The sequence below is a fragment of the Chenopodium album genome, chromosome 5 (genome assembly GCF_948465745.1).
Source record: "Chenopodium album chromosome 5, dcCheAlbu1.1, whole genome shotgun sequence".
Lineage (NCBI taxonomy): Eukaryota > Viridiplantae > Streptophyta > Magnoliopsida > Caryophyllales > Amaranthaceae > Chenopodium > Chenopodium album.
This window is the reverse complement of record NC_137838.1, coordinates 31,727,881-31,799,969: the sequence shown is the minus strand read 5'-3', so window position 1 is coordinate 31,799,969 and position 72,089 is coordinate 31,727,881. Positions and strand designations below refer to the sequence as shown.

Genomic DNA, 72,089 nt, shown 5'->3' with positions numbered 1-72,089 from the left:
TAGTTTGACCTTGTAAGCATTAGGTCCATCCCTCTCCACAATTTCAAAGGGGCCTTCAGATCTTGGCATGAGTTTGTTCTTTCTCTTAGCCGGAAATCTCTCCTTCCGAAGATGAATCCACAGAAGATCACATGCATTGAATTCCCTTGGCTTCTTGAATTTGTTTGCCCTTGCCTTATAACTCTCATTTGCTTTCTCAATTCTCTTCTTGACATTTTCATGAAGCTTTTTCATTGTTTCAACTCTATCTTTTGCCTCAAAGCTCAATTCCTCTTGAGGAATACTAGGCAAAAAGTCAAGTGGTAGGCGGGGATTGAAACCATACACTACTTCAAATGGTGTTTTCCTGGTAGCTATACAATGAGAGCGGTTGTAAGCAAATTCAACTTAAGGAAGTTTAATATCCTAATCTTTCATGTGTTTGCTAACGATAGCTCGAAGAACGGTGGACATGGTACGATTAGTTACCTCGGTTTGGCCGTCGGTTTGAGGGTAACTAGAGGTACTAAACAAGAGTTTGATTCCCACTAACTTCCACAAGGTCTTCCAAACGTAGCTCAAGAACTTAGGATCTCGATCCGACACAATAAGTTTTGGAATGCCATGAAGCTTCACCACTTCTCTAAAGAACAAGGTAGCCACCTGAGAAGCGTCATCGGCCACAACATTGTTCTTCCCTTCCTTGTATATTTTAAGAGAAAGTGAATGGTTGGAGGAATTCAACCCATTTGGCATGCCTTTCATTGAGTTTATGAGAACCATTGATATACTTGAGAGATTAATGATTGGAATGTAGTACAAATGGTATAGGCCTCAAGTAATGTGACCAATGATCAAGAGCCCTCACAATGGCATAAAACTCCTTGTCATAGGTGCTATATCTCATTCTTGTCCCACCAAGCTTCTCACGAAAATAAGCAACCGGTCTCCCTCCTTGAACAAGCATCGCCCCAACTCCAACCCCACTAGCATCACATTCAACCTCAAAGGGTTGATCAAAATTCGGAAGAGCCATTGAAGCTTCACACAACTTCTTCTTGAGAGTCTCAAAAGCCCTTTGAGCCGATGTTGTCCACACAAAAGTACCCTTCTTCATGCATTCGGTTACCAAAACCAAAATAGTGCTAAAATTCTTCACAAATCTCCGATAGAAAGAAGCTAGGCCGTGAAAACTCCAAACTTGAGTGAGAGTGGTAGGAGTAGGCCAAGATTGAATAGCTTCCACCTTACCATGGTCCATTAAGATCCCTACATTCGAAATCACATAGCCAAGAAAAACAATACTATCCACCATACAAATACATTTTTATAACTTTGCAAAAAGCCGCCTACTTCTCAATGTTTCAAATACTTGTCTCAAATTTTTAACATGATCAATTTCACATTTGCTATAAACAAGTATGTTATCAAAATAAACAACAACAAATTTACCAATGAAGGAGCGAAGTACCTCGTTCATGAGTCTCATGAAAGTGCTAGGAGCATTAGAGATCCCAATTGGCATAACTAGCCACTCATAAAAGTCTTTCTTTGTCTTGAAAGAGGTCTTCCACTCATCTCCTTCACGCATGCGAATTTGATGGTACCCCATCCTCAAGTCAATCTTTGAAAACACCTTGGAACCATGTAACTCATCAAGCATATCATCAAGTCGAGGAATAGGGAAATGATACTTGATGGTGATGTTATTGATGACCCTACTATCCACACACATCCTCCATGTACCATCTTTTTTTGGAACCAAAAGAGCCGGAACCGAACAAGGGCTAAGGGATTCCCTCACAAATCCTCTTGCAATTAACTCACCAACTTGTTTTTTAATCTCTCTTGCTTCATCGGGAGTACACCTATAAGCCGGTCTATTAGGGAATTTATGATCCGGGAATAAGATTGATTTGATGCTCAATTCCCCTAATAGGTGGCAAACCGAGTGGGAGATCATCGGGGAAAACATCATGGTACTCAACCAATACTTCCTTGACAAGGGGGTGGATTGGGTTCTCTCGCTCATTCTCTTGTGTTTACCTAAGAAGACAAATAAAGACAACATGTCCTTGATTTATCTCATTTCCCATCTCATTTTTTCCAATGACAAGGTTCTCTTTGATTGTGTTTCCCATACCCAAGGGTTCTTTGTGTTTAACTGTGGGGGACAAGGGTTTGATTAAAATCTTTTTCTTATCCATCATGAATGAATAAGTGTTCTTTCTTCCATCATGCAATACATCTCTATAAAATTTCCATGGTCTTCCAAGTAATACATTACAAGCATCCATAGGCAATACATCACAAAGCACCTTATCATTATATAGTTTGCCAATTAAAAAAGAAAGAAGAGCTTGTTTTGTTACCTTCGCCTCATTGTGATTGTTAAGCCATTGAAGCTTGTAGGGAGTAGGATGATCGGTAGATTCAAGATTGAGCTTGCTCACCAATGATCAGTGAATTCAACAACATTGGTGAGCAAACTCAATCTTGAAACTACCGATCATCCTACTCCCTACAAGCTTCAATGGCTTAATAATCACAATGAGGTGAAGGTAACGAAACAAACTCTTCTTTCTTTCTCAATTGGCAAGCTATATAAGGATAAGGTTCTTTGTGTTGTATTGCCTATGGATGCTTGTCATGTATTTCTTGGTAGACCTTGGAAATTTGATAGAGATGTAATGCATGATGGAAGAAAGAACACTTATTCATTCATGATGGATAAGAAGAAGATTGTACTCAACCCCTTGTCCCCTACCATCAAACACAAAGAACCCTTGGGTACGGGAAACATAATCAAAGAGAACCTTCTCATTGGGGAAAATGAGATGGGAAACAAGATAAATCAAGGAGACCTTGTCTTTATTTGCCTTCTTAGGGAAACACAAGAGAGTGAGAAAGAGAACCCAATCCACCCCCTTGTTAAGGAAGTATTGGTTGAGTACCATGATGTTTTTCCCGATTATCTTCCCCCCGGTTTGCCACCTATTAGGGGAATTGAGCATCAAATCAATCTTATTCCCGGATCACAACTCTTTAATAGATCGACTTATAGGTGTACCCCCGATGAAGCAAGAGAGCTTCAAAGACAAGTTGGTGAGTTGATTAAAAGAGGATTTGTGAGGGAATCCCTTAGCCCTTGTTCGGTTCCGGCTCTTTTGGTTCCGAAAAAGGATGGTACATGGAGGATGTGTGTGGATAGTAGGGCCATCAATAACATCACCATCAAGTATCTCTTCCCTATTCCCCAACTTGTTGATATACTTGATGAGCTATATGGTTCCAAGGTGTTTTCAAAGATTGACTTGGGGATGGGGTACCATTAAATTCGTATGCGTGAAGGAGATGAGTGAAAGACCGCTTTCAAGATAAAGCAAGGCTTGTATGAGTGGCTAGTTATGCCATTTAGGGTCTCTAATGCTCCTAGCACTTTCATGAGGCTCATGAATGAGGTACTTCGCCCCTTCATTGGTAAATTTGTTGCTGTTTATTTTGATGACATACTTGTTCATAGCAAATGTGAACTTGATCATGTTAAACATTTGAGGCAAGTATTTGAAATATTGAGAAGTAGGCAGCTTTTTGCCAAGTTGGAAAAGTGTACTTTTATAGTGGATAGTATTGTTTTTCTTGGTTATGTGATTTCGAATGTAGGGATCTCAATGGACCCTAGTAAAGTGGAGGCCATTCAATCTTGGCCTACTCCTACTACTCTCACTCAAGTTAGGAGTCTCCATGGTCTAGCTTCCTTCTATCGAAGGTTTGTGAAGAATTTTAGCACTATTTTGGCCCCGGTGACCGAATGCATGAAGAAGGGTACTTTTGAGTGGACACCATCGGCCTTAAAGACCCTCAAGAAGAAGTTGTGTGAGGCTCCAATTTTAGCTCTTTCGAATTTTGAACAACCCTTTGAAGTTGAATGTGATGCTAGTGGGGTTGGAGTTGGAGCGGTTCTTGTGCAAGGAGGGAGGCCGGTTGCCTATTTTAGTGAGAAGCTTGGTGGAGCAAGAATGAGGTATAGTACGTGTGGTACCTGGTTTTTAGTGGACAGAAAGTAGTCTATAAAAGGCTCCACTAAAGTGTCTGATAAGACTTATAATTAAAAACATGGAGTCGCCACCTTATTTTTATCCGAATAAGGACGGATTTAAAAACAGTCAATTTTAAGAAATAAATCTTAAAAAAAAAATCAACTGCTAACTCCATAAAAAGAAATAAGGCACAGGGTTCGGGGTTTAGGTTAAGAGAATCGAACGTCTGGAACTCGTCTTCCCTTCCGTTCTAAGGAACGGGCTCTTACTATTTCATTGTTAAAAGTCAAGTTTTAAGACAGGTAAACCACATAAAAAAAATAATTAATATAAGGTAGGTTTGATCACCAAAGTTGCACTACGTACCGATCATAGTGAGATTTTGAATTCACTCACGGATCAAAACCTTCGTAGTTCGGACATATGCCATGTTTTAAATAACCAATTCCATTGGGTTTTAATTTGGGTTGTTGACATAAACGTCATTCTTGTAAGTGGGATTTTAGTGATCTTTGACGGATTCACTCATAAAAGTAAGATGAACCGCCTTGGTTGAGGAAAATCACCTCGATTAGTGATCACCAAAAATGTCTTTTGAATAAGTCAATTCAACAAATGCGTCCCGATTGACGACTTTTTAGTGGGTCAAGGTATTTTTTGGAGTGAAACTGTAAGGGTTCACTATATAATCTCACTTTGGGTTTAAATTCACTCAAGTTTAATTTTTTTAAGGTTTTAAGGGTTATGTGTTTAGGCTTAATGGAATTAGCCAAGTAAAACGTGACACCTGTCAAGGCCTTACTTCCAAATAAAAGGGAACAATAAACTATTTAATCATATCCGATTGTCAATTAATCCATCGGGTAATTATGATGGGATATTAATTTATTTTTGTGGAGATGGATAATTGTTACAACCTTATACAACTAAATAATTAATCTTAACCTCATGTTTGGAAATGAGGTCATAACCTTACATTAACTATCATTAATTATTAGAAATAAACAAGCAAGGTTATGATTCATTCTTGTGTCACAAAAGGGTTTGAAATAAAATGGTTCATGAAATTATAAAAGAAACAATGTTTCCTAAAACTTTTATTTCTGAAGTCATCTTGAAATAAAATTAAAGTCCTTAAGACATCATTTTATAAGATTAAAGATTTTTGAAACAACGACATTTAGAATTAAAGGCTCTTTTTTCTTAAGTCATCTTTAAAAAATAAGATTAAAGTTTCTTATAAACACTTAGAATTAAGGCTCGTTAAAACTCTTATTTCTAAAATTACTTTTTAAAATAAGATTAAAGACATTTTAATTAAAACTTCATAAGTTAAGGAGTATATATATATATATATATATAATATAGTGTAACATAGGTTTCATACCACCATTAGTTTCTTAAAAAGAAATTAATACAATTTTTAAAAGCAATTAAGAGGAAAACGTGCATATTTCATCTCTTTGATAGCGTGAACTAAAAAAATCATTAAAAATCATAGAAAAATCGAAAAATTTATTGTGAGATATGGTTGGAAAGCTCTTGAAATTTTCTATCACTTGAGCTAAAGAAATAGAACTTATTATGGTCATAAGGGTTACTTTACAGGCCATCTTAGGGACATGGTAAATAGTTCTTTACTCTTGAATAACCTTTGCTTAAACTCTTAATTTCGTCTTTAAGCTCACTTTAAGAAATGAATCATTCTTTAAAAAATATATTAGGCAATCACGTGAATGTATTAACCTTTCATATTTAAAATGCATTATAAAGAGATACAATGGAAAATGCAATTAACCCCCCACTTTGTAACCTATCACCTCACCAATAGGCTTGGCTTTCTAATGTGGAGTAATGAAAGATTTAGGGCTAATTTAGCACCTAATATCGTCATTACCCCTATTGGTAACACCACATGAAAACAAACACATTAGTTAACATAATAATAATAATTAAGGAAATTAAGAAAGGAATAAAGATAATACCTTGATCTAGATGTAGCAATTTTTTGGATAACCCTTCTTACGTATAAAGAATGAAAAGATGATTACTCCTTAGTTAAAGTGTAATAAAGAGACTAAGTGATTTTTTTTGGAATTTTGAGATATTAAAAGAAATTAATGCAAAATAAAGCTAAAGAATTTTTTTTTTTTATGATTTTTTTATCATAGAAAATAATCTTGAAAAATAAAGCTAAATCTTAAGAAAGAAACTTTTTTTGGTTTTTTAATATAGACTAGGAATACTTGAGCAATTAAACTAATATTTTTAACAAAGATAATAATAACAACAATACTTGAACTTGAAATATTTTTTGTGTTTTTTTTTATAGGAATTAAAGATAAGAACAATACTTAAATAAAAAAATAAAAATAGCAACTAAATTTTAAGATGCTTTTAATAAGCTAATAACTTAAAAATAAATCTAAATTAGAGAAATTTTAGCTAAAGCAAAGATTAGAGGAGAAAAATAATAGAGAGAATTTGTAGGAATTTTTTGGTGGTCTTAAAACTTGAGAATTAGGGGGTATTTATAGGAAAATAAAAGGATTAATTTGTAAATAAAAAAAAGTAAATAAATTAAAATTCAAGGATTATTTTGGTAAATATCAAGATTTTGGTAATAATGAGAATCTTGATATTAAATCCTTTCGTTTTATATGTAACAAACTTTCTTAATCTGTTTTGCAACACTTAAACTGATAAAATAAAGAAAATCGTAATAAAATCAACTCTAATATTCACATAATAAAAGGGTTCCAAAATTCCATGGTATATAAAAAAAGAAAATATATGACCAAGCCATGTCATAACTTAAAAATAATACTCACATGGTATACGATATCAGGGTGCCTAAATTTAATTAGAAACTATTATATTCACCAAGGTGTTAAAACAACACTTATACAATAAAAATCAGCTCTGAGATGTCAGCTCTAAAAGATACACAAAGACCTTAGGTTACAATACTAATAGGGTTGGACAAAATATTTCAGAGTAAGTAAAAAAAGTAAGAAGAAAAATAACCCACGCCTTTATTAGATAGTACATATAAATTTACCCAAGAACATCTAAACATACGACAAATCCTTATAAATACAAGCATTACAAATAATAACCCTTATTAAAATATAAAGTAAAGTAAATCATATAAAATCATAAAATTGACATGGTCAACGTGAAAATACATCATACAATATTATGTCATATGACATAAACTTAAGGTGGTCAAGAGTAAAATATATTCCCTTAACCGAATGACCTTAAAAAAAATGATGAACTCTTATCTTGCTTTACTCTACTAAAACACAAATTTATACTTATCATAGTCGTAAAAATAAAAGTAAAAGATATAAACTAGATCAAAACAACAGGAAAATAAATAAAACAGAAGACCAAATTCACGTCGGCGAAGCAAATCAACGTAACGGAAATTACTATTTGGAATAGTGTCAAATAGTGTTTGAATAGTGATATGAAATACATGACGCATATGAAAGCCATCCATCCCAATTAGCGTCAGATAAATATTGATACAATTGATCCAAATTGAAATTTATTGGATACAATATTAACCGCGGGGGATAAAAAAAAGTAACGTTAATTCACTATTGACAATTGTACATCAAAAATTGAGAAAGGAACACACAAACTAGACTGAAATAAGCAAGTTATACAAAAATATATAAAATGAGAAAAAATAAAGAAAAAAGAAAAAAAATGATTGAAAAGGAGGAAAAAATCAAAACAATGTAAGCTCCATAACATGTATGTCTCCACTCATCTATATCACGTCGTAGTTAAAGCCATGCAGTGGTATGGTGATCCGAAATGTACGCTGCCAATATAGTATATTATAACCGAAATCAAGATAAATGCTCCACTGTCTGTACTTACCGAAATACAGACTGTATTATTTCTGTAGGCGTAACATTCTAACCATCAAGTTCCCACTGTCCCGCAAATCGCTCACGTCTATATATCTATCATGCTAGATAAATGTTGGTACAATTGGCCCGAATTGAAATTAATCGGATCCAATATAAATTGAGGGAAAATAAAAATAAATAAATAAAAAGGTAGTATTATCTTAGCCCACAACTCATAATGGTAAAAAGTGTTCATTCAACGAGGTCCCTTTATGACTACAACATGTAGTACCTATTTAGATGTGGGAATGTTTGTCATTTTCCTACATTGGTTGAGCATGAGTCCTTAGAGTAGTGGGCTTTATAACTTGGGTAAACTGGTCATATAATAGAGTAGTGCACAAATCACAAAAAAAAAAAAAAAAAAAAAAAAAAAAAAATACTAGATAAAATAAAAAAAAAAGTACTCTAACAGTCTAAGTGAAAATATTAATATACTTACTATACTCTAAAGGGTTAAACAATGCTTGCTTATAAGGAAAATGACACATTCCCCTGGCGAGACAAAAAATATTTACTTTATACTATACGATTATTATACATCTACGTATAAAAAATACGGTCTAAAATACTTACTTTTTACTATAAAAAGAAATTACCTTATCCAAAATCTCCACTCACCACTTAATTCTTATCTTCTTCCATCTTCCTTATTACCCGAAAAAATCAAACAAAAACCACCATTAAACTCAACCACCATGTTTCAAGAAAACCAGGAAGATCAGCCTGTCTTCACCTTTGAGGAAGACATGAGGATGATAAGGGTGTACTTCATATACATTGTGGGGCTAGTGGTCCTCCTAATGGTTGTATTAATTTACTTGTTAATCCATAAGTAAAAACCCAAAAATTACTTCGATGGAGCAGGGTAGAAATGCATGTAATGTCAGTTATACTTCAATATTTTGTAATTTAGTAGTTTAGAAGTACAAATTATAACATGTATTTTGGGAATTATGAATAAAAATCATTATTATTACTCGTATTCTTTGTTTTAAATAATAAAACGAGCGTCGTTAAATTTAATTTTAATAATTAGCAAAATAATAATAATTATTTGCAAAGAAAACGATAACTATAATGATAAAAGATAATTAATAATGATAATTACAAAGGTAAGATCAAAATTTGGTGTCTACAGTACCTATGACAAGGAGTTCTATGCTATTGTGAGGGCTCTTGATTATTGGTCACATTACTTGAGGCCTAGACCATTTGTACTACACTCCGATCATGAATCTCTCAAGTACATCAATGGTTCACATAAACTCAATGCAAGGCATGCCAAATGGGTTGAATTCCTCCAATCATTCATATTCTCTTCTAAGTACAAGGAAGGGAAGAGCAATGTTGTTACCGATGCTCTTTCTAGGAGGCATTGTATGATCACTATTCTTGATGCGAAGTTTTTAGGGTTTGAGTTGCTAAAAGAGTTGTATCGCGATGATGAGGATTTTGGTGGGTTGATGAAGAAGTGTGAGGAAGGGGTCGATGGCTCTTTCATGGTGCAAGAGGGTTTCCTTTTCAAGGGAAACAAGCTTTGTGTTCCGAAATGCTCTCATCGACGGTTGCTTGTTAAGGAAGCTCATCAAGGAGGACTAGCCGAACACTTTGGGGTTGCAAAAACATATGACATTCTTCGAGAGCATTTTTATTAGCCTAAGATGTTTGGTGATGTGCAAGATGTGGTAGCTCGTTGTGAGGCTTGTCACAAGGCTAAGAGTTAATTCCGTGAAGGACTCTACTCTCCTCTTCCGGTCCCTAGTCACCCTTGGGATGATCTTAGTATGGATTTTGTGGTTGCTCTCCCTCTCACTCAAAGGCAAAATGATTCCGTGTTTGTTAGTGTAGGGAATAAATTCAAGCCTTTAATCCCACTAGCTTGAACCCCACTGTGATCATACACTAAAGTATGGTGGCGTAAAAAAGGGAAGAAGATAGAGCAAAAGAGTTGCCAACAAGTTTTTAAGGAACTTGTAAACCGTTCACGAGGTGAAGATTACACCCCTTAACGATCCAAGAGATCGTCAACTCCATAAGGTCATGAACCAAATAAGGGTTCGGGATGAAGGTACAAATCCAACCTAAAAGAGATTGAACGTGCCCTAATAATAGGCCTCTACTTTATTCTGCTCGTATTCATGTGCGCTTTCTGATTAACATACAATCAATAGGATTAACCCTAAACCTGTTTAATCTATGTTGGTTGAACATAAATGCACAAATAAACTATTATTGGCGATCACTTGAATTATAATCACATTAACCCTAACAAGATTATTAATTATCTTATTAAGCGTGATTGCAAGTACCAATTCCCTTTAAACATGCAATAAAGGTGATCAAGCAATTAAAAATAAGCATCAAGCAACATAATAATAATAAATATAATAATAATCATCATAATCAAAACAATAATAAATATAATCATAGATCATGTTAAAGCATAATAATAATAGCAAGATCCTAAGCATGATACTAAAAAGATTAATAACAAATCCTAGCATGTCACTAAGCAATAAAAATCAAATATTTAACCCTAACATAATACTAACAATCATAAATATTAGGAAGAAAATAAAAGGTATCATAGCAATCATATTTAATATTAAAGTTGCCCTAGACATGATACTAGGAATATCATAACATCAGTTTAAACATGATTTTTACATCATAACATCAATTAATCAATTAAAGTACTTACTTTGATGCCTCGTACCTCTTTCTAATAACAAAATACATACTTTAGTAACTTCAAGGAAAATATAAAACAAATAATTAAATTAAATAATTGAAAGAGAGATTTGGGACCAAACCCTCAGAAATTAAAACCTTTCACGTCTAGGGCGAAGGCAACTTCGAATATGGCTAGTTGTTTCTAAATCTTGCAAATGCAGAATTTTGTATGAGAAAACAAAGTTTTGGGAAAGATGAATGAAAGAGATGAACGATTAAGAGATTTAAAGAATGCTAATGCATGAATGATTTAACTTGCGAATGAAAACTGATTGTTGATGATGAATGAAAACGGGGTTTTTGATACGATATTTATAGAGAAAATCAGCCAAAAAAGATAATTTAACAAAACAGAGTCTGACGCTCAGGAAACAGAGCTGGCGCCAACCCTGGCTAGCTAGCGCCAGCCACCAGCCTTAGTGCCAAGCGCCAATGGCTAGCGCCAGGCGCCAAGGCCTGGGGTTGGACGCCAAGCTTGATTTCAACGCGTTTTCGAAAATCCGATAAATTTACCGTACTGGAGGATAAAATAATATAATTTCTTCGAAAATGCTATTTGATTTTAATTAAAACTCTGAAAAGTCAACAAAGTCAACTTATCAATGCTAATTGAATTAGGAACGAAAAGAACCTTCTAGAAGAATCTAGAAGACTAAAACCATTCCTAATTGCATTAGGAATGATAAATCATATTAGGCCTTCCCCTAGATCATTGGGCCGCATATAAAGCTCAAACCGGGCCCAGTTTGGTAAATTGGCCATAACTTCCTCAATATTCATCGGAATTGGGCTTATAATATATCATTGGAAAGGTCTTTTCAAGCCTCATCCAACTACACCATTATTGGACCCATATCATGGACCAACCAAACTGGATTGGCTGTTTTCTTAAAATAAAGTTTTCAAAAACAGAGAGAAGAGAAAAGAAAATAAAAACTTTCCGCAACACTAGACTTTTCCACACTTTCGTTTCATTCGATTATGATTCGACATGAAAGGTACTCATCACTGGGTTTGGTTTTGGGGAGACACAAATGGGTGTCTACAGAAGCCCCCACTTTGACTGAGTTTGGAGAAACGCAAGTTTCGAAAACAAAAGTCAAAGTAGCGATAGGGACGGAGAATGATTCAGAACGTTCTGCGATCCTAAATCACTCTTGTAACGCCGATACCTGCAAAACCATCGTTAGTTAAACAGATAGAAGAGTTAAGAAACGCGTCTCTTGCACCGTCGAGCACACGTCTCTGAAAGTAACCGATTGTTTTGATGACCTCCTGCAAGTTAGAGAATGTCATCCCGCTTGAAAACCGCTACGCCCGTAACTGCTTCCAAATTAGAAGATTGCTTCGCCTGAAACTATCCTCTCCGCAATGATAATATTCCACATCCTAGGGAACATTATCAAAGATTATTTCTCTTGAAACAATCCTCATCCGCATTGATAATATTCCACATCCTAGGGAATATCATCGAAGATTATTTCTCTTGAAATAATCCTCATGTTGTTCGTGACAACTCTCCGCAAGCTAGGGAACGCTGTCGAAGATATCTTCTCTTGAAGTCATCCACTTTTGATGCGATAATTTTCCAAAGGAAATTACCGAAGATCCACGCCTGTCGATCTTTAAAAGTTCGCCTGAACTTTGCTTCCGCTATGCCTGTACGTCGGCGCTCTTGTTGCTTTGAACCTGTACGTCGGCGCTCTTTGCTCTTGAACCTATATATCGGTGCCTTTTGCTCTTGAATCTATATGCCAGTGCCTTTTGCTAATGAGCCAATGCTTAGGCGCTTTAAGCTAAGTGAGACGATCTCTTATCAGGTCGATCACTTTATGTAATCAAGCCGATTACTAAATCATGTCAAATTGCTTAGAGGGGCTAACTCGCGTACCAAGGAACCCAAAATATGTTGTAGAAGGCTAGCACAACCTCAACAGGTGGCTGGACGCTTTGGCGTCGCTGAAAAACCATCAGCGCCAGCTATTTAGCGTTAGCGCCAGGCGCTGATGTTGGCGCCAGGCGCCAAGCCCAACTTGTGACGCCAATGCCTAGGGACTGGCGCTAGCACGGGATTCTCTTTAAATGCCCGTTTTCTCTTCATTTCGCTGCTCTGTTCGTCGCGAAAACTGCTCGAGGAAACCGAAAGCTTCAATTGCTCATTGCTTGCTCGTTTTTCAACCGAATTCGCCCAAATTTGTTGCAAATCAAAGCTCTTCTCATCTATTTTCCCGATCTATGTAAGTTTTCCTCAAACTCACATCAGTTTTTATGAATTCTTAGCATGTTTATTCACAAATTTTATGAAAATTCGAATTTAATGATGCTCAATTTGCTTTGTTTGTCAAGTTTAATGCCATGAAATTGCTTGTTTATGTTTATATATTGCCTTGGGAGTAATTTGAGACTTGTTTGACTCAATTTGGTGAAGAAATGAGCAATTTGCCATTGTTGGACCTCTTAAGGTCGTGAAGAACAATGTGGCTCGTTCTTGACGTTTTTGCTAGCAATTCTTGTTCAATTTTTCACAATAATCACTATAGTGTTGCAAGAAATTGTTTGATTGCTTGAAAAAATGCTATCATGCTCAATTTGAATTTGTGCTCTGTTTTAGTACTACATACTCTGTTTTTGCGAACATAGTATCATGCAGCTAGGCGAACCTTAGATACTATAGAACCTTAATTTATGATTATTCTACACAATGTAGCATGGCTAGACAACGAGGCTCGGGTTCACGGTCCTGAAACACTAGACGGGAGCATGAGCCTGTGGAGGACGACGCCACGTCGTCCACTTCGCTTGGTCGGCTTCCGGAGTGGGATGAGCAGACTTTGTTCTTTGCCCCTGTCCACCACATTTCTGAGAGGGTGAGACGGGGTACCGAGCCCGGGAGGACACGGCATCACGGCTCTGGCTGTGACGGTTTAGGCGACTTGTACAGGATGCACATCGCCAGGGACCTTGAGACGAGACTCCTATGGGAGTCTTGCGGGCTAGTCACTCTATTTGAGACCTTTGAGGCTATGGTCGCCTCCAACGGGGGTCATCATGTAGTGCGCGCTTTGGTGGAGTTCTTCTGGGACACCACCAACACCTTCCATTTTCCCTGGGGCGAGATGATGGTCACCCCTACGGACTTCAGCCTTATCACAGGACTGGAGTTCACTTTTGTGCCACTGCCGTTCGACGGTGGGATCGACGTCTTTTCTTCAGAGGTCGAGGAGTTGTTGGGGCCGATTGCTATTCGGGCCCGAGCTGAGGTCGAGACGACTCAGTTCAGTGCTAGAGGGATTCGCCGCTCGACGCTGGCAGCGGCTCTTGATGACGATGCGACCACCCGAGAGCAGCGGGTGCGCATCTTTGTGCTGATGTTGTTGTCAGGGACATTCTCCCCTGACAAGGGTAGTAGGACATTGCTTTACTACCTCCCTGTTGTCCGTGATCTCCAGCGGATCGGGACTTATGACTGGGCCAGCTTGGCCTATGCTGACTTCGTTCGTGCGCTGAGGGACTCGTGTCGTCACCGGTCCTTTAGGACGAACGTCGCTTTGTCCGCCTTTTGGAAGGTCGTAGAGGTAAAAATTATTCCCTATAAAGTTTAGCCCTACATATTAGTTAGCATTTATTCTCACTTTTAACTCCTTGTAGATCTGGTTCTACGAGTAATTTCCTTCCGTTGCACCGGCGAGACCATCGCCGAGGGGATTTCCGGTGACCGCCTCTTGGGGCGGGCACCATGTGGACATGTCTACTGCACGTGTCCAGAGCTGGATCATCTTGGTATGACCTTTAGTGTTTATCCTAATTTTCTGCGGTGCTCTAGACATATTCTTGCCTGATTGATGCTTTTTATAGGGACTTGAGGTGGTATACCGACCGTGGGGCGGTTGGACAGTCCCTAGATTAGCTGCACAGTACTCTGCTGAGCGTCACTATTTTCTTGGGACCTATGGAGCAGTCGCGTACTTAGGAGAGAGAGTCGCTAGACAGCACTCTTCTGATGTCTTCGTCGTTCCTGCCGCTCCGCCACGTCATATGTTCGACGAGGCGAGGTTGTCGAGCATGTCTGAGGGAATTGGTACCCTTTGGCGGTCCCATGCGATCCTCGGGCGGTGTTATGCTGAGGAGCTACTACCTCTGTTAGTTCCAGCCCCTATACCGGCTGAGGATGTGAGGGTAAGATTCTTAGCTTTTTATTTTTCGCTAAGTAGCCCCCAAGTAATACTTTACTGATTTTTTCGTTTTATCAGGACGGTCCTGTTGAATTCGTGCCGCCCCGTATGTTCATTCACTACCAGGGGATATACGGGCCGATCGAGGAGATGATTTCTCCGGCTCCCGAGGGCAAGCGCTTCGTAGAGCGGTCGATTCCTCGCCACCAGACTAGTGTAAGCCTAGTTTTAATTCAGAATTTTTTGTGTTCATTTATCATGCATTTTCACTGACTTATTTTTCTGACAGTTTTCACGCGAGGTGGTTTTGGCTATGGCACGATGCATAGATGCCTTCCGAAGCCAGCTCGTCCGGATGAGGAACGCGGCCACCTGTCGTCGGGATGACGTTGTCCGAGAGGTAGCTTTTCTTTACTCATTATTTCTGCATTATTGCTTCAGTTTTACCTTGTTTCTGATTTAATTCCTTTTGCAGGGCCAGCCTATCGCTTCTCACACCCGTACGAGACCTGAGGGGCGGAGAGATCCGGCGAGGTCTAGCTCGAGACGTCGTCGTACTTCGTCAGGGGTTAGAGGCGGTCGTTCTGAGGCTGCTCGAGCCGATGTTGCTGAGGGCTCGGGATCTTCCTCTGAAGGTGCTCCTGCTGCACCGGTAGGAGAGGCTACCTCGGCTTTCAGAGGTGGTGGGATGTACGAGGTCGGCTCGTCATCGCGGCAGCCTCCGCGGCCTCAGCCTCAGGTTGATCTTGGCTGGAGTGGTCCCATCTTGAGTCTTCCTCCTCCCACGGAGACTGGAGCTGGTGCTGAAGCTGGAGCTGGTGGAGAGGTAACTCCTCGTACGACGCAGTTTTATAGCATGATGGCCTACGTCCTCCGGCGCCGTAGTTTGTTCCTGTATATATATATATTATTTTGACTTTTTATAGAACTTTGCCTTTGACTCATTATTTAGACACATTTTGTATTTTTAAGTTATTATGAATTTATTATGAGTTTATTTGATTTATGTGTATGTTTGTGCGTGCAAGAAAAGTGTGACAACAATTTTGCGCAAAAATTCCATCATTTTTATTATTGATGGAGGATATTATCCGACTCTCTCTCCCCAGAAAGAAAAAATAAAAAAAGGAAAAGAAACGAATAAAAATGTCGGGTTTTGGAATTTAAAATAAAGTCCAAAAAAGAATAATATAAATTAAAAATAATAGCTATATTTAATTAATTTAAGAAAAAAGATAAAAAAAGGTGTTTAGGAAAATTAAACGGAGCCATAAAGTCTTTAACCGACTCGAGTTTAATATTAAAAACGCAAACTGAGCACGCGCAGCTGATCTGGCAACTTGGCGCCAGCTGGCGCCACACTATGGCGAGTGGCGCCAGGCGCTACACTTAGCGTGTGGCGCCAAGCTCTGGCGGTTGGCGCCAATCACGGGGGTTTGACGCCAATTGACGCTGACTCCGTATTTCATTCTGATTAAAATTCTTCGCAATTTGTGCATAAATAGCCCCCTGCCCAGCCGATTCTTCTCATAATTCCAGCGAATAAAATTATTCTCTTCTTTAGAAAACATAATAATCATGTCTTTAGCCACTAAAACCTTCACCCAATACACTCATGAATGGTGTCGATCTCTTAATGCTAGAGATAAAAAGGAATTAGATTTATTTCACTTGGGGGGAATTTATGGCATCAAAGGGGTAGATCTAGACCTAGACTTCATACATACCGCTTTAGAATTTTGGAATGTTGATACGCATTGTTTCATAATAGGGTATGATGAGATTAGCCCTTTGTCAGAGGAATTTGGTGCTATCTTAGGCTTCCCTACAATAGACCTGGTAGTAATCCCTAGAGTAGATGCATACTACTATAAGGATTTCGAGCGTTTCTTTAATTTAAAGGAAAGGGATTTATCAAAAATAGTAGATGGCAATATAGTTAATTTGAAAGAATTCGCACGCTATTATTTTGATAAACCTCTTTCTGAATCCTTTCATATATATAGAAGAAGGGCGTTTTTATTTTGCATGCTCAATCAATTTTTTCTTAGTAGTGGTAAAAATAATGAGGGTAAATCAATTATCACCACTGTACTAGAACAAATTGAATCAGGCAGGAATCTAATGCCATTAATAGTTGGAGAGACCATGATTAGTCTCGATGAATTGAAAAGGGACCCAAAAGCGCCCTTTCGCGGTTCTCCAATTTTATTACAGGTAGAAAAATAATATTTTTAATTACAGAAATCAAAAAATATATTTTTGTATTGTAATAATAATTTTATTTGCATTGCAATTTTTTTATAGATGTGGCTAATGGAGAGGCTAGGATTAATTAGCCCCCCTGATGACATTGAAAAATATACTCCCAATTGCTTCGTGAGGAGGAAGAAGCGCATCCCTAAAATTGGGCGTCATGGGTGGAAAAAAGTATTTGAATCACGTGATTTTGCTATCAAGTGGGTCATCCCATGGTGGAAAATAGAAAGGATGGTTGGTGTTAACAAGCAACCTTTCTGCCGTCTTCCAAGCTTGTCTCGTGTAACATATTATTATCCCTGCAGGATAAAGAGACAATACGGCTTACTTCAAAATATTCCTTCCGGGGATCTTCGTCCTCCCTATGAGTACCCTGTATCTCAAGAAGTAGATAGATTCGACGCTTACTGGAGCGCTAGACCTCTATGGGAAGTGATTACCCAAAAGTTTCCCCCTTCTTTACCTAATGATGTAATAAAGAAGTGGTTGCTGAAGAAATCTTCGATTGATCAGGGTAGAACCGATGTGAAGAATCGTCTAGGTGACAGGGTGACACCTGCCAAAGAACGCTTAGGTGCAAGAATTGAATTCAAAACACCTACAATGCCTAGGAAGAAAAATACTACTAGAGACAAAGGAAAAAGGAAAGCTAACACCACAGACAAAAAGGCTTGGGTGGAAAAGAAGCATGGAGTGCTAGCTGAAGGGGAGACAATCTACTCCAAAATTGAATGTAGGTCCTCTAAAGGATGCCTACTAGCTAAAGTAATGGATGAAGAGGAGGAAGCAGAAAAGAATTGGAAAAGAGCTAAAAAGGAAAAGAAAGATTAAAAGCATTGCTTAGCTTTAGATTTATTAGACTTAGATTGTTGCTTTTATTTAAAGTTAATTTATTTCAGCCTTATTTAAATTCCATCAATAATGTAATTTTATTTTATTAATGAAATTTCAGCTTTCAATTAAATTGTTTACTTTAAATTTATTTTATTAAAGCAATGAAAATCGAAAAAAATTAATTTTCCAGAAGTTCTTCGAATACGGAAGTCGAAAATTTTCCGAAAAACGCCGAAATTTGCCCAGATTTTATTCCCAAATTGGCGCCAGTAATTGGGGTTTGGCGCCAGCTATTGAGGTCTAGCGCCAGGCGCCAATTCCATCGGCTGGCGCTGATGACTTCTGGCTGGCGCCAGGCTCTGTTCTGCGACGCCAATAATTTGCCGATTTTCTGTTGACTTTTTAATTGATTCTGGAATGCGGAGATGTCGAAAAATAAAGTGGCCGCACCCGTAAAGGGTTGCCTACGTATCCTTTCCTAAGGAATCAGGCCGAACGTAGCTCTCTTGAGTATCCTACTCAAGTAATTATAGGTAGTATTTCTTAAGTTGGTCGAGATTGGTCATGCTTGAGAATTCATTGCCATCCATATCAGTTAGTTTTGTTGCACCTCCTGACAAGATTGTTTTGACAATGTAGGGGCCAGACCAATTAGGTCTAAATTTTCCCCTTGGATCTAAAACATTTTTCCTTAGTGCTTTTAATACCAAATCCCCTACTTTGATATTTCTTGTCTTGACCTTCTTATTAAAATGTCTAGCCATACGAGTTTGATAACATTGAGTGTGATGTAGAGCTTCTAGTCGTTTTTCGTCGAGTAGAATCAATTCTTCATATCTTGCCCTAGTCCACTCAACTTCATCGAGTTTACTCTCTAGCGCAATGCGTAGAGATGGTATTTCTAGTTCGACAGGTTGTACGGCATCCATTCCATATACCAAGGAAAATGGCTTATTTCCCGTTGATGTACGTATTGACGTGCAATAACCCCACAATGCGAAGTGAAGCTTGTCAGGCCAATCCTTATAATTTTCTGTCATTTTCTCGATGATAGTCTTTAGATTTTTATTAGCTACCTCGACTGCTCCGTTTGCTTGAGGTCTATAAGGGGACGAATGATGATGCTGGATGCCATATTTTTGTAGCAATTCTTCACATTCGGCTTGAAAGTGAGTTTCATTGTCACTTATCATTTCATGTGGGACTCCATATCGACAAATGATATTTCTCTCGATAAAGAGTGCTACATGTTTCATAGTGAGTTTAGCGTATGATTGCGCTTCGACCCACTTTGTAAAGTAATCAATTGCTACTAGAATAAATTCGTGGCCTCCTGTTCCTGGGGGAGTGATATTGCCAATTATGTCAATTCTCCGTGTAGAGAATGGTCATGGCGATGTGTAGGTGTAGAGCAAAGATGGAGGGACATGTTGTAAATTGGCATGAATTTGGCACTTAGGGCATCTTTTTACATATTGATGGCAATCCCTATTCATTGTAGTCCAATAATATCCTTTTCGCATTATTTTCTGGACTAACATTTTGCCATTTACATGGGTGCCACAGATTCCTTCGTGAACTATTCTCATTACTCTTTGTGCATCCACCTTTCCTACACATAGAAGAGCTCGACCTTTAGGTACCCTTTTATGTAGCTCATTGTCTATGAGTACATATTGAGAAGCCAAAAGTCTTAATGCTCACTTTGCTCTTTTATCAGCATGAGGAGGGTATTCTCCATTGGTGACATAGTTGAGTATGTCTGTGTACCACGGTTCTTCTTCTTCTTCTTCTTCTTCTTCTTCTTCTTCTTCTTCTTCTTCTTCTTCTTCTTCTTCTTCTTCTTCTTCTTCTTCTTCTTCTTCTTCTTCGCCTTGGACTAAATCGTCGTCTTCTATAGCCTTGATATATGCTGGTTTGTGCCTTTTTTTTATAGTTAGAGGCATTTGCTCGATTTCCGTGGGAATCCTAACCATTGAGGCTAATCTTGCCAAGGCATCAGCAAATTGGTTTTCTTCTTCTCTAGGTAGATATGTGTATTCTACCTTCTCTAACTGATCGGTAAGAGTTTCCAGATAGTTTTGGTAAGGGGCTAGGCTTTCGCTCCTTACTTTCCACCTTTTAGATATCTGATTGATGATCAAAGAAAAGTCTCCGAATATCCTTAACTTCTTTACTCCCAATGCCAAGGCTGTTTCAAGGCCTACCACGCATGCTTTATATTCAGCAGCGTTGTTGGTAACGTCAAAATCAAGCTTTATTGAGATTGGAACGTGCTCTTCTTTAGGTGATACTAGTAGCACCCCAACGCCACATCCCTTTTGGTTTGAGGCTCTGTCGAAATACAAGGTCCAAGTATCATCTTCAGTGACCATTAAATCTTCATCTGGAAATTCATTGTCCTGTATTGGTGTCGAGTCTTCTATTGGAAAGTCTGCCAGAATGTCTGACATCACGGATCCTTTAATAGCTTTTTGTGGCATAAACCGTACATCAAACTGGGCTAGATTGACTATCCATCTTGAAATACGTCCATTGAGTGTAGATTTCTCGAACAGATACTTGAGTGGATCCAATCGGGAGACTACGAAAACGGTATGCACCAACATGTAATGTCTCAACTTAGTTGTGGCCCATACCAAGGCGAGGCACAATTTCTCGAGCGGTGTACAGCGTGTTTCGTATTCAAGCATCTTTTTACTTAGGTAATAGATTGCGTTCTCTTTGCCTTCTACCTCTTGTGCTAGCATGGCTCCCATTGTTTCTTTGGTAACCGTCAAGTATAACCTAAGAGGTATTCCGGGAAGTGTTGGCGCTAATACGGGAGGATTTGCGAGATAGGCTTTGATCTTGTGAAAGGATTTTTGACACTCGTCATCCCATATTACTGGTACATTCTTCTTGAGCTTCTTGAAGATTGGTTCACATATCGTTGTCAGTTTTGATATGAACCTACTTATGTATTGCAACCGGCCAATAAATCCTCGAATCTGTTTCTCAGTCTTGGGCGGTGGCATTGACATGATTGCTTTAATCTTGGTTGGATCTACTTCTATTCCTCTAGAGCTTATGACGTATCCCAAGAGCTTGCCTGAGGTGACTCCAAAAGCACATTTTGACGGATTCAACCTCATATTATATTTTCTTAGCCTTTCGAAAAATTTCCTTAAGGTTACTTGATGGCCTGGACGGTCTTTTGATTTCACAATCATGTCGTCGACATATACTTCGACTTCTTTGTGCATCATGTCATGGAGTAAGGCAGTTGTTGCACGTTGGTAAGTAGCACCCGCGTTTTTCAACCCAAATGGCATTACCGTGTAGCATTAAGTGCCCCATGGTGTGATAAAGGTCGTTTTCTCCATGTCTTCTTCTGCCATGAGAATCTGATTGTACCCTGCGTATCCATCCATGAATGAGAGAAGCGAGTGATTTGCTGTGTTGTCTACCAGAATATCGATGTGTGGCAAAGGGAAGTCGTCTTTTGGACTTGCCTTATTTATATCTCGATAGTCGACACACATCCTTACCCTTCCGTCTTTCTTTGGAACTGGGACGACGTTAGCGACCATTCGGGGTATTTGGATACCTTGATGAAACCTGCAGTTATTTGTTTTTGAACTTCTTTTATTTTAAGCGCTACGTCGGGTTTCATTCGACGCAACTTTTGCTTTACAGGTTTCATTCCTGGAATTAGTGGTATAGTGTGTCGAGCTATTTCTCTGTTAATGTCTGGCATATCTTCATATGACCAAGCAAATACATCGATAAATTCTTTAAGTAAGTTAATTAAATCGGTTCTTTCTTGTTTATTCAATGTTAGTCCGATTTTAACTTCTCTTTTATGAGTTGAATCATTCGAGATGTCAACTATTTTAGTTTCTTCGATTACCGGTGTTTTCTTTTCGAGTGTTTCCATTGCTTTAATAATTTCTTTGTCTTTTTCATCGTTAGCTAAGCAATGCTCGTCATCTTGGTTTAGGGAAGAACACAAGAAGTAAGGAGAATGAGAAATATTATTATACTCTGAGATCATTACATCAAAGAGTGATATGTCCTCAGGGACTGGATCACTAACTATCCTAGGAGAAGAAATAGGAAGGGGAGATGTTACTGCTAAAGACTTAGAAGACTCTAAAGGGGAAGACTCTGACTCGGACTCTGACTTAGACGACTCTTCGAACATCGGTCCTTGCCCTGTCGTGATTGATATCTTCCTTCCACTTGGAGTAGTCACTTTGATAGTCTTGCGCCACCCTTGTAGTGATCCTTCGGCTGGAGTAATTAGCTTCGAGGGGTCGAAGCTTTCGCTTTGTAGGACTGTTTGAATGAGCGAGGGGTTATCTTCTTTATAAGTTGGCCCATTCTTTTCTCGCCCAAACAGTAATCCCATGACGTCAAAGTCAAAGCATGGGGGTGCTTTCTCCTTATGGACGGGAATTGGAATTTCATCAGTGAAGTAGCAATCCAAGAAAATCTCGAATCCTGGTTGTTGTATGCCGTTTACAACAAATGGCTCGGGAAATTCATGGCATGGATAGTCCTCTCCTTCTTTTATGAACTGACCATTAAGCGTAAGAGGGTACTGATCCATTGGAATTGCTTTCTTTTGAATGCGAGCGTCCCTACGTGCTTTCAACTTGTCCTGGGCTCGCTTGAGATCTTTCCGAGTCGGTTCAAAACCAAGTCCGAAAGTATCTAGCTTAGGGAGGCCAGGTGACTCCAGCGATTTTGCTATCCCTTTCTTCTTTCCTAGGGTCATCCCAGGGAAGTGTCCTTGATTCTTTAGCATGGTGTTGACGATCATGTTGGAATGGGGGTCATGGCAAAGAGATGTCCTTTCATCCTCCTGGATTAAGGAGACTTCTTCGTTAAAGCCCCATAGGTCTTCATCATCTTCGTCGTGCTCCACGTTAATGATTGGATTTTCTATGGATTTGATTCTCATAGGCGAAGCATCAATATTGATTGGAATTCCTCCAACTATGGCTTTCACTTGTTGGTGGAGAGATGAAGGGACGACCTTTAGATCATGAAGCCAAGGGCGTCCCAACAGCAAATTGAATGAGGCTTTGATGTGTACTACTTGAAAAGTAGTAGCATGTTCTATTGCTCCTGTCGTCACATTTAGGGTTATTTTGCCAAGAGCTTGACGGCGAGTATTATCGTAGGCTCTTATTCCTTGTGTGGACGGAGTTAAATCTTCGTCCCTTATGCCGAGCATCCTCGCAGTTCTAAGTGGACATACATTGATAGCTGATCCATTGTCTACAAGAGTCATGGGAACATTCATCCTTTTGCAGACTACCGTGAGGTTTAATGCCTTGTAATGTTTGTCACCTTCCGGGGGTAAATCTTTGTCAGAGAAGGTGATCAGATTAATCGGACTAGGAAGGTCACTTGTGAGGAAGTTGGCTAGTCCCTCAGGAGTAGTGTCAGAATCTATCCCGATTTTATCCAAGGCATTCATTACAGCCAACCTATGCTCTGGAGATGTTGCCAGGAGCTTCCACACATTCATCTCGACTTTTGTCTTCTTAAACTGTTTAACAATGTCGTTGTCTTCGATGATAGGTATGGGAACTTGTTGTACGGTGGGCATAGGTTGTGTTGAAACGGGAGGTTGCATCCTCCCGGATCTTGTGAGGACGTCTATTGATGAATCTTCTTCAGCCTAAATGTCGTCTGTGGTGTATGATACAGAAGGTGAAGGTCCTACTATGTCTTTTAGGTAGACATCTTCTTCATCACTGTCCCACACTCCATTAACGGTTATATCCTCTTCTTGTTGAACTTGGACTAATTTCTTTTCATCAATCATTTTCTGTACCAAATCCTTGAATTTGAAACAGTTTTCTATGGTGTGCCCCCTTGATTGATGGTACTGACAGTAATATCTATCTGGCCTTTTTAATGACTCAAATGGTCTCGGTTCGAGAGGTTTGACCTCGCCACTCTCGGAGAGCATTTCGAACATTTGCGCATATGGGATCCCAATTGGAGTGTAGATTCTATTGTTCTTCTTGGATTTTTCGGTGACTTGTAAGGGAAAATACTTTGCCTCATAAGTCGTTCTCACTGGTGTGAATTCTCTTTTAGATTCTTCCTTTGGACATGGAAGCTCATCATATTTCCTGTGGAGTTCGTTCATAACTTTGAGAGCTTCACGTAGTAATTGTGATGCCTCCTTCATAGACAGTGTGAGCAATTGTATGTCTTCCTTATTTGCCGGTTCTGGAAGGTTATCTCTGACATCGAAAAAGATCTTATCTCCTTTTTCTATGACATTGATTTCTTCGACAGGTTTAATGGGAGATGAGGGGTCAACCTTGTTTTCTTCATCGGAGATAGCCAAGGTATGAGCTAGAGGTGCATTATCAATGCTTGGCTTCTTACTGGCAGGGGGCAACGGCAGTTTGTTATTGTCAATTAGGTCTTGGATAGCTTCCTTAAGCTTCCAACAACTTTCAGTAGAATGGCCCCTACCTTGGTGATACTTGCAGTGTGCATTGGGGTTCCAGTTAACGGACCTCTTCTCAACTGGTGGATCCCCAAATGGTCCAATGGGAGTTATAAGACCTTTTGCATTTAATCGATCAAATGCGGTGTCATAACTCATGCCAATAGGAGTGAAGTTCCTCCTAAATGGTTTCCTCTGTCCTTGGTTGTTCATGGTGAGAACTTCTCCTAGATTAAAGGTGCTAACGTTATTTGAGTGGGCGGTTTTGGAAGAAGAAGGATTGTCGTTCTTCTTTCCTTTCCAGCCACTGTTGGAGTTATTGTTGGCAGCTTTTGACTTAGCCAAGTCATCTTCAATATTGATCCCAATATCATAAACAGCCTTAAAGGTATGGAGGTTATTTTGATTTTAAGATGTTTGGAATATTTTTCTTGGAGATTCTTGATAAACAGTCTCATAGACTCTTTTTCACTTGGTACCTCAATCATTTTAGCTGAGGTTTCTCTCCACTTGTTAAAGAAAGAGGTGAAGCCTTCATTCTCTTTCTGTTTGAGGATTTCAAGTTCTCTATGGTCAGTCTCGACTTGAATGTTGCATTTGTACCTATCAACGCAAGCGTTTGCTATAGACTCCCAGGTAGAGGTCTTTTCTTTCTCGAGAGAAAAGAACCATTGTTGGCAAACGGTCTCGAGAGATAGTGAGAAAAGAGAAGGGAAGACCTTCTTATCAATACCCTTGATACTCATTATTATTTCAAATGCTCTTAAATGGAAGTATGGATTGTCAATTGCTCTGAATTTTGGGATGTCGTTGACGTTGAACTTCTGCGGAAGAAGATCTTTGTCCACCGAGACCCCTTGTGATGTGAGTTCTTGAAACTTGTAGTCGCTGGACAACTTGCTTAGGCTCTCTTGCATGAGGTCCATTTGTTGTTGTTTCACGGGATCATCGATCCTAAGTGCGAGAAGCTTCAGTGTCTCGGTCACAGTAGCTAGTTGGTTCTTAAGATCATTGACTTCTTCTTGAGTTGCCATTATAACCCTTGCTTTCCTCTTGCGAGCTATAGGTTTGTCGAAAAGTTGGACTTGTACGAAGAGGTTATCTTTGATTAATCGTCCTTCCTTTCTTGACCACGCGCTGTAAATTAAACCATTTTGCGTTTTAATTACTTGACTCGAATCAACGTACATATTTTTAGGGAACTAAGTATTATTATTTTTATATTAGAGGATTAATATCCGACTTACCCCCCTAAAAAAATGACGGAAAAGACGCGCACACAAGACTCTCTTAATCAAGGTCAAAGTATGTGTATTGGTGTGTGCATTGAGTGTAAGTGACATGCTTGGACTCTTGTGTAAGACCATGGGACTTAGTGCCTAAACTCGATCATTGATTCAATTAAACATTATTGACAGCAAAATTAACCGAATTAAACAGAAAACTGATTAATTAGACCTTAGGTGATGACTCGACAAATAATCCGAACTGTCGGCCAAGCGACAAGACTGGCGTCACACTGTGGAGGTTGGCACCAGACAACATAGTTGTCGTCAGGCGCTACACACCATAGTGTGGCGCTACAGCTCAGACCTTGGCGCCAATAGTGGAGCTTCGGTCTGGGACTGTTTTCGGTATTATTAGTCAACTGGGGTTAGCCTAAAGTCGTACTAGGTCAATTCCAATTGAAAAATTAGACTTTATTGACTCAAATTAGATAATTATTTAATTAATTAATTAGACAAAGTTCTTTAAGTCATTAATTTATTTAATCTCAACACAAGTCAACAAACGGTTAAGAGAAACATAGAATATATATGCACAACAAATAATGCACAATTAGTCAAGTAGGCACAATATGATGCAATGCGTTCGCAACCTAACCATGGCTCTAGTTCTCTAAAGTTCGGGATTTGGTTTAGTCAAAGAGGGTCCATGGTTAATTGTCCGGATGCACCGCGCGGAAGCCTAACCGTGAAGGGTTGGCGCGAGTGGATGGGACACCGCAAGCTTTAGAAAAAAACTCGCTTCCATGGTTTGGTGAATTCAACATCTCGGATGTACCCTTTGTTGCATGGAGCGTTCAATCAGGTAGATGGAGCATGAATTCCCAGAGGGTTATGTCCATATGTAGAACACATATGGGTTTCAGAAAAGTGAGAAAAATTTCAATCAGGAAGTAGGATCGAGCAAACAATACGAAAAACCGGTCGAAATTAGAACGCATATTTCTGGCTCGGTATTGAGGGAAATTGGCGCCAGCAAACAGAGACTGGCGCCAGCTTTTAATTGTAGCGCCTGGCGCCAATACTGGCGTCTGGCGCTACGGTTAAAATTCTGGCGCCAAGCTCTGGCCCCTGACGCTACTTCCCACATGCCTCAGCAGCTTTCTGTGCTCGATAAAATTTTCCAGTTTCGCGCGGTGTTATTTCAATCCTAGTTGTGAAAGACATTCCTCAAATTCCCTACGTGTAAAATCCTATGTTTTTGACTCATTACGGATGGTCTTTCCAATAAGATCCTTTTTATGCATATGACAATAATGTTAATCAAAATTACGCACATGAAATACTTAGAACTTTTCGAGTCTCATCCACTCATTCTAAATCATTGCCAAAACAAATTCAGGAATTAAAATAGAAATCTTCCCCAGTGGAGTCGCCAAAAAACTGTAGGGAATAAATTCAAGCCTTTAATCCCACTAGCTTGAACCCCACTGTGATCATACACTAAAGTATGGTGGCGTCCAAAAGGGAAGAAGATAGAGCAAAAGAGTCGCCAACAAGTTTTTAAGGAACTTGTAAACCGTTCACGAGGTGAAGGTTACACCCCTTAACGATCCAAGAGATCGTCAACTCCATAAGGTCATGAACCAAATAAGGGTTCGGGGAGGAAGGTACAAATCCAACCTAAAAGAGATTGAACCTGCCCTAATAATAGGCCTCTACTTTATTCTGCTCGTATTCATGTGCGCTTTCTGATTAACATACAATCAATAGGATTAACCCTAAACCTGTTTAATCTATATATGTTGGTTGAACATAAATGCACAAATAAACTATTATTGGCGATCACTTGAATTATAATCACATTAACCCTAACAAGATTATTAATTATCTTATTAAGCGTGATTGCAAGTATCAATTCCCTTTAAACATGCAATAAAGGTGATCAAGCAATAAAAATAAGCATCAAGCAACATAATAATAATAAATATAATAATAATCATCATAATCAAAACAATAATAAATATAATCATAGATCATGTTAAAGCATAATAATAATAGCAAGATCCTAGGCATGATACTATCAAGATTAATAACAAATCCTAGCATGTCACTAAGCAATAAAAATCAAATCTTTAACCCTAGCATAATACTAACAATCATAAATATTAGGAAGAAAATAAAAGGCCTCATAGCAATCATATTTAATATTAAAGTTACCCTAGACATGATACTAGGAATATCATAACAACAGTTTAAACATGATTTTTACATCATAACATCAATTAATCAATTAAAGTACTTACTTTGATGCCTCGTACCTCTTTCTAATAACAAAATACACACGTTAGTAACTTCAAGGAAAATATAAAACAAACAATTAAATTAAATAATTGAAACAGAGATTTGGGACCAAACCCTCAGAAATTAAAACCTTTCACGTATAGGGCGAAGGCAACTTCGAATATGGCTAGGTGTTTCTAAATCTTGTGAATGCGGAATTTTGTATGAGAAAACAAAGTTTTGGGAAAGATGAATGAAAGAGATGAACGATTAAGAGATTTAAAGAATGCTAATGCATGAATGATGTAACTTGCGAATGAAAACTGATTGTTGATGATGAATGAAAACGGGGTTTTTGATACGATATTTATAGAGAAAATCAGCCAAAAAAGATAATTTAACAAAACAGAGTCTGACGCTAAGGAAACAGAGCTGGCGACAACCCTGGCTAGCTGGCGCCAGCCACCAGCCTTAGCGCCAGGCGCCAATGGCTAGCGCCAGGCGCCAAGCCTGGTTCCAGGCGCCAAGGCCTGGGGTTGGACGCCAAGCTTGATTTCAACGCGTTTTAGAAAATATGATAAATTTACCGTACTGGAGGATAAAATAATATAATTTCTTCGAAAATGCTATTTGATTTTAATTAAAACTCTGAAAAGTCAACAAAGTCAACTTATCAATGCTAATTGAATTAGGAATGGAAAGAACCTTCTAGAAGAATCTAGAAGACTAAAACCATTCCTAATTGCATTAGGAATGATAAATCATATTAGGCCCTCCCCTAGATCATTGGGCCGCATATAAAGCTCAAACCGGGCCCAGTTTGGTAAATTGGCCATAACTTCCTCAATATTCATCGGAATTGGGCTTATAATATATCATTGGAAAGGTCTTTTCAAGCCCCATCCAACTACACCATTATTGGACCCATATCATGGACCAACCAAACTGGATTGGCTGTTTTCTTAAAATAAAGTTTTCAAAAACAGAGAGAAGAGAAAAGAAAATAAAAACTTTCCGCAACACTAGACTTTTCCACACTTTCGTTTCATTCGATTATGATTCGACGTGAAAGGTACTCATCACTGGGTTTGGTTTTGGGGAGACACAAATGGGTGTCTATAGTTAGGGTTGATTGTTTTAGCAAGATGGCTCACTTCATTCCTTGCCACAAGACCGATGATGCTTCTCAAGTGGCTACCTTGTTCTTTAGAGAAGTGGTGAAGCTTTATGGCATTCCAAAAAGTATTGTGTCAGACTGTGATCCTAAGTTCTTGAGCTACTTTTGGAAGACTTTGTGGAAGTTAGTGGGAACCAAACTCTTGTTTAGTACCTTTAGTCACCCTCAAACCGATGGCCAAACCGAGGTGACTAATCGTACCATGTCCACCGTTCTCTGAGATATCATTAGCAAACACATGAAAGATTAGGATCTTAAGCTACCTTAATTTGAATTTGCTTACAACCGCTCTCATTGCATAGCTACCGGGAAAACACCATTTGAAGTAGTGTATGGCTTCAATCCCCGCCTACCACTTGACTTGTTGCCTAGTATCCCTTAAGAGGAGTTGAACTTTGAGGCGAAAGATAGAGTTGAAACAATGAAAAAGCTTCATGAAGATGTCAAGAAGAGAATTGAGAAGGCCAATGAGAGTTACAAGGCAAGGACAAACAAATTCAAGAAGCCAAGGGAATTCAATGTAGGTGATCTTGTGTGGCTCCATCTTCGGAAGGAAAGATTCCCGGCTAAGAGAAAGAACAAGCTCATGCCAAGATCCGAAGGCCCCTTTGAAGTTGTGGAGAGAGTTGGACCTAATGCTTACAAGTTCAAACTACCGGGAGACTTTGGTGTTCATGCTACCTTTAATGTTGGTGATCTTGATCCTTTTCTTTTTGAAGATGATATTGGTGATGATGAGCCGGAATTGAGGGCAATTCCTTTTGAAGAGGAGGGGTTTGACGCGGGTGCATGGAACTTAGTGGAAGAAGTGGAAGACTTGCCACGTGTCGTGACACGAAGTCGGGCCAAGCTCCTTGGAGGTCACCTTTCGGGACTAACCATCATCACACTTGAATACAAGAAGAATTGAAGAGGTTCGGCCGAACCTAGGAAGTCCGACCGAACCATTTTGTCAGTTTTCAACCCGATTTTGTCAGTTTTGCAGCAGTGGTCGAACTCCAAAGGTTCGACCGAACAAGAAGCAGTATAGTTCGACCGAACTTACCCTTAGTTCGGCCGAACCTACCCACAAGTTCGACCGGACTTACCCTTAGTTCGGCCGAACCTTTTCCCGTTTTCTTGTCAGTTTGTGCGAACTATTTAAGTTGTTTTAAGACGTTTTGTAACTTAATTAATGTTGTACTTTGTTTGATTTTGTAATCAAAGAGACTTTCTCTCTCTACCATAATCTTTGTGATTATCTTGCTTTCTTTGTGACTGCTACCTTGTAATCTTTGTGGTTACACCTTAATCCTAGCTTTACTTGGTGTTGGCTTTGATTAAGACCCCTATTTTCATTATCTTGGTGATTTTGAGATAGGTTTACCTTATTTTGTTGGTTTGAACTTGTTGTTACTTGATTTCTCCTCCCTTTTTCTTGGGTTTTGTTGGTTATTTCATATCATTTGGTCAAGGGCTACTTGAGGGGTTACTCGCTCATGGGTTACTTGGGTTACTCTGTTAGGGTTTAATTTAGGGGTTATTTGAGGGGTTTGGTTAGGGGTTACTTGGTTGTCATGGGTTACTTGAGGGATTCAGTTAGGGGTTACTCGGTTATGGGTTATTTGGTCAGGAGTTATTTAAGGGGTTACTCTGTTTGTAATAACTTAAGTAACCCCTGTCCGAATAACTTGAGTAACCCCGACCACACGGTGTGTCTAGCCACACAGAAAAATACTTCAATTTAAAAATAAGGTGACCAGTGGCGCAAATAGAGATGAGGGAAAAAATATGACTTAATGTGGGTATTGATTGTTAGTTTATTAAGTTGAATTATTTTTCAAATATTTCCATACAATTTAAAAAAAAAAAAGTTGTTTTCAAGTAATATTCTATATATCATTATTTTGACTTTTAAGGGTTAAAAATATATGACTAAGACGTATTTATTAGTAAATTTATTACTAGTTACAGTATTACTTATTAAATCAATTTATTTTGAAATTTTTGTAAAATGAATAGTATAAAAATAAGATTTGTTAGCTAAAAAAAACACAGTAAAATATTTTGATCCATCATTTGGTAAGAAGACTAAGAACCCTAAACCCCTAATCAAACACTTACAGAAGTTAATCCACCAACAGAGGATTCTTGAAGGACTACAATGGCGGGATCAGAAGCAGCAGCAGGAGGTGGGGAAATCTCTCTCAAAGATCAAGGCAATGAATTTTTCAAAGCTGGTAATTACCTTAAAGCCGCTGCTTTATATACTCAAGCCATCAAGAAGGACCCTAACAACGCCACTCTTTATAGGTTTACTTCTTCTTGTTCTCTTCGTTTTGCTTTAATTGTTCATTTTTTTGATTTTTTTTTGTTTGGGTAAAATTTTGATATAGATTTGGAATTTGTACAGAATTATGTTTTTGGTTAGCCATTTATTGATAAAATGTTGTTGTAGTGACAATTACTGTTTGCTGATTGCTTTATTTGTTCGGTTTTTGATCTGACTGGCGGTTGTCGAACTTGGGTGATGTTGTCTTTGGACTACATTATCTGTTAATTACAGTATGAAATGGCCGGGAAAGTTTGCTATTTGAGGATTGTTTCATTTTGTTGAGCTGGCTAGCATTTGTCGAATTCTGACTATGATGTTTTCTCTGGCTGATTGAGTAGTAATCTTATTGGTGTTGATGAATTTTTTACCTTTTTATGACTGCTTCGTTCGGTTAAGGTGGTTGACACACTGTCAAACTTTACCTTTTGTTAATTGTTTCAGTCCGTTGAGCTATTGTCAATTGCTTTATTTGGATGATGATTTCTTAGATCAATCAGATTGTATCATACATTGTTTTATGTTTGCCTACTTGGGTGAACCGATGAACCTGCAAAGTGCATTTACCAGCATTGAGAGCTTTACCGATTAAATGTTATTGTTTGCAGTGGATTGTGCTACTATTGTTTCGACCTAGACAAATGATTGATTATGACATGGAGTAATTTGCCCTTTGATCCCTAACACACTTTGTAGTTGTTGAAATAGTTATTAGAAGAAAATCACCAAGTATGAATTATGAAGAAAATTTTGGATATTCACTAGAGAAAGGGGTTCACACTTGGCTAAAAAGCATGAAATTCTGTATTCTAAATTTCTAAGTCCTGTGCACAAATACTTTTTCTCTGTGTTCATGTTAGCTTTTTTTTTTTTTTCAACAAAAGGACAAGGCTTTAGCTTTTCTTGATTAAATAGAGAATGAAGTTTGCTCTTTCGTTTTTCGACATGTAGTTGTGAAGCCATGTAATACCTATTCTATAATAGGTTTCATTTACATATTGGCCTAATGCTACGGAAGCCTCTTAATTGGTTAAAGATGGAATCTATGGGATTGACTCTTGGGCCGAATAAAAGCAGTCGGAAAGTCACTGTGATTCTAGCCATGGGCTTTGATAAAACAAGACACATACACATACACAGTCCAGTCATTTTCCTTTTGATCAAATAGAATTTTGAAGGTATGATGAAAAGAAGTCAAAGTTAAAAATTGATTTCCTTTTGAGGAGTGTAAGGTTGCTATGACATCTTGTTATCCTTCTGCAGTTCTGATACATCTTATTTACATAGGCTTCCTAGTGGAGGTTTTGTCTTTGGTTTATAGAAAGCTAATCAACTTTCCAACTTTTAAATAACTTATTGCATCTTTTGCATCGATTACATATTCACTTTTAAATAACATATTCAAACTTTTAAATAACATATTAAATGATAGCAAAAAGGGTTAGAACATTAGTTTAATTCTTACTGGTCTTGTGTTCAAACCTTGTAATAAGCATTTCTAAATTCTTTTAATGATATTACTTACCTTACCCAAAAAAAAAAAAAAAAAAAGACATATTACATATATTGAGTACAAGATGAAGGAGAATCGCTTAAGATGCTTTGGCCATGTATGAAAAAGGCCAAGTGACGCCCTGGTAAGGAGGCTTGAAGAATGGCAAAGTGTTGGCCTGTTGGGATTGCGAGAGGTAGGGGAAGACCTAAGAAAACTTGAAAGAGGGTAATTGAGAATGACAAAATATGATGTTGGATAGGGCGGTGTGAGAGAAAAAATGCACGTCAACGATGTGTCGTAATTATATATACTTAAAAATTTATTTTCGTATTAAATTTTATTTTTAGCCCACCAATGTTTTATGAATTGTATTGTTTTCCACTTTTCCTTTATTAAAGTTTTCTCAAATCTGTATGTTTTCAACTTGAACATTTTAACCACTTTTTAAAAACTTTTTTAATTTTATTCTTGATTCTCCTTTATAACTCCCCTAATTTTTCTTAAACGCTCTTTCGTTTACTCACTTTTTTTCAAACTATTTTAAATAATAGTTTTGTCCGTTTCTTCATATCTTACGATTCCTTATGACGATTCATGTTAGGCGACCCCAAATCATTTTGTGATTAAGTTGTTGTTGTTGTTGTTGTTGTTTTGGGTGGAGTGTATTCCAGTTTGGGCTTCTTGCCCATTTATAGATTAGCTGTTGTAAGTTATAACGATAATCATTATGAGATTGGTTGGGCCAAGGGGGGGAGGGGTGGAGTGGATTCCAGTTTGGGCTTCTTGCCCATTTATAGATTAGCTGTTGTAAGTTATAACAATAATCATTATGAGATTGGTTCATCCTCAGTATATAAAGCATGCTTAGGAGTGAATGCGTTGATGCAATGACCTCATTGTATCGAACTGTCCTAGCTGCAGTGAAGATAAGGAACCACTTGGAGGTATACAAGAAGAATTTAAATCCTAACACTCATTTTATAAGGAAATCTTTAAGGGAAATTGGAGCTTCTTACCGGCAATTGAAATCTTAATTCTTGAGGTAGGCTCTTCTTGTGTCTTCTTCACTGTTCTTCTTCATGAACCACCACCACCTGCAGATTTTTGATCTGCTTTCCGTGCTTGAGATTTTTCCTGTTCCCTACTATGGTTTTTCTAGTTAAAAACTTACCTATTTCCTTCTCGATTTTTCAATGATTCTATCCACTGGTTCATCTCCTTATTTTCTCTCTATTTTTTTCATTATTTTTTTATGAAGAGTAAGGAAAAATGCTGATTTATAATGCTGATGAGAAATAAAGGGTCTCTAGAATGGTATGGAAAATAATACATTCCATTAGACATGGCCATATGGGTTCTAGTGCACAGTCAACTTCCTAATAATCAATCAAGATATTCGCTTTACCTTTCCTGATCAAAGGTTTCTAGGGGTATATGGGATTCTTTAATTGACATTGTAGGCATTTTCTTCTCTATAAATTTTAGTTTCATGTGTTGAAGCATCATACCTTTTCTTGGAAAGTCATTGCCGTTAGCCTAAGGATTTGCAATAGATGAAGGCATTTTGAGGTGTACTTTCCAGATAAATTAAAAAAAAAAAAAAAACAGGTAATAAATAAATAAAACATGGCAATGTGCACTTTTGTTGTCAAAATTATTTGTCAAATGCTTGCAGGGAATCTTATTCATACCATTCACTTGTCTTTTTATATTGTAATTCCAGACATGCCAATCTCTTGTATGATGATTAGCATAATGTATATTTGAGGAACTAATACCCTCTATTACCGTATGAGATTCACTGATTTTTGAAACCCGAAGGTAGATTTACATATAAAAAGACAAGTAGGTTATTGTAGGGGATATAAATTTTCTATTGACCCAATCATATTTCTCCAAATGAGAAATACGTTGGATTTGTGTTTAGCATAGTTTCTTTCCCTATACACCATGGTTATAATCTATTTGCTGTTGAAGTATACTTTGCATGTGCTAGGATTTTTTTGGCAATGTCTATGGATTACGGCTGTTACGCTTGAGGTTTCATGGTACCCAAAGGGCACTTAGGTTTTAGTTTTGTACATCAGATGATCCTGAGTTTTTTCTTCTGTCATTCTGTACAACAAACTTGAATAGGCCTAGTACCCTTTATAGTTGTTTTTATGTTGGATGGACTTTGCAACATTGATAAGCCACATATTTTTTTGTGTAAAAGGTGCACAAAGTTAGTTTATTAAGTTTAACTCCTAACGCCAATTATAAGAATGTAATTTAATGTACCAATAACAAAATTTCCTTCTATTTTACTAAATTTAAAGTAGTGGATATTTCTGTGAACTTTGTCAAACCTCTTGTAATAAATGTAGTGCCATTCAAGGTTCTTGGCTGAAATTTAATGCTTTCTTAAGTTGGTGCCCTTGTGATGTTTGGATATTGATACTTCTCTCCTTTATTTTTGTTATCCTACTTGGCATTAGCAATCGTGCTGCAGCTTTTCTTAACCTCGTCAAACTCACCAAAGCACTGGCTGATGCTGAGATGACAATTAGTCTTCGTCCAGACTGGGAGAAGGTATATGTTGATTAACATATATTGATGACATATTTCTTTTACTTAATTCTAAAATTCTGTTTTGTTCCATATAGGGTTATTTTAGAAAAGGATGCATCTTGGAAGCCATGGAGAAATATGATCAGGTATTATCTTTTGATGGATGGCTCATCCGCTCATATCTTAAGTGCTCAAGTTTTCTCTGTATATGACAAATTTTCTATTCTTTGTAGGCTTTAGAGGCATTTGAAGTTGCATTGCAATATAATCCACAAAGTACTGAATTGTCAAAAAAAATAAAGAAAATATCTCTAATGGCCAGAGATAAGAAGCAATCTGAAGAAGTAGAAAGGATGAGATCCAATGTTGACGTGGCGAAGCACTTGAGTACAGTGAAATCTGAAATGGTAAGTTAATGCTGCTTCTAAATATTGTATCTTTGTACATTTAGATTGCCTAGTTGTAGGCATGTAACTAGGGTTCTTTTGATGCCTTGGTAGTAAAATAACTTTAGTTTAATTCATTTTGATATTTACTTTTATGCCGAAGACTTACAATTTGTTGATTATTGGAACTAATGAAATGAAACGACTTCTTTTGAGTCCCTAGACCTGCACGCAGGTTAGCCTGTGAACTTTGTGGAGTGTGGAAATTTGAATTGTCTTCTCCACATTCAATAATGGATAACTAATTCTTATATGGGCATTATCATATCGCCAAGGACATTTCATGGTAACCAACCATTGTCATAGCCTGTCACCCTGTCACATCTCCCATAAGAACAAGTCACCTTGTCTGTCCCTCCTTAAGCAACTTAAATTATTAGAAGTTGATTAAAGTTAAACAGCATTTTTGATGCTGCTTCTTGCTAGTTGGTATCTGTTGTAAACTGTAATTTCTACATTAAAATTTAATGTGAGGTTTACTTAGATGGATAATTTTGGACTTGCAACAAAATAGAGGATCTATTATCAAGCTATTGAATGGCCTAACTCACTCTCAAAAGCTAAACTAAGCTAAGATATCAATTTGACATTCTGGATGCCTTTCTCATTTCTTACTGTCTCCTGTATTTATAACGTTTTCTTACTCATTTTCCCTTACTAATGGATATTATTCCATCTCAAGATATTTTTAGCTTACTTATATTGCACTACCTATAAGTGCCCTTCCTTATGTCAATTCATAACACTATCATCTGAATTTTATTTAGAAAGGGCATTTAAACGTGTTCATAACTTCCAAAGATGTTTTTCTGAATTTTATTTAGAAAGGCATTCAAACGTGTTCATATCTACATATTAACTGTCTCAGATGCTGCCTGTGGAAAATTCCTATGGTTTCATAGTCTTTGAGGCTTGACTGATGCATGCTTCATGGACACAATAAAAGACAGGTTATATGTTGGCAGATGAAATTTAGAGTGTTTAGACTCTTCAAAGTTTAGAGCCTTAAGATTTAACCTTCCAACCTTAAAGGCTGTGATAGAATTTTTCTTTAGGTCTGTTTGGGTGCTTACGTGCTCGAGGATAACTACATAAAAGCCCATCGTCGTGTTTCATTCATTCATTGTACAGATGGCTTGCATATTATTGGAGTCTTTATGGTTTGGTGGTTCTTGATTTCTAGATGCGCAAGTAGAATGAGCCTTTGGATGGCAGCTTCAGGCAGATCCGTGCTACCAACTGACATATAATGTGTTATTTGATGTTACTTAATATATCGATTCCCTGTTCAATGCTAGGAAGACATATTGGTTACTGCGCTGAGGTGCTTTTAGGTTCCTCCTTAATATATCATTCTTTTGATGTAAATCTCTTGTCTAATTTAATATTTCTTCTACCATCACCAGGTAAGCTTACAATTGCATTGTGTCAAAATTGAAAGCTTTAGAAGTTTATTAGCTGTAAGGTTTTGAAACTGAATTCCACAAGTCATTGATAATTCAGTTGCTGTGTCCTTTTATTCCAAATAGATTGTCTTGATCTGACTTTTAGAGTCAAACCGATACATGTTTCACTATATTTTCCTCATATAACATGGTGAACTATTAACAATGTTGCAAACCTGATTTCCAAAGTCGCTTTTCTAATGCATATTATAAGATCATTAACAAGTAATTTATTTGACTACGCTTGGATTGATGCATCTTGGATATTACACGAAGTCAATGTGAAGAACCTTTTAGAAAGATGGGAGTATTTTTGAAGTTTCTAGGTTTTATATATCAGGTCTCATCCAGTTTATAGTATATAGTAACTTTACATATCAATACCATATGCCTAGATGTTCTCTGCTTCCTTTTGACATTAAATTGACTTATAAAGTGGGCTTGATTTCAACCAATTTTCTATATTTGCAGGCTGAGAAGTATGGAGGTGAAGAGTCGGGTGGTGTATTGTTCTCATTTCTTGTGGAAACGATGGAAAATGCTGTAAAAACATGGCATGGAGCCTCAAAAGTGGATCCTCAAGTCTTCTTTCTTCTTGACAAAGAAAAGACAGATACAGAGAAATATGCCCCTGCTGTGAATATAGATAAGGTCTTGACTGTTTCCATTTACTCAGTCTCACACCTTATATTCTTGTGACTTCAAATGATTTCACAAGTATTTACTTAGAGAAAATAGTCTTTTTACTAATGATGATTGTATTTCTGAAATGACTCACTCTAAGCGACATTATTGTCAACTTGTTGTATCTGGTTTGAAATTTCATTTTTAAGGATATAGAATCATAAATCTCCAGGCTGTTTTATTATATGCATATTTTTTCTTTTTACTGATTATTTCATTATTGTTTCATATTCCAGGCATTTGAATCACCCCATACACACAGCAACTGCCTCTCATTTCTTAGGCAATATGCTGTGGATTCATTCTCCAAAGCTGCTTGCTTAATCACACCCAAAAGCAGCATATCTTACCCTCAGGTACCTTAAAGTTGCCAGTAGGTTTGCTTGTTAATATCGCAGTAACCTTGTTTGTGAGTTCTTTTTACAAGGGTGTTTTGATACTCTGTTCTTTCCATTGAAAACAAAAGACATGGTGTTCTTTGGGCTGCTTAAATTGACTTGTATAGTTCCTTCAAGATTATTAGTAGTGGTAGTCTGGTAGATAATCATTATGTTTCCAGGAGGGTCTAATGGAGGGACCATCTAGCCTCTGCTTATAAATCCTGGCAGGAATCTCTCCTGTTGGTTTTTGATGATGCTGATGTCATTTTAATGCGAATCTTAATCTTAATCTTATTATCATTATTTTGATGAAAAAAATAAAATAAAATGAATGCTATCAATCAATGAGTTGTTTTTAATGAGCAAGATGAAATAAGCATCATTAAATTGGGATGATTAGATATTTCGTCTTCCACTTCAGAATTCTTAATAGTTGGTTTGTGACAAGAATCATACTTAAAAAGGGGGTTTTCTGTGAAGAATCCTTGTTGCTTCTTCCCAAACACTTATTTAGCGCTGGTATGAGCTATGTCATCTGAGGCTTTTAAGAGTTTCTTGATTAGGGAGCTAATATGTGATGAATTCTATTTTCTATTCATATACACAATTCATGTTATTAATTGGAAAATGTGCGTCGAGTTATGTATTTATTATTTATTTTTTATTTTTATAATTATTGTTAAAATTATATTCAAGAACTTGGAATGCTTCTGCCTGCTCTTGTGTCTGAGAATGATCACTGATGTAATCACCCCCATGTCCTATGTATTAAGCCATGGTAAATTGAACATTGATACCTGTCACATCCACACCCAAGTCTCATTTTAAAGAAAATAAATTGTAGGCTGATTTGGATTATAGTGATAAGGGCAAATCATTCTCTGAAGTTAAATATAAGGTTTCTTCAAACTAATAAAAATAATTAATTATAAGGTAATACCTTTGTTTCTAAAAATACTTAACTCTTTACCAATTCATGCTTGCCAATGTAGACTATTAATATTTCTAATTATATACTAACTCCGTTTTCTTTAAGTTGACATGTTTTGACTTTAGCACTATGCACACACTTTCCTTTGACCGTGTTTTGTGATTTATACGTGATGAAAAATATAGTCATGTGGGGTCTTGTTCGATTCGTCACGGTATATATTTTCAAAATATCAACTTTTTATAATTTTTGCTTATCAATAATTAAAGATATTAACGGTTGAATTTGTGCATTGGCAAACGTGATTAAACAAACGTGTCAACTAAAAAGAAACGGAGGAAGTATATATTTGTAAATAATTAAAAATTTGAAATTCCATTACATACTAAGACAAATTTTACGAGGCCTCACATGAATATCTTTTAATCTTTTTACTTACATATAAATTACAAATGATGGTCAAAACTCAAAGCGGAGTTTGTGATTAAAAGTCACATGTTAAGAACTTTAAAATCAAGCTAGCATTATTTGAACAAATTTATTGATTTTACATACAATTTTGACTATAAACAAGGAGTGAAATTTGAATAAAGCATTTCACAATATAGTTACTCATCATTGCTGCTTTATACAATGAGACAATTTCCTTTGATTGAGGTAGGGTTTAAGATATGACTATGCTGTTCTGCGAGTGATATGGTTGGGAAGACCGGATTAAAAGGACTAATGTGGATTTCTTGTCCTTTATTGAAATATACTTTTAAAAAGTGTGTAGCATTCTGATGGTAGAAGCTTCTTTATTTGCAGGTCTGGAAAGGTCAAGGTTTTAGGAAATGGAAACATGGGCAGACTGATGGATTCTTTGTCCAATTCGAGTCTCCGTTTCTACGAAAATTATGGTTCATCCCTTGTAGCAATGAGAAAGGAAAGGCCTTGTGCAGGTGATGTCTTTTGACTTCTGACTATCTTTGTTAGTCTATTCTTTAGTCAGTACAGCACATGTGTCATTGTTCTTTTTATAGTTTTAAGGTTTGAATTTTTGTGGCTCATTTTGATTGTTAGACCAGAAGGAACACTGCTAATACATTTGTACTCTGTCAGTGAGGTCATCCTTTTTTTGTGTGTGTTGTATTCTACTAAAGTTTACGAAAGTATGACACAAGGTGGCTAATTAGCCACTTTGGTATTTTTTTTTTTTTAAAAAAAAAAACCCACCCTTTTGTCAGTTTAGTATAAGGAAAACATTACTGACATTTTGGTATGAAATAAGCAAACAGTGACATCTTGGCCTATTTTCTTTTCAGTTTGGATTTCAAAGAGTGTGAATGTTTATTTTTTAATCTTATTTTTGCAAGTTTATATATTTTCTCTCACAACTATAATTGCAAACTTTATTTTGGTGACCACATGGCAGGTAGTTAGAATTTCACGCACTTCCTTTATCTCCTGTAAACTGTTACTTTGTATAGTTTCTAGAATCTATATTGGAGAAGACACACATTCTTATTGTTTTTCGTAAAGGTTGATTTCTTCTTGAAGCTCCCGAAGAGGAAGAATATAAGTTGGCCTTTCCTCTTCATGCTATGTTTTTTTCTCAAAATTTTGACTCTAGTTTTTTCTACTAATCAGTGTAAAATTCTTTGAAATGAGGGTATATATATACTTCCTCCAATTAGAATTAGTTGCAACATAGGTGTGGGTAAGAAGATTAAGGAAAATAGAGTTGATGGATTTTGTTCCCCTCGTGGGATATGAGATTAGACAAAGAAGCCCTTGTATAATGAAAAGAGAGTTGGTGGGTGTTAGTCCCCATATGGGGTACTTTTGGTATTATTGATAGGGAAAACTTACTAACATGAGTAATTTTGTAAGACTTGTAACCAAAAAGAATATCCATTTTAGGCAAGTGTTGCAACTTCACATAAAAATAAACTTAAAAAATTAAGACTATTTGCTTAAAGATTATTATCATGTAAAATTGTAGTTAATTTGTCTTAGTGCATATATTTAAGCAAATATTAGGGTTAAAGCAAGTTTTGTGGATAGTGTCAAAAGTCAAAGTGAGACAACTAATACTTCCTCTGTTTCTCAATTGATATATTCTCGGATATTGGCAAACAAACCAATAAAAAGAGGGGAGAATTTTACATGATTTTTCAGTGCTAACCTTTAATTATAGCATGTAAAGTAAAAGTGGAGTTGGTCTTTGTCCCCACTTAAGTTGAGGGCAACATAGTAGTTTAAAGTAAAATTTTACTAGAAAGAGAAGGATGCATCTATTGTGAAATATCCCAAAAAGAAAAGAGATGCATGAATGCATCAATTAAGAAACGGAAGAAGTATAAAATAAACAAAGTGTAATTGTGAGTGAAAATAAGAGGTGTAAAAATAATTTATAAAGAAAATAGGCTCTTAGTACTTTGTATATGGATCTCATATTCCAACTATGTATTATATCAACCTTGATGTCCTAAAAGATGTTATTTATATGATATATGGAATTATGCTGCAATCTCAAGGTGCTTTATGCTAATCATCTTTTAGGGATCCTGAGGCTTTGGACATTGGTGCCCATGAACTACTTCCGCGTCTATTTAAAGAATGACTGAGACATTGGTGCCCATGAACTACATCTGCATCTTTTTTAAAGAATGACTGAGCACCTCCTGACAGTTTGAAGTGACTAACTGTGGATTATTGCATGACCTGGATTCAGATGAGAATGCAAAATCTGCTTGAATGTCATAATTCCAAGTCAACTATTTGTCTGTCATGGCATTTGTGGCCGATCTTGCTGGATTGCCAATGGAGAAGATCTTCTTTTATGAGTAATTTCTCGAAAATTCACAGTATATTTCGTTGATCTTCTGCCTAATGGGTAATATGTACTGCTGATGATTTAGTTTTGGGTGAAGGGGTAGCATGCAGATTTAGTTTTGTCCATTCAATTTAGTTAGCGAGTGTATTGTGTATGAACTGGCAATGACTTGAGATATTTTTATGTGTGTATCTGAGTGGCTGACAAAAGATATGATGAGGTTTCCATCTGATCAGTTTCTGCGGCTCTTTGCTTGTGCTAAGCTAAGTGGGTTGAAGAGCCGAATTTTTTGTTACATGCATTTTATTGTTTGTGATTTAATTGTCAAATTCATAATGAGTTACTTTTTTGTCACAGGTCATAATGAGAGATGCTGTAGTTGTGAAGGGTTTTGTTTCTATTAAATATTAATTGTCAAAATGCCCCTACTAATGTGGATATGAAAAATAAATTACTTAGTACTGATGCTCATATGTAAATACAACATTTAAGCATAAATATGTTCAAATCTTTTACACAAAATATGTTTTCTTAATAACTATTGAGTATTTTTTTTTTTATTTTATATTTTTTTTGAATAGATAACAATTGAGTATATAGTACTTCATATTTATTTACTCCCTCCGTTTTTAAATACTTGCTCCATTTCTCCATGCGTGGAGTTTTAGGAGAAATTGGAGAAAGTAATAAAATATGGAGGTAATAGGGTATTTGAAAGAATAAAAAATTATAAAAACCAATGTAGTGGAAGAATAGGAGGAGAGAGTATTATGTTGGTTCCACTAAGTGTGAGAAATGAATTAAATATTATAAAAGCTTTCCAAAAAAGGAAATAGAGCAAGTATTTAAAAAAGGTCGGAAAAGAAAAGTGGAGCAAATATTAAAAAACGGAGGGAGTACTTTGGAATCTATAGGGTCAAAATAGAATTGTCAGTTAGGCGAAGGGAGAAGGGTAGATGAACTCATAATACTGTTCCACACTACTCAACTCAGTAACTCACCTGTACTTGGGGTGTTAATGAGCCGAGCCAAGACTAAGCTTAGGTAGGCTTGGCTTGAGCCAAGATCTAACGCTTGTCAAACCCAAGATCAACAAGGCTCAAATTTTACTTTTATAACTTACATTACGTATTTTCTCACTTGCTCTTATCTTTTGATGTAAGATTATTTTCTCTCCATCTTTTGTTGGTTCTTCAACAACAAAAACTATGAATGAAATCTCCAACATTCAGCAGCAACTGAGGGAGAACGTAAACTAGTATACAAAAAAATAAGCTTGTTCATAAGCTTTTGAATCGAGCCAAGGATAGCTTAGGCTTGGCTTATTAAGATCTCTAAGCTTTGACCAAGATGAGTCTCAAGCAGTTCACGAGCAGACACGACTGATTAAGGCTTAGCTCATTAAGATCTCTAAGCTTTGACCAAGATGAGTCTCAAGCAATTCACGAGCAGACACGACTGATTAACAACACTACCTGTACTAATATAAGAATGACAAAAAATTACTTCCTTTGTACTTGTATATGATAGTTGAACTCTCTTGCTCCTCATTATTCATCTTTACCGTTACTAATTTAGAAATTACAACTTTTCCTAGACATTGAAGTAGGTCTTCTTCTCTCAACAATTACCAAAGTCGGTTCCTAGGTTTTTAGGGTTTATCTGTTGTTCTTGGTTTTTCCTTCCATTTCTTCTAATTCTTTCTTTATAAGGTTTCCTTTGCATCTGTCTTATTGATATTCGATGTTAGGGGCCTTTTTCTACTACTCAATCCATTTTTTAGAGGTTTTTTTTTATAATTATTTTACTCTTTGTGGGAAGTTTACTTTGCGCTCAAGGCTTTGTTCTTCAGCCCTACTTCTCAAGCTTGGTCACTTCTTTGTTCTCCTTGGCCCAACACGTGGATTCCTTGCAAGGTCTAGAGCAAGCTTAGTGTCTCCAGTAATTTTAGGGGAATTGTAATTTGGTTTTACCAATTTTCAATTCCTCTTTCTTCTTTTCTCATTCTGTAACTCAAAATTTAATACTCTCAACTCCTCTATTCTTACCCCTGCTCTTTAACTCTTCTCTTCTTTAATACCTTGTCCTTTGCTATCATTTCGTTATGGCGCATGTCAATCGCTGGACCGTGTACCAATCCGGGGTTTATTTAAATCAACCTTTGGAGAATTATATTTCGAATATCGATCGGAACAAAGTGGTCGTTGGGCGGTTCTTTGGTCCCACTCCTCCATATCGTGCGACTGTTCAACAGATGGTAAATTCTCAATGGCTCTCACGAGGTAATATTATTGTTCATCGTACTGGTTATTACTATGTTTTTGCATGCTCAAATGTGGAGGACGTAGAAGCTTTACTTGAGCAACACACTTTCGTTATGGATGGACATAATTGCAATGTTCGTAGATGTAATAGGTATACCGTTCCTGCCAATGTCATTTTTGACATGACTAGCTTAGACTTTGGATTCATGTGTATGGGCTTCCATTTGGGCTCCTCGACCCAGAGTGGGCTGTTGAAACTCTAAAACTTGTGGGGGTAGTTGAAACTCTCGAATATGATGGTGATGGCCTTCCTACTAAGCCAGAATTTCGGGGACAAGTTTTAGTCGATTTCTAAACCTTTGATCCATGGGTGTTTTTTTCCGGATGAATTTGAGCATATTTGGATTTATTTTCGTTACGAAGGTGTGTTTATGTACTGTAAAAAACGTAATATGGTGGGTCATTTTAAAGAATTTTGTCATTGTTCGGATTATGTGGCTGCCGGAAGGATTCATTCGCATATGGAAGCTTTTGAGGCGCAAGGGTTGACGGTGCTATATAATCCAAACAATAAACCATTATACACCAATATGGTTGAGGCTACTCGGGATGTTTTCACATATCGTAATACAAGAGTTAATCTTCTTGTCTTAGCACAAGATTTTGAGTACGATGATATTAGCTCTGGTAATGACAATGATAATGGGGATGGGGATAATAATGATATTAATAATGATGATGAAAATTCAGATGATAATGATGGTAATCATGAGAATACCGATGATGACCAGGAACCTCCTGACAATAATGATCAACATGATGAAGGTAATTCGGATTTGGAGGGAGGGAATGAACTAGAAAATTCTGACTCTGATTCGCCCGGATCAGGGGGCAATAATCAACCTAATGGTCATGCTAATTTACCTAAGCCGAATGGGGATAATGATGATAATGTGGAACATGAGTTTATACCAATTAATGGGGTGTATCAGAATGGATACATGTCTCACCCTATTAATGTTGCTGCCACTTCTTTGTCAGATGCTTCGGTTTATGGCTCTGCTTCTGAACAGGGGACCGATAGTATCACATCTTCTAAGATAGACCCTTTTACTCCGGAGTCATATCACAACCCGTTCTCAATGCCACTTCTTAAGGTTTTCCTTAGGAATAAGCGGAAGGCAGGATACTCTAGCAGTGCATCTTCTTCTCATAAGATTGTTAAGGTTTCGAAGGATGAGCTTTCTTCTCAAAATCTCATTTATGGTATTAGTGCTACCTCACCGAGTATGTCTTCCTGGTTCTCGGGCACCACTGGTTTGGCGGCTGGCCCTTCACAGCTCCCTAAGGTTTTTATGAAGATTACATCGTGGAATTGTTGGGGACTAAACGATCAGACTACTCCTAAGCTCCCCTATGTGTTTTGGTTATTAAACTCTTTTGCTCGTAACTTTTTATTTCTGTGTGAGACCAAAGTTTATGTTTCAGTTGTGACTAGCTTGCTTAGTTTTTTTAATCCTACTTCGGTTTTTAGGGTTGACTCGGTTGGTACTAGCGGAGGTCTAGTAGTTTTTGGGTTTGGCTCGGAAGAATTTCCATGCGTTTTTGTTTGTACAAATGTTGTACTTTGTAATATAAAAATCAGTAATAAATTAGTAAATGTGTGATGTTTGTTTACGGTGCTCCTGTTCTTGAAGATAGACCTCAAGTGTGGGGTTTGATCCTTAATTTACTTTCTATAGCTCCTAATTGTTTGATTATTGGTGATATTAATCAAATAGAGCATCACTACGATAGATTGGGTGGGTCAAATGTCATAAAAGGGTGGGATTCCTTTATTGATTTCAAACTTAAATCTAGTTTACTGGCTGCACCCTTTAAAGGGCCTCTGTATACTTGGAAAAATAATAGGGATGAAGATCAACTCATTTTTTTCAGCGTTTAGATCGCGCGTATATGATCTCTGATTGGTTTCATAATTATCCGGATAGTCGATTATTCAATCAGCCGATCCTTATTTATGACCATGCTACTATTTTCTTTGACGACTCACCCGTTCAACGGTAGTCAAACCTCCCTTATCAGTTGGATAACTGGTGTCTTCACAACGATAAAATCATGACTTTGTCTGTAATACTTGGTAGAGAAGCTTTTCTGGCTCTCCTATGTTCAGCCTCTCTAAGAATTTAGAACATGTTAAGTATTTGGTTCGGAAGTGGTGTTTCAACAATAAGAAATTTTCATGGGTGGATTGGAAAATTTTCTCTTCAGAGCTTTCTAATGAGGGTGAGTCAATTCAATCGGTTACAGATGTCTCTCTCTATATGGCTAATATTGTGACTTCAAAAGAGAATATCTTGTTGCAACTTCAATTTTGGCGACAACGTTGGAAGAAAAATTGGATTCTCAAAGGGGATTGCCCTTCTAAACTCCTGTTTTCGAAGGTTAAAAGCCGCCACATGAAAAATGAGATTTGTTCTTTACTTGATGATCAGGGTGTCATCCAACATGGCCACATGGACGTTCAACGAGTTATTGTGCAATCACTAAATTAAACCTTTAAGAGTGATGCAATGCCTCCGTATGACCCGAAAATTGATATGGTTCTACGGGAATTACATATTCCTTGTTTCACGCCCTCTCAGCTCAATAATTTGGAGCGTCCCTTCTCTGCTTCGGAAATTCAAAATGCCATGTTTGCCTTGGGAAACTGTAAATCTCCGGGCCCGGATGGAATTACTGTTGAATTTTTCAAAATTCATTGGGACGTCGTGGGCGAGTCGATTGCTTCAGGCATTCAAAGTTTCTTTCAAACAGGGTTCCTCCTGAAAGAATGGAACCAATCTCTCTTAGTCATGATTCCTAAAATTAGTACTCCAACAGAGATGGGCCATTTACGACCAATTAGCCTTTGTAATACTATTTACAAGTGTGCTTCCAAATGCTTGGTGGTCAGAATACGCCAGTATCTTCCTCTTCTTATTTTGGATTCTCAGCATGCCTTTGTTCAAGGTCGTGTTATGACTGATAACATCTTGTTGAGCCATAAATTAATGGAAAAAATAAATTGCTCTACTTCAGGCACTAATTGGCTGACTGCGCTTAAAATCGATATGATCAAAGCCTATGACTGAATTCACTAGAGCTTTCTTTTGCGAATCTTAAGAGCCTATGGATTTCCGGATAGATGGTTACAGATGATTCAGCAATGTCTATCGACAGTTTCTTGTAAATCCCTTGTCAATGGTACTACCTCGGTTGCCTTTAAACCATAATATGGTCTTCGCCAAGGGGATCCTCTCTCTCCGTACCTTTTCCTTTTCTGCACGGGTATATTCTCCCGTATGCTACACCTTGGGCAAGAACTGAAGTTGTTTCAAGGAATCACATTGTCTAGAACAAGTCCATCTATCTCACATCTATTCTTTGTCGATGATGCTCTAATATTTTTCCGGGCAACTACTCTCTCCTGTACTAATATTATGCAGATCATTCAACGGTTTACTAGGATTTCGGGGGAGGAACTTAACCTTTCAAAGTCCTTGATTAAGTTTAGCCCAAATGTCTTTCCTCCTATCCAAGAGAGCTTCAAATCTTTATTCCAAATGAAGCTAGTTCAGATGTTCGATCACCTTTTGGGAGCTCCGATTGATTTCATCGGCAAAAAGAGGGACCACTTCCAATTTCTTATCGACAAATTATCGGAAGAATTAATTGCTTAAATGCTATATGGCTCTCTCAATCTCAAAAGTTAATTTTTTATTAACTCTATTTTGGTTGCTATGGCGTCACATGTTCTTGCTTGCTGTGAGCTTCCTATCTCGGTAATAGGGAAAATTGATTCCTTACTCAGGCGCTTCTTCTGTGCCCATTTTGATGCTAAGGGTATGCATTGGGTAAACAAGGAAACCATGCATCTCCCTCGTTGTACGGGCGGCTTGGGAATTCGTTGCTTGTAGCTCAGAGGATTTTCAACATCTATTCAGAATGTGCGTTAGCGCACGAACAGTTTGGAGGGGTGTATGCTTGGGCATGTGCTCAGAAATTAATGGAGACCTTTCTTTCTCAAATTGGATCCAAGATTATATCCGACTTTTTATTAGTCAGGATGACCCTTCTAGTACTCGCTTATGTACCTTCGTGGGTACAATATGGAGTTTTTGGTTATGTCGAAACTCTAGAATCTTTAGGGATTCCACTGCAATACGACCCTTTTCTTCACATTTTGAGGAGGTTATGGATTCACATACAGTTTATGTTACGCCAGAAGCTTCTGGAAGTATCTTTTCTGCGGAGGTGGCTGTTGGTGGTGCTTCTCACCCTCCCAGGTTTCATATAGCTCATATTGGTTTACTCAGCCAAGGCTCTGCTTTACAGTCATTACAGGTAGATGGCTCTTGGTTCCCAGATACTCATCAGGCGGGGATGGGCTGGGTCTTAGATAATGATGATCTGTTAGATGATCAAATCATTGGCGGTAGTAACTTCGAGGTTTGCACGTCAGCCTTACATGCTGAGGCGATGGCTTGCATGTATGGCCTTCAATGGGCTTGGGATCATGGATTTCATTCCATCACGGTCTTTACGGATTTTTATAATCTTATTACCCTTCTTCGTGGAGATGGGCATGGAAACATTGATTATCTTTGGCTCATTCGCAAGATTAAACGACTTGGAGAATCTTTTCAGTATTGCAATGTTCATAAGGCAGACCGTCACCGTATTCATCGTGCTCATCAAGTCGCTGCAGAAGCGGCTGCACATTTAATTTTGCTTTAGTATTAATATGTAGTGTGTTTTATCCTTCGTAAAAAAAAAAAATAAAAATGCATGTGATATTTGTTCTAGCCAAGAAGAATCAGATCTTTCAAAATGCCATTCCATTGGCATTTCATAGTTTGAAACAAGAACCCCCTACTCTTTTACTCTCTAGGAATCTAGGATTACACACGGTGTACAAAATGTGTATCTTGCAATGACTTTCTAGCTTTGTTACATATCCTGCAAGATCAATTACCATCGTTGATAGCCTTGAACTCTTGATACTCAGTGCTCTTCCAAGCAAGAATTGTGGTGGCTGAGAAAGGATTCCCTTGAACTAAACCTGATCTGATGGATCATTATTTTCAGACTGTGTGGTTGTGGACATGGATTCACTCGCTTGCATCATGAATGTGCATGCTTCGACTGCCTCAGCCACTGTTGAATGTATGTGCTCCTCGCCGAAGATTTCAGTGGACTTGGAAAGATGCATTTTCTTGAATACCTCACTTCCTGGGTTTGCTAATATCAGCTGCAGTAGCAGAAGTAAAACTACGTAAATACAGTCTAGAAAAAATAAAAAGAGAAGTGTGAATTTTAAGGCTAAATTTGTACCTTTAAACTCTTTCTTTCAATTAGTTTTGTTACTTCTTCTAACAAGCTGATCCCACTGGTATCAATGCTACCGACAGCTGCAAAGAAATGTCTAGTTGCTATAAATATGTTCTACTTTTTGAACTTCATCAGAGTAATTGTATGGATTGGTTGAATTTGATTGCGATAACAAATAAAGTCATTTAGATATTCGAAAAATTAAACCAGCTGATTGAAATGATGTACTTCGTGTAACTTTACCTCCTAGATCAAGTATAACATACTGCAGACTTTGTCCTCTGCAATTTTTTATTCTATCTTCTTCTTCATCAACCCATCTTATGATTCTGCAATAATTTAGAATGTGATAGAATTAATCTTGAGCTTAAATAAGCAGCTTACAGTAAGTTTAATACTACCTTCGTCCAGATTAAACTGCACGTTTTATTTTAAGATATCGCTATTAGTTTTGGACAAAGGGAGCTAGTACTAACCACATAATACGCGTACCTTTCTCTTAAGTAATTAGTGCAAGCGAAGTTGATTGGACCATCAATCTGTAGGATGAGAATCCCAGCAACTCTCTGGGCAAATTCATAGTGTCGGATGTTTCTGTAGGACACGGTGTCTGGTATGTTTCCTAGCATCACAGTCTTAGGCCTTGCCGCTACTAACAGAAGTCTCACTACGGATAGGCAAAACTGCACATAAACAATATAAGATTTTTTTAGAGCACTTGAAAAACCAGAATACAGAGTAGCTATATTTTATACACCATTGGTCTGCAATACATATCAGTATGTCACATTAGCCTGGTTTTTTTTGGGGGGATTCAAATTTGTTCTTGCATAACATACCGCGGTAATCAAGCCATTCTCCACACTGCCAAAGACGACACCAAGGTAGGAACTTATGCAGATGATAAAGTCGAATTTGTCAACCTTCCATAGATGATAGACTTCTTCGTATTTGATGAGGCCAAGCATGGCATTGATTATAATAGACGAAAGAACCACAAGCGGGGTAAAACTAAAAAACGGTATTAGGAACAACAATGTTATGATCATTGCTATTGACATTATTATGTTTGACACCACTGTTTGACATCCTGCATTAAAATTCACTGCTGATCTTGAAAATATTCCTGTAAGTTACAACGATTAAATTTTAGGGACGACATGTAAGGAAAGTTATAAAATCCAATTGTAAAAACGTAGGCATACCTGAAGTGAGATAGCAAGAAGTACATGAGCCAACAATGTTCATTAGCCCAAACGCGAGCATCTCTTTGTTTCCATCAATGTGATAGTTCTTAACCAATGCAAAGCTTCGTCCGACTGCTACACCTTCCTATATTGTTACAATTGTAAGGGTCATATGATATAAGCCATGTTCTCTTGAGCTGATCACCTGATCGATTGTTATAGTTGATTGATTTATACTGATTCACTGGTATTTTTGACATACATATCTGTGTTTTTTTTTTACTAAGATCAATAAAAAGTGTTTAAATGTACTGAAGTTGTACTTGCACTCATACTTATTGGTTATAAAACGATAATGATCAATGTAATGCACAAATAGGATTAAGCACGTTTGATTCATGGACAACATTCATGCAATTATACTAATGAAGCATCAAATAAATCCAATGTTTCTCATTTGACTAATTAGAATATTACTGCATTATGCATTTACACCTGCATACTAATCATATTAATGATAGTGTTCAGATGACTAGTTAATCAAACTTACAGCCAATGCTATGATTCCAGTGATGGCTCCCGTCTTAATTGCACTACCAAGGAAGGGTGATCCGAATGCCAAATACTTAAATGATGGCGGGTTCAGTCCTTTCTTCAAATGTCCAATCTAACAGTACATCAAAAAATTTTGTGTGAAGTTAAAAGTTAAAACACCATATGAACATGTATTATGTAGAACATATGTGCTTACGTACCACTTGGACACCATGATTGTCGGCATGGGTGAGGTAGACAAGCAAGCTTCCTAGAATAACAGATGTGAGGGGAGCCATTGCACTTATCCAAAAGAAAATCGGTTTTCTCTTACTCTGCATACGGAATAAAGAATTGATATCGATAACTTTAGTTTAGCACTTTAGCATATTACACATACGAGTATATCTATACTCGTGAAAGTTCCAATTTAGCTATAGCCCTATAGGTACCTCGAATGTTAAGTTTTGGTCAATCATTCTCTCAATTCAAATAATTTTACATATCTAAAAATCTTCAAATAAACAAATGACATTATCACTTTGAAATGGTATAACATACTCCCTCTGTTCCCATTTCCAATTCATTGCACCATGTGACTCACAAAATTCTAATATAAAGTAGGCCCAAGGTGCAAAAAAAGGGAATAGAGGGAGTACATAACTACAAAGTATATTTTTACGAACAAAATGACCCTGTAAGAAGGTACCTATTTCTTGAAAATTGGAAGCCTAATTGGGTCAATATAAGTTTGATCAAAGTAATATATTGATGACTTTGATTTCTTTTGATTTCTTAAGCACTGTCCCTCCCATAAAACTGTGAATCTGACTCAGCTCTATACCGTCAATAAGATAGTCCACTTCATAAGACTCATGGAGACATGGAGGTTTAAGAGGAAATACAAGTTAATCTTTATGATTGACAAAATATGTAAATTATAAGGGTAAAATTGACATTTCTATGAATTATTTGGGATAATTTTGTAATTTTAATAGGATGTCCGTTAGTTTTAGCATTTCTTCCAATTTCCTACTGCTTTCTCATCCTTCTCTCTGCTCACTCCTCTAACTCAACAATGGAGCTTCAACACTCAAAAATTAAGCTCAATTGAGGGAGCTTCAATGGAGGACATGGTAACCCCTACCCTTTGGGGTTGACCATGCCCTTAATTTCACCCTTCATTCATAGGGTTTTCGTTTTAGACCGGAAAAGGTGGGTGAAGATCTGGGAAGCTTCATTGGTGTTGGTGTCGGGGAAGCTTCTATGGTATTTGAGATCGGGGAAGCTTTAATGGAGGAAGAGCAAGAAGCTTTTTAATGCAGGAAGTTCAATGGAGGTGTAGTCGGTGGAGTAACGGCGAAAACAATCGTGAAGTTGGCGTTATCTTTGCTCATGATGTGGCATCAAGTATTGTTCCCTATTATTACAATAATGTCATTAGATTGACAAATTTTGTCAATCATAAAAATTAACTGGGGCTGGCTCGAGGTTTAATTCCAAAACTATAAGGCAATAGGCTATTCAGGAGTAATACGAGCCTTGTAAAATTTTTAATTCTCTTCTTTTATCATTGTGGTGTGTTATTTAGAAAGACTATGCTTCAACATATTTACGTATATATTTTTGAGGGAGCATATTAGCTACTTATTAACAAATTATAAACCTGAAACTTAAATAAACTGAATTTATAATTACATATTATTATACTTAAGAGGACATGAATACTCACGTAGAACTTTGCCAACAACATGTAAAACAGAAAGCTACAACCCAGAATCGCCGGTTGCCATTTCCACTGTAACAACAAATAAAAGATCAAAATTAATTAATACTATTACGGATTAGCTAAATTAAATATGTCAAATATTTGGTTAGCTCTTGAATTAAGTTAGTAATTCTTAGTCATGCAAGTGATAAATGGTGATATGTAGTTGACATGTTACTTTTTAATGTAAAATTATTCTCAGAAAATTGTGAAAAAGGACCTTTTAAGTGGTCGACTTTTTGAAAACAAGATTTTTAAGTGAAAAAGGACCTTTTAAGTTGCATTTTGTTTATATGGGGTACTTGGGCAATCTTGCGACCTTACGTGGTGGTCAATGCCGGAGCTCCGACGTTGACTATCACGTGTTAGTCACGTGACTTTTTTTTTTTTTTTTTTTTTAAAAAACCCCAATTTCCCTCCTTTCCCGACCTAACCAATGAAAGAGTTAGGTCGGGAAAGGAGGGAAATTTGGGGATTTTTTTGTTTTAAAAAAAAAAAAAAGTCACATGACTAACACGTGATACTCAACCCCGGAGCTCTAGCATTGACCACCACGGAAGGTCTACCCCATACAAACAAAATGCAATTTAAAAGGTCCTTTTTCACAATTTTCTCTCTTCTTTTTTTTTTTTTTAGGTTAAAATTGTCTATCAATTACTTACAAAGTTACAATACTATCTACTATTATTATGTTTGCAAATCTTACAAAAAACTTAATAATTAGAAAGACATATAATATGTTACTTGGGAGTACTCAATCCAACATGATTACGTGTCCAAGCGTCTAATTAGACTATTTTGTGAAAAAATTCCATATTTTTGATCTAAAAATAAAGTATTTTAAGTGTTGAGACTTTGACACTAATATTTGAGGTGAAATGATCGGAAGACTTCAATATAACATATGGAGTAATATATATACATGTGAAATTGGATATGTTGTATTTTTTTTTTATTAATTTAACAACTGTTGCACATAAATTTATTTTACATGAAAGTTTGATATTTTGTGCTAAGAAAATACCTCATGAGTTTGGGAAAAAATAGCCTTTAGAACTGAAATAAGATCGGATTTGTGAGTGAAGTGTCTTAATCCCAAAATTCCTTTAAGCTGTTGAAAACTAACAGTTGTTGCAACTCCTCCCATGAACCCTAATATGGTGGCGTGCGACAGTAGGTCCACAATAAATCCCAGTCTGTACATACAAATTTTTGTCAATGTTATTTCATTTTTGTTTTTATATTATGATATTACTCGTACTACATTTTTATAGCTTTATTAATAATATCATAGTCGCCAAAAAAATCATGAAGGACCACAAAAAAGAAAAAATATGAGGCAAAATTTATTGTTCATCATACCATAAATTTCTAATTATAAAAGATATAAAAATCCAAGTACCATTTCACTGATTTACGTGTGTTTTTGTCATGAATCATAAAAAGTTAAGAAATCATAAAAATATAAACACTAATTACACTGATTTACGCGTGTTTTTATCATGAATTTCTAATTTTATACAATTTCCAAAAGTATATTTAATGCTTATATATAGCCCTTAGGGCTACATATAGCATTACCCTTAAAATAATACTCCCTCCGTCCCTTTATTACACGCATATTTCTCATTTTACACGGGAATTAAGAAAGTTAAAGATTCCTTAAAACTAATAATTGGGAGTATAAATATGGATGTGGGGTTAGAGAGAGATAGAGAGAAAAAAAAAGTAGTAATTGGGAATTAGGAGAATGAAAGTATTGGGAATTGACGTTAAAGTACAAAAAAAGAAAAAGAAAAAGGGTAACAAATCATCGAAAAGAGAATAATATTGTAAAAGAGTATTCCCTCCGTCCCTTAATACAATGCCTCTTTCTCTTTTTATTATGTGAGTAATAAATGCTCGAAAGAGGCATTGTATTAAAGGACGGAGGGAGTACAACCTATAAATAGAAACATACACTTAATTTTGGTCACCCCAAAAAGGAATAAAGGCATGTAATAAAGGGACGGATGGAGTATGAAGTATAGACTTAAAATTGTACTCCCTCCGTCCCCAAAACTTCAACCCTTTTGGGTTGATTTCGTGATTATTAAGAATCTTAAATAAAAAGAATAAAAACATATTGGAAAGATAGATTCATATGGCTTTGTAAAAAAGTAGAGAGATAAAGTATTAAAAGTACATGATAAAACAAAATTTTATGGGAAGCTAATTTTGCACAAATATAATTGTAATTTTGTGGGCATTTTAATGCAAATGAGTCGATCATTTTAGATTAAAATTAGGCTAAAAGGGTCGAATTTTTGGGTATAATGTACAAACAATATATAAATTCTAGTAATAATAAAAATGTACTACCTCGTTAAATGTTAAGTGCAACTTTGAAATATTTTATATCGCATAAATAATACGCCAAAGTTGCACATAACATTTAATAGAGTTAGTATATTGTATAGGAAGGAGTTTCCATGTCATTTATAGAGGTAAGCTAATTTGAAATATTCTTTGTTTTTTAATATTTGTCCCATTTGATATCTACACGAATTTCAATGTAATTTTGTAATTAAAATACCTCAATTTCCAAATGACAAAATGACCTAGTATAAAAATTGCATATTTAAAAAGTAATATTCAAGACAAATTTAACACAATTTTACGTGATTGTGTTTTATGATTGAAGTAATTACCTGAGGAGGCCAAGAGAAGCTTGAATAACACCAGTAAAGAAAGTAGCCGTGAAAGCCAAATGTAAATATTCTCTAGGATTATCGGTGGGACTGACGACCTTACCCAAGATATCAGTATACAAAAGAGATGCAACTGCGACTGTGCCTATTGCTAAATCTCTTGAACTCCCCATCATTGCGTATACCAATGGTGGTACCAAACTTGAGTCTACATTTCCAAATTAAATACCTTATCAACTCAAAAATATATAAAGACTATCTATTTTATTTTCAACTAAAATAAATATGAGTTAGGTGAATATAATATGTGCACCCTTAACCCTTGTGTTGTTTTTCAATTAAAAATAAAGGAATAATTTGTTATTATTGGTTTGGAATTTGGATAGTATGAATCTAGTAAGTACTTTTTATATATGTATTTCAATTTTCAAATCAATTAGTAATGGTAACAACTAATAAGCACAATAATATCATAATGACCTTCGTTTTTATAATTTAAGTTGAGCAAAAATAAGGTAAAGTGAACATGGCCATATAATAAAATAATTTAAGTTGAGCAAAAATAAGATAAAGTGAATATGGCGATACAATAAAATGACAATAAATTATTAGATATATTTTCAAATTTTTAGTGATTGATATAAAGTATATACCTTAATTTCAATAATATTTATTAATTTTCTTAAATTTCATTCCCTCATTTACTACCATTTCTATTATCATAGTCATAGTAAAACTATTGAACAGATAGTAAAAATAGATATGATGAGTCATATCTTATGTGGCACCAATATATAAGTGTTAGATAAGGTTGTGTACAAAGTGTAATTTTGACTCCATTGGCTTTGATCAATACAATGGATATATGAATTATTATCAAATACGGCTTGGTGTAATTGGTTACGGATTCACCTTGTAATTATGAGGTCATAAGGTCCTATAACTATGACACTTGAGGGTGAGGATATGTTAACTTCCCTTCTAACCTCCAAGAACCATATATGTAAATACTAAACCAAAAAATAAAAAAAATAAAAATAAAAATTTAACGAGGATCAAAACAAGATCCTTCTCCTTACTATTTATAAAAAAGATATGTATATTAAACCTTCTATCTTACTAACATGTCATCTCTATGACTGTGGATAATGAAATTTGCTATAAACAAGTTACCCTTAAGAAAATTACTTTACGCAAATATATATTTATACGGAGTTTTTTTTATTTTTTTTATTTTTTTTTTGGCATAATTAAAAGTCATATAAATGTACTCCGTATTACGGAGTATCATAGTTCTTTTCAAATGCAAGTGCAATTCTCTAACTACAAATCACATAAACTGATAAACTAACCACAAATCCAATTCACCAATTAATAACCAATCACCTTAAAATTCGTCACTAATTTAATAAAAATTCACCTTGATTCTATCAATAGAACATTCAGTAATTAATAACCAATTACCCTAAAATCCGTCACTAATTTAATCAAAAATCACTCTAATTTTATCTATTTGTTATGTAAATTATGAACTCTGCTACTCAAAAACTGATGTCAATGATAAATTAAGTACCACGTATAATCGTATATGTTGTTGTAAGACCATCGGTAACATTTGTAACGCATGTATAGAAAACTATAAAGTATTGGTATCTAAAACTACTTACATTGCTTCCAAAAAAAAAAAAAAAAAAAAAAAAAAAACTTACATAGGCCGATAAGAGGAGGTAAAGTAGCCAAATTAGCATAACTAATTCCTTGAGGAATAGCAAGACTAGCAATGGTTATCCCGGCGATCAAATCCGCTTTGAACAACTTGAATTGATAACGAGGCGCCCATTCGAAGATTGGTACAAAATATTGTAATCCTAGAAGTAATCTCCTTTGAAATGGCTGTTTTTTCCATTTCCTAAAAGGATCATCCGGGAAAAACGTCTCCTTGAGGTTAGACGTCAAGGTTGTAACGAACGGCTTTTTGCTAGGAATTGGCACTCGACTACCGCGTTTAATTTTGCTTTTGCTAGCCATTGCATAAACGTTGGTTGAAGGAATATCTTAATTAGTGGCTTGTTATGCTAGAATTAACGGAGGATTAATTCAGACACAAAATTTATTTGTAAAATTATGGTGTGTACATTGTTTAACGATGGCAAAAGGAAATTGGTAGGTTTACAAAATATGGCTTTTGCTAATATTTGAGGGATTAATAACAATTTAAAGAAAGTGCTAGGCTTGCAAATTGCTGTATGAATGTGTGTGTATATATAGGCAGAGGTACTAGTTGATGGCTAGTTTGTTCACAAAAATGAATGAATCTTTTTATTAATAGTAAAGAAATTATCAAGTGAATATTTTTGGTATGAAATATTCCGTATAATGTGAATTCATTAAGGAGATTGTAGGTATAATAATGTGAATATAATTAAGAAAATTTAACTGTGACAAACATAATTAGTTGATTGTTTAGGAAATGAATCGATAATTGATTATGCCACATCATACAATTTTATCCATTATTCTCTGGAATGAGAAATGCTTATCTAAAAATATCCATTAATTATGTAACAGAATTAGGAAATTTAAGATAATAGCATAGGGAATTTGTTTTAATTAAGGCTGACTATGTTTTAATGGGCTAAATTCTTAATTGACCAACGAATTTTTTTTAGGAAAAAATACACTTTAATTAATAAATCCCAACTATCTTTAATCCCGTGCGATGCACGGTTTTAGCAATAAAATATTTGATCATATATATTACTCTGTAGAAGACATGATATTATATATTCTTAATAAATTCATAATTAAAATAAAATTTAAAAAATGACAGGATTAGTGTTTAGTGGTTAATATAGGAGGAAGGAAGGAAAAATGAAAGAGCTACTATCAATTACGTAGTAATTTTTTTTTCTCTATAAGAAAATTGTGTTGTTAGTCAATTTAGTAAAAAAATATTACTCCCTCCGTCCCTAAATTACATTCCTCTTTCTAGCATTTATTCCTCACATAATAGAGAGAAAGAGGAATGTAATTTAGGGACGGAGGGAGTAAGTTTTTATGAAAATATGTAATTAATTTAGCTTTTCCAAACATTAGCTTTATTTTTAAAGGGGAGAAAAAAAACTTAAAAAGGATGATGTCATTTATAGTTTTGGCGGGAATCTTTTTTAATAAAAAACTGACACATCTGCACCGGTGATGTTAGCGGTTTCTACTTTAGTTATAGTTATAGATCCTAACTATGCCTCAACTTTGCCTCCAAAAGTCTCAAAAACCGGTTACCTGCTAGATGGGTAATTTTTTTTTAATGCCACATGTCAGCACATGATTGGCCTAATATAAAAAAAATAAATAAAAAAAAAAATCTCCACCGCGAAATCAACCCACTACCCACCGTCAAATCAACCCACAACCCACCAAATACTTCCCGACCACCTCCCTAACCCCTCATAATGGTCGGCCGGCCTTCCCAACCACCATACACATAGCCGACCCACCCCACCCCCTAAACCACTCTCTTCCCTTCCCTCCCCCTTCACCCGAAAATCGAAACAAAGTAAAAAAAAAAATCCTTCATCGTCGCTCCTCAACCCCTCCCACACCCTGGAAATCACTTAGGGGGACGAATTCGGGGGTTGGGGAAGGGAGGAGGGTCGTTTTCAACGGTGGGGAAGGTTGTTTCGAGGGAGGGTGGGTAGGTTGGTTTTTTGGGCTTGGGAGCGGCCGGCCAGCTGGCCATTTTCGGAGGTTAGGGGAAAGGCCAACCGTTTTCTTTCAGGGGTGGGGGTTGGCCTTGGCGTTTGCGATGGCGTAAGGGGAGGTAGTGGTGGCTATTGGGGTTTTCAGTTATTTATTTATTTATTATTTTAGACCAATCACGTGCTGAAATGTGTATTGGTTACCTGTCACAACAAGTCATTGGCTTGGTGTTGACTCGTTGGGTCTGTTGGAGGCAAAGTCAGGGCATAGTTAGGATTTTAAAAAAATAAACCTCCGGCAATAGTTGAGATTATTAAAGAGTATTTTTCCTTTTATCTATTACCTCCGTTTCATATTAGTTACAACGATTTGACATAATAAAGTTGAGAGGAAAAATGTGTAATCGTTGTAAATAATATAAAACGGAAATAGTATGTAATTCCGCACGTATCAATTGCAATCCAGTCTAGCGAAGGTCATATATCTTATTTTAGCCCATTTCATTGAAGCTTCATGACAAAGCTGAAAATATACGATAAAAAATTTAGAGGGGAGAAAAAACGCCAATTTTTTTTTTTTTTTTTTTTTTTGAATTAAGGATCCCATTTGATACTTCGGAGCTTATGTCAAAACTATATCGATCTGGTCTGTGTTGCACACCTTGTTTATAGTGGTTCAATTTTCTAAGTCCCAATAAAAGTTTATGTATACAATGAGGTTTGAACCTAAAACTTTCCTTAAGCAACATCAAACTGCTAACCACTTGAACCAATCCTTGTTTGAGCCGAGAAACACTTGAACTTTGAATTTAGGGAGATTTTAATTTATTTATGCACGTAAGCATGAGTTTCACGTAATGAAAAATTGGTTGAATTACTCAATTACTTCAATTGTTGTTCGTGTAGTGGCGAAGCCATTCTATGGGGACAGGCTAATGATATTGTTCTATAATTTGACAAAAATCCTTACTAAAATACTTGAATACATAAGCCTTGTTTGGTAATTAACAATTTTTCTTGACCGGTCTGATTAGTTGTTTTGTATTGACTTTTTTATAATGGTTGATTGATGGTTGGCTATTAATAAATTCGTTTGGTAAATATGGTTGTTGGCTATTGATTGTTTTATACAAAATTACCTTTATTCACATTTATTTGTACGTTTAATATTTATAATAATATACAATCAAATAATGAAATATAAAATGTGAGAAATTACCAAATCATATACAATCAAAATTATAAAATAATGTATAAAAGGTAGTGCTGTCAAATTTCAAACCGAAACCGTTTAACTGCCCGAAACAAACCGACCCAAATGAGAACCGAACCGATTAAAAACTGTTTTTTTTTTAAATCGAAAACTGAGCCAAACCGTATGTGAATGAACCCGAAATCGAACCGAATAACGTTACACCGTATAAGAACCGAACCCGTTAATGAACCGAACCAGTTCTAAACCGAACTGAAATCAAACCGAACCAAAAAAGAACCGAACTGTTTCTAACCCGAAACCGCTTTCAATCAGAAACCATTTGAACTGAGATAAAAACCGTTTACACCGAACCGTTAACAACCCGCAACCTGTTTGCACCGAACTGTATATAAATCGAACCATTTATTAACCGAACCGCTTGCAAACCGAATCATTTTATGAACCAGACCGCTTATAAACGAATCGGCTACAAACTAGTAAGACCAATATGGCTAAACATGAAACAGATTATGATATGTATTTCTAAAATCAATGAGAATTTGTATATAATATGATGCCTATTTAAGAAATGATGAAGTCTCGACTTAATATAAAACTTGTTAACCAACAAAAGGTTAGCAAGTACTATCAAATTTCAAACCAAAACCATTTAACTGCTCGAATCCAAATGACTCGATAAACATTCGATTTTTTAAAACCGAAAATCGACTCGAACTGTAATTTAGTAAACTCGGAATGGACGCGATCCGAATAATGTTAAATCGTAGAAGAACCGAACTAGTTATAAACTGAACCAAAAAAGAAACGAATTAGTTATAAACTGAACCGAAAAAGAACCAAACTGTTTCTAACCCGAAACCGTTTCCAACCCAAAACTGTTTGAAGCGGGATAAAAACCGTTTACACCGAACCGTTAACAAACCGCAACCCATCTGCACCGAGCCATTTACTATTCGGATTGTTTACAACCCGAACCGAATTAAAACCGCTCAAGAATAAGTCGAAACCGAATTGAACCGATAATTATTTAAACCGAACTGAAACCGACCCGCGAGACACTTAAACCGATTTCAAACCGACCCGATTTAATACCGAACCGATTTCAAACCGAACCGAACCCGAACTGTCAAACCGTTTGACAGTACTAATAAAAGGTGATTTCTAGTTAACAATTCTAAATTTGGCCCAAAAATACTTAATGCCATTAAAGGTCCTAAACCATGGGTCTAGCAATATACTTAAGCCATTAGAGGTCTCAAACCATGGACCTGGATCTGATAGCATATTAAATACTAGTGTGGGCTGCACCCACAAACTAAGAGAGAGAGAGAGAGAGAGAGAGAGAGAGAGAGAGAGAATTCACTTCACAAGTCCAAAAGAGGTTCCATTGCAAAACCATACGGCAATAGGAGGAGTACCTCCTTAGCTTTATAAAGTAATTAACTCTCTTTTTCAACCAATGAGGGATGCTTACATGTGTTATTTGGTAGAATATATTGCAACATTCCCCCTCACATGCAAGGTCCCTGTAAACTCAATGATCACATAATCCAATTCAATTTGGCCCAGAATACTCAATGGCATTAAAGGTCCCAAACCATAGGCCTAGCAATATACTCAAGCCATTAGAGGTCCCAAACCATGGGCCTAACTCTGATAGCATGTTAAATACAAGTATGGGTTGTACTCACAAGCTAAGAGAGAGAAAGTCCACTTCACAAGTCCAAAGGAGGTTCCATCCCAAAATCATATGGCAACAGGAAAAGTAGCCCCTTAGCATTATAAAGTGATTTACTCTCTCTTATTCAACCAATGTGGGACACTTACATGTGTTATTTGGTAGCATATACTTCAACACTCCCCCCTCACATGTAAGGTCTCTTTTAACTCAAGGATCACATGATCGAATTTAGTTTGGCCTATGTAGACACCCAAATGTGTCTCCCCAAAAAACTAAACCTAGTGATGAATATCTTTCACGTTATTTATTATCGAACAAGGTGAAATGTGAAAAGTCTTGTGATGCGGTTGTTTTAATAAAAATACTTCATTCAGTTTTTGAAAATATTTCATTTATAACTCTATTTATGAAAATAGCCAGTCCAATTTAGTTTGGTCCATGATAAGGGTCCAATAATGGTGTAATTGGATGGGGCTTGAAAAGAACTTTCCGACGATATATTATAACCCCAATTGCGATGAATAATGAGGAAGTTATGGCCAAAATACTAAACTGGACCCAAACCGGATTTTACCTACGGCCCAATGATCATGTGGAGGGTCCAAAGGTTTAATCTCATTCCTAAACTAATTAGAATTTACTAGAAGATTCTATAAGTTTATAGGATTTATTAAGAACTTCTATAAGTTTTTAAAAGATCTTAATTATGTTTTTTTTGAAAAGATAAGATCAAAGAATTCGAAATTGAATAAAAATTCTCTTTTTGAAAGTCCTTGTTCTGTGCGAAATGGAATATGTTCAGATATTATTTTATTGCATCATAATTTTATCCAAATATTATATGGTTGGATAGATCTTGAAATGATCTTTCTAATGATATATTATAATATTAATTCCGAGCTATAACGAAAAAGATGTGAAAGAAATACGAAACTCTATCCAAAACTAACACGCTTCCACTATTTCGGCCATATATTTTATTCTACAAAAGATTTCAATTTGATTCTAATAGGGCTGAAAATTAGAATTGAAGAGCTTTCCAACAACATATTATATGACTTATTTGGACTTTTGGATCAAAAGATATGATAAAAACAATCCGCAAAAAATTATCGCAGCGCCAAACGACAGCCTTGTCGCACGACGACAGACTCTATCGCCATGCGTGATTCCTGTCATTTGCACTGGATCCTGTTGTTTGCGACGGAAGCCAATTCTATTCCGATTTGAATTCTAACTTTTTTCTATTGTTTCCGGACTATTTTCTCTATAAATAAGGTCGTATTTCCTCGTTTTTATTCACAAAGAATCATCAATAATCACCAATCATCACTCTTCTCTCTATACGCTAAAGCTTATTCCCTCTCTATTCTTTTTCTAAGCCTATCCCTTTTCAAAATACCATATTCCTCATTCACAAGATTTAGACACACCTAGCTAAGTTCGAAGTTGCCTTCGCCCTCGACGTGAAAGGTCTATAATTTCTGAGGGTTTGGTCCAAAATCCTATTTCAATTCTTTGATTAGATTTATTATTTAATATTTTCTTTGAAGTTACTAACGCGTGTATTTTGTTATTAGAACGAGATACGAGGCATCGAAGTAAGTAAATCAATTACTTTAGTTTTTCTTTTGATACAGAAATCATGCTTATAATATTTTATTAATTCCTAGTATCCTGTTAGGATGTTATTTATTGCTTTCTAGTATCATGTATGTTTTTATGTTGCTTCCTATTTCTTCTATTATGTTAGTACCATGCTAGGGTTAAAGCTTTGATCAAGTGACATGTTAGGATTTGTTATTAATCTTGTTAGTATTATGCATAGGATCTTGCTAATACTATCATGCTTTATTGAGATTATTATGATGATGATTGTTATTAATATTATTTTTATTGCTTGATCACGCTCTCTCTTGCAGGATTAAAGGGAATTTGTACCTGTAATCACGCTTAGTAAGATAATTAATAATCTTGTTTAGGCTAATATGATTATAATTCAAGTGATTGCCAGTAATAGATTTGTTTGTGCATTAATATTCAACCAACATAGATTAAACAGGTTTAGGGTTAACCTATTGATTGTATGTTAGTCAGAAAGCACACATAAATATGAGAAGAATAAAGTAGAGGCCTATTTTTAGGGCAGGTTTAATCTCATTTAGGTTGGATTTTTACCTACATCCCCGAATATCTAGTCATGGTTCCGGACCACTATGGAGTTAGCAATCTCATGGATCGTGAAGGGATGTAAACTTCACCCTATGAACGATTTACAAGTTCCTAAAACTTGTTAGCTTCCTTCCCTTTGGACGCCACCATGCTTAAGTGTATGTCACAACGGGGCTCAAGTGTGGGATGCTTGAAATATTCTCTACAGTTTTTTGGCAACTCCGCTAGGGAGGATTTCTATTTTAATTCCTAAATTTCTTTTGGAAATAATTTAGAATGAGTGGATGAGATTCGAAACATTCTAAGTATTCATGTGCGTAATTTTGATTGACATTATTGACATATGCATAAAAAAGGTCCGCATTGGATAGACCATCCATAATGCATAAAAAACATAGGATTTTTACACATAGGTAATTTTGGAAATATCTTTCACAACTAGGATAAAAAAAACGCTACGAACAATTGGAAAATTCAAAGAACAGAAAGCTGCTGAGGCATGTAGGAACTGGCGCCAAGAAAACAATGCCAGCGCCGTACGATGGCTCTATCGTCGTGCGATAGCAATGTGGTTTGGCGACAGGGTTATCTTTTGGCAACATGCCCTGTTGTCTCGCGCCATGTTCTTCCAATACCAAGCTAGAAATCTACCTTCTTTGTTTCGACCGATGCTAGTACTGTTTGCTCTATTCTTCTTCCTGATTGAGTTTTTCTCACTTTTCTGAACCCATATGTGTTCTACTTATGGCCATAACTCTCTGGGAATTCATGCTCCATCTACCCAATCGAACTCTCATGGCAACGAAGGGTACATTCGAGTTTGTTGAATTCACCAAACCGTGGAAGCGAGTTTAACTCGCGGGGTCCCATCCACACGTGCCAACCTTTCCAAAGGTAAGGATTCCAAGCGGTGCATCCGGACTCATAACCATGGACCCTCTTTGACTAACCCTTATCCTTGAACTTTAGAGAACTAGGGCCATGGTTAGGTTGCAAACTCATTGCATCATATTGTGACTACTTGACTACTTGTGCATACTTACAGGTGATTAAACTAATTGTTTTGTTTGACTTGTGATCACAAATATGGTTAAATAAACCAACCAATGAATAAGGAATTTGCATAATTAATTTTATAATAAATTTGAGCTAATAAATATGTCTAAAATCGAGTCATAGTTCCTTTGAGTCAACCCGGATTTTTATTCCCGTATACTGCACAAACGTCAACTTATTTTGGTCATATCCGGAGTTTTAGAAATAATTACAAGTCGTAAAACCTATTTATATGTAGTCCCAAGTTTTATCTTTCATTTGGCGTTGGTTTCGTCCAATTCAGAGTCACAGATCAAAATTTATGACTAAAATACTACAGCCTGTCCAGTTTAGTGCACATACGTGAAGTCTGAACTTAGTCTTTGTTTGAGTCTAGTCACATGGTCTAGTCCCATGGTCATGACACAATTCTTGAACATATCAATTACACTCACATGTATTCCACACTTTGTACATATTCTTTTCACACTATGACCATGTCTTAGGTTCATGCATGAGTCGTCCTTTCCGTCATTTAAGTTGGGGGTCCACTTTATTCCTAAATTCTTCCACATCTCTCCATCTACATCGTTTTTCCACTCTCCACATAATTCCTCTATACATATCATTCCCCTCATTATTCCATGATCTTTCTCCATCTATGCATGTTGAATCGAGTTTGAGTCAAATAATTAACAAAAAGTATTCCTAATTTCCCTTTCCACGGCACTTGGTCAAGGAGAGAAGGGCATTTAATCAAGGACAACACTTTCATCCAAATACTACTTTTTGATAAATCGATTTGAAAAAAGAGAAAAGCTAAGAAGAAAATGGCATCTCAGGAAGAAGTCAATGAACTTAGGCAAAACTTGGTCAATGTAACTGAAATGATGAAGGCTATAGCTCTTTAAGTCAATGACCCTGCAAGACAATAAAAAATGCAGCGAATGGAGGAAAGCTTGAGCAAGCTTTCCAATGACTACAAGTTCCACGACATTAGTTCACCAGGGGTCTCGGTGGACAAGGAGCTTCTTCCGCAAAAGTTTAATGCCAACGACTTCCCTAGGTTCAAACCTACTGACAATCCTTATTTCCACTTAAGAGATTTTAAAACCGTAATGAATATTAAGGGGATTGATAGGAAAGTCTTTTACTCTTTGTTCTCTCTATCTCTTGAAACCATTTGCTAACAATGGTTCTTTTCCCTTGACAAAGAAAAGATCTATACTTGGGATGGAATAGTAAATGCTTTCATTGATAGGTACAAATGTAACATTCAAGTTGAAACTGACCATAGACAACTTGAGATGCTAAAGAAAAGAAAACGAAGGATTCACCTCTTTCTTCAATAAGTGGAGGGAATGACAGGAGTCTATAAGGATGTTCATCAAGAACCTCTAAGAAAAATATTCAAAGCATTTGAAATATCAACACAATTTGAATACTTTCAAGGCCGTCTATGACATAGGTATTGATATTGAAGATGATCTTGCAAAACAAAAAGCTACTAACAATAGCAACAACAGTAGCTGGAAAGGAAAGAAGAACGACAATCCTTCTTCTTCTTAAAACACCCACTCTAGCAACAATGCTAGTACCTTTGATCTCAATGAAGTCTTATCCATGGATAGTCAGAGACCTAAGAAACAACTAAGGAAACAGTTCACCCCCATTGGATGAACTACGATACCACTTTCGATCGAATCCATGCCAAAGGACTTGTCACTCCTATTGGACCTCTTCAAGATCCAGCACCCAAAACAGGTCACCCAACTGGAATGCTGATGCTCATTGAAAATGCCATCAAGGTAGGGGACATACTACTGAGAGTTTTTGGAAGCTAAAAGAGGCCATCCAATATTTGATCGTTAATAACAAGCTTTCCATACCTCCAGCTCGCAAGATGACCGAGCGATGATAAGGCACAAGACAAGAGGCAAGCTTTAATGACAAGATTTTGTGACCTCTTTTTTAATTTCCTTTATTCACCATTTCCCCAATAAGTCTAGCATAGGCACCTTTTATTTTCCTTAGATTTTATTTTGTAAAATTTTTCTTTCTCTTTTTAATAAAATGAGCATTTATTTTTCTTGCATATGATCATTGCATTGCATTCATAAAAAAATAAAAAAAATTCCACGCCGGACTAAGCACAAGATATACTCATGACTTGAGGCACCTCTTGTAGACATATCATATCCTCTTCACCTTTCAAATATATAATCCTTTCTTGACAAACCACTTTGAGCCTTGTCTAACGATAAACCTTTATTTTTTAACCCACATCAACCTAACCTTGGGAAGGGATGGTGTGCAACTTATGCAAATACAAAAGCTTGAGTGATTTTACCTAGATCTCAAAAATAAAAAAAAAATAGCAATAAAAGTGTACAAAAGGGCAAGTGTTCTAATGTCTTTGATATAAACATGTCATAGATATGAACACGTCTCAGATTGCGTTTCTTATCCAGTGCTCGATACCGCGCCTGAGAAACATGAATGCCAAGTGAGTGATAGACCGCATGATCAGGATTGCTCACGCTAATAAAAAAGGGATTGAATTTGAAAAAATGATAAAGCAAAAAAAGAGAGAGCAAAGAATAAACAAAAGAGAGTTAAAAAGTGAGGAAACCTTAAGCATAAAAATATAAATATTTCAAAATCAAGGTTGCACACCTTGAGGGCTTATCTAGGATTTTGAGCCTTTATCCCCTTTCTTCTTCAACTTTTTGCCTAACCACGTTACAACCCTTAAAAGACCTCTTTGAGGTATACAAACACTTGTGCAAGGTTCTGATAGAGCTACGTTCGACCTGATTCATAATGGATACGTAGGCAACCTCACATCGAGGTGCGGGCGTAATAAAATTCATTCAAATACACATTCATGCATGATCATATCAAGGGATCTCCTATGCTCATCCCTATCCATTTAGAGATAAACTTGGGGGTTTGATCCCTACATTATTAGCTTACCTAGCCTAAGAGTCACCACATTTGACTCTTTTCTTAGCCTTTGCAGCCTAGCTTTAGTGTCACTTTCACACACATCACAGATACATAGACAAATAATCCTTCTCTTAGGAACCTTTTGTCATGAAATATTAACACGACATTGAAGCATTCCTCGTCATCTTAGAATCATTCATCACTGTAAAAATCATCACATCACAAAGTATGAAGTGCTTAGCCTCCGTGCCTAAGTTACCCAAATACTTGCATCATCGAGTCAACAATTGAGATAGCCTAGGATGAACTAATCCTTTGTAGTATGCGATACAACATTAATGCATACATTCAATTAAGCTCATTCAACATGAACCTTAAACACTCACTTTAATTCTTTTTTGTGTCTTTCTTTTTCGGGAGAAAGTCGGTACCCTCCACAAAAATGACGGAAATTTTTTTCTTTTGAGTCAATCACATTGATGGGAGGTTGGATTCTAGGTCGTTGAAACTAAAATTTCTCCAATCAAACAAAATTTGTAACCAAACCTAGACATAGTAATAGAGAAAGTTTGGGTCGAACCACTAGGATTGGGGTGAAATTTTCTACGGCAAAAGTCAAGCTATTTCGAAGTATAAGAGGTAGTGTAGGTTATCTAAATTCAAATAAACAACAAAGAAAATCACAAAGTAAATCTATATATCAAAACACTAAGGATTTAGGATCCGCATGTACTTGCAATGAACACACACTAATCGGGTTGGAGATTGATTAATTCGAGTATTGTGAGGGAAGACTAATAATGCAATCAAAAGTGATCGACAAGCTATCTCCTAGAGGTCTAACTAGCGCCAACTACGAAAGACTCTAACTAGAAACGTAACTAACCAAACTCAATCGATAAATGCGAGCTACAAATCAATGGTCCGTATCAACGTAAACACTCAATGCAATCTAGCATGAAGAACAAGGTTGATCAGTCCTTCTAATCCATACACATGCATAATAATCAATCAACCAATTAAATCACAATGCTAAATCAATCAAAACCCTCCAATTAGCTATGATCCATCACTAATACATGCTTCACAACGTCCATAGCAAGAAAACTACTCACAATCCATTAAAGAAATCAAGAGCAAAGCTATACAAATGTAGACACCCAAATGTGTCTCCCTAAAACCAAACCCAGTGATGAATACCTTTCACGTCATTTAATTATCGAACGAAGTGAAAGTGTGAAAATGTAGTGATGTGGTTGTTTTTATTAAAATATCTTTCTTTCTATTTTCGAAAATATTACTTTTCGTACCGTATTTATGAAAAATAGCCAGTAATATTTAGTTTGGTCCATGATAAGGGTCTAATAATAGTGTATTTGGATCGGGCTCGAAAAGAGCTTTCCAACGATATATTATAAGCCCGATTCCGATGAATAATGAGGAAGTTATGGCCTATGAACTAAATTGGGCCCAAAATGAATTTCATATGTGGCTCAATGATCTAGAGGAGGGCCTATTAATTATTATTCCTAAAGTTATTAGGATTGATTTTAATCTTCTATAATGATCTAGAAGGTTCTTTTAAATTCTAGTAATATTAAGATTGATAATTATATTTTAATGAGTTTTATTTGTAATAAAATAAGTGTTTTATGATAAATCCGATTTTTAATTGATAAACACGTAATTTGCTGCCTAATCATATTAAGAAGAGGATTCTGTGTACAAAGCGTATTTTTTATTTTAATTAGCGCCAAGTGACAGATTTTGTTGCCAGACGACAAAGTCTGGCTGGGCGCTAATGTCTATCGCCTGGCGACAGATGCCAGTTTTATTCCGTATGGAACTTGAAGTATTTTCTATCGTTTTCGGACTATTTTTCTATAAATAGGGGTCGTATCTCCCCGTTTTTATTCATTTACAACCATCCTATTCTTTTTCTAAACCTCCCCTCTTACAAAATTCTGCATACACAAGTTCTAGACACACTTAGCCAAGTTCGAAGTTGTCTTCGCCCTACACGTGAAAGTTTAATGATTTTTGAGGGTTTGGTCTCAAATCCTATTACAATTCTTTGATTAGATTTATTATTTATTGTTTTCCATGAAGTTACTAACGTATGTATTTTGTTATTATAAAGAAATACGAGGCATCCAAGACAAGTTTTAGGAACTTGTAAACCGTTCACGAGGTGAAGGTTACACCCCATAACGATCCAAGATATTGTCAACTCCAATAGGTCTTGAACCATGACTGGTAGTTCGGGGATGAAGGTACAAATCCAACCTAAAAGATATTGAACCTGCCTGTAATACCCCGTATTTTTAATGTATTTTATAAATTATTTATTTAATTATAAAATATATTTTTGGGTCAAACTATTTTAATTATTGGATTATTAATAAAGCAAGTATTTATATTTAAGTCAATAAACTAATTCATCCTACTTTTGTATTTGGGTTAACTATTTTAAGTCCATGACTATATGAAGCCCAAACCTACACTAATTACCCTACACTATATATATATATCTATTAGATCCCCAAAATTCCCCACACAAAAAGTCAAATGGTCAAAATGGACTATTTATCCTTTTCTTTTCTTTTCTTTTCCTTTTCTTTTCTTTTTTTTTCTCCTTCTTTTCTTTTCTTTCCCCTTTCCTCCTTCCCGTGAGAACAGAGCAGCCACGCCACCCCGCGCTGCCGCCGCTGGGAACGGTCAGCCGGCCGGTCAGCCACTGCCGGCGACCCCAGCAGCCGCGCCGCCCCCTCTCCTCTTTTCCTTCTTTTCCTTTTCTCTTTCTTCTTTATTTCCTTTAATTTCCTCTTTGTTTTCACGTAGGAACCCCAAGCCAGCCATGACGTGGGTTCGACCACCGACCCACTGCTGTCCGGCAGTCCAGTCGGAACTCCGGCCGCCCCAGCAGCCGCTGGCGACCAGCCGACCACCACCACCACGGGTCACCTTCTTCTTCCCTTTTCTCTCCTCTTTTCATTCTAGCTATTTTGTTGATTTTATTTATGGGTTTTGGTTTTAATTATTCAAAGTATGTTTGATTAGTATCATAATTATGTTTTGGTGATTAAAGATTGTAAATTTTAAATAATAAAGTGTTTTATTTTCAGATTTCATAAAATTATAAGTTAGGGTTTTAATTATTAAAGTGTTGATTTTTAGGGTTCTAACTTACAATTGATTTGGGGGTTTTATATACCCATTGATTGTAAGTGGTAATAAAGCTTAAAGATTGTATCTTTATGAAGTTTTAATGAAATTTTAATGGGTTTTTGTTAATAGAATAATGCTGGAATTTTTATTTACATACTACTTTTGTGTATTAATTAAAGGGAGTTGATTACCCATAAGT

At 36.4% G+C, this 72,089-nt stretch overlaps 2 protein-coding genes across 2 annotated transcripts; one reads left to right on the top strand and one right to left on the bottom strand.

Moving 5' to 3' along the window:
- The first annotated feature begins 31,123 nt into the window (after positions 1-31,123).
- LOC145630648 (uncharacterized) lies at positions 31,124-42,504 on the top strand. Its single transcript, XM_081682859.1, has 8 exons — positions 31,124-31,387; positions 35,379-35,472; positions 35,547-35,597; positions 35,685-35,858; positions 37,814-37,993; positions 38,263-38,382; positions 40,145-40,278; positions 41,882-42,504. The coding sequence occupies exons 1-8, from the start codon at positions 31,239-31,241 to the stop codon at positions 41,940-41,942; spliced, it is 963 nt and encodes a 320-aa protein (XP_081538985.1). The 5' UTR covers positions 31,124-31,238; the 3' UTR covers positions 41,943-42,504.
- A 6,890-nt stretch (positions 42,505-49,394) lies between these two features.
- LOC145630647 (sulfate transporter 3.1-like) lies at positions 49,395-57,999 on the bottom strand. Its single transcript, XM_081682858.1, has 12 exons — positions 57,681-57,999; positions 55,972-56,179; positions 54,306-54,477; positions 53,246-53,311; positions 51,735-51,848; positions 51,530-51,646; positions 50,998-51,124; positions 50,632-50,918; positions 50,285-50,475; positions 50,036-50,121; positions 49,796-49,872; positions 49,395-49,712 (listed from the first exon to the last, which is right to left on the bottom strand). The coding sequence occupies exons 1-12, from the start codon at positions 57,997-57,999 to the stop codon at positions 49,518-49,520; spliced, it is 1,959 nt and encodes a 652-aa protein (XP_081538984.1). The 3' UTR covers positions 49,395-49,517.
- Between the last annotated feature and the right edge of the window lie 14,090 nt (positions 58,000-72,089).

Coding starts and splice junctions, on each gene's coding strand:
- LOC145630648 (XM_081682859.1), top strand. CDS start 31,239: ATGGCGGGATCAGAAGCAGCAGCAGGAGGTGGGGAAATCTCTCTCAAA. Junction 35,473..35,546: donor TTCGTCCAGACTGGGAGAAG/GTATATGTTGAT, acceptor TGTTCCATATAG/GGTTATTTTAGAAAAGGATG. Junction 38,383..40,144: donor GCAGCATATCTTACCCTCAG/GTACCTTAAAGT, acceptor CTTTATTTGCAG/GTCTGGAAAGGTCAAGGTTT.
- LOC145630647 (XM_081682858.1), bottom strand. CDS start 57,999: ATGGCTAGCAAAAGCAAAATTAAACGCGGTAGTCGAGTGCCAATTCCT. Junction 54,478..55,971: donor GCTTCTCTTGGCCTCCTCAG/GTAATTACTTCA, acceptor TTGTATGTACAG/ACTGGGATTTATTGTGGACC. Junction 50,122..50,284: donor ACTAATTACTTAAGAGAAAG/GTACGCGTATTA, acceptor AAATTATTGCAG/AATCATAAGATGGGTTGATG.